The sequence below is a fragment of the Cervus elaphus genome, chromosome 19 (assembly GCF_910594005.1).
Source record: "Cervus elaphus chromosome 19, mCerEla1.1, whole genome shotgun sequence".
NCBI classification, from domain to species: Eukaryota; Metazoa; Chordata; class Mammalia; order Artiodactyla; family Cervidae; genus Cervus; species Cervus elaphus.
This window is the reverse complement of record NC_057833.1, coordinates 71,490,008-71,562,096: the sequence shown is the minus strand read 5'-3', so window position 1 is coordinate 71,562,096 and position 72,089 is coordinate 71,490,008.

The following is a 72,089-nucleotide window of genomic DNA, read 5'->3' as shown; positions in this document are numbered from 1 at the left end:
TAGAGAATTAAACTTATGATTATCTTCCTGGCATAGTTCTAGAACCCTGAGGAATAATTACCAACTCAGGAAGAATCTATTACCTCAGGAGGTAATTGCACACTTGAAAATGACGAATCTAATAACTAACAGGAGACACACGGCATCAGAGAGGGCAACTTAGGCTCCCCTGGGCGTGCCAGACTGTGTCCCGGTGCTCAGGCCACTTCCACTTTGGATAACAAACAAGTTCGTGCCCAGTGGGAGATGAAGTCACAGCCCCTTCCCCATAACTCTGGCTGCCTGCCATTGCTTTTCAGCGCAGCGCGTGCGAGTTAACCTGCCTGCACCGGGCCACTGAGACCGGCTCTGGTAAGGATGCGGGTGTGATTGGGGTCTCAGGGCTGCAGGGAGGTGCTCAGACTTCTCTAGAATCTCTCCTACTCATTCTATTCTCCTCTTTCCAGGTCTGAACTCGTGCTCCCATCTCTTACACCCCCCATTTCAGTTTCTTCTTTGTATTGGTTTTATTAAAAACTTCTTATGGTACCATTACATTGTGGTTTACTACATCAACTTTTAACATTTCTTCAGTTTATCTTCGTTTTCTATTCTATTAGTAATTCCCCTTTTACTGAATTCTTCTTTTCTCTTAAAATTTCTTCCTTGACTTCTTTGGTCATTTCCATTTCTCTTCTTTAATTTTTGTTCATTTTCCAAAAAAAGAAAACTCTTCTATGTAATTAAGATAATCATGTGTACTTGATTATAGGTCAAAATATCATGTATTGATTGGGTAACCTTTTTGCCCTTTTTCTTTTGTTATTTTTTTCTTGTCCTTTACACTTTAAGAGTGTGTCTTAACCCCTATTCTATTTTTATTCCTTGTCTCTTTTCTTGGTGGCATTTTCTCTTCAACTTTCATGCATTCATTTTTCAGAGTTTTTGTTTCTTTTAAGTATATATCCAATGAGTTTTCCTACCAATTAATATTTCAAGTCATTTTCTTCATCCTTCCACTTATCTACTTCTGCAATGCATATCACTCTTTTTTCTTTCTGCTACTAATTACAGTATTTCTGTTGTTTTCATGATCTTCTCCACCATCATCTGTTTCAGAAGAGTCCTTTTGTTTCTCTTTCCTTTGTCCTTTGGTTTATACTAAATTCTATTATCTTTTATCCTAACTAAATTTTGCTTATCGTAATACTTCTGCATACCAGAATTTGCAGTTATGTTGTGGCAGATATCTTCCTCCTCCATTGTTGTTGTTCAGTTGCTAAGTCATGTCTGACTCTTTGTGACCCCATGGACTGCAGCATGCCAGGCTTTCCTCCTCCATAGGACTGGTTTTTACATTCACTTTATAGTAACTGTAACATGGTCAAATTTTTAAAATATTTTTATTTGTATTCCTTTTTTTAAACAATTGAGAAAAATGTGTCTGGCCTAAACTCTTGATGATATTCTCTATATTAATTCCAAAATATTTAATATATTTGTTTGTATAAAATAGATGTTCAGTGCATTTTCTGATAAAATAATGGCATTATATCAGAAATATCTAAGATAATTTGTAGAAAAGAACATTGTTTTTGTGAAAGACTCTTTTCCCACTTTACTTCCTCCATCACATATCAGCACAAGTAGAATGTGTAGATTGATTTCCAGGAATTCTAATATGTTTCATAGGAACCTCCTGGACCAAAATCATTGTATTTAATGATTTAGCTTTATAATGATTTATTTTGATATCTCCTAGAACAACTAGTTACACATTCTTCTTCTTACAAATTTCTTTGACTATTCTTGACATTGTGCATGTCATTCTATAGTTGGAATAATCATTTTTCAGAAATAGTTTGGACTCTGTAATATTCATATATTATTTCTGAAAACTTGTAATCACTAACATATTGTAGCTTTGAGTCTTTGAATATAAGGTACCTTAACATTTATTTAGGGCCTAGTGCCCATCAAAGCAGTTACTCCCCATTCCCTCTTCCCCACAGCCTCTGGCAACCGCTAATCTGCTCTCATGGTGAGCTTGCCTATCCATGTCAATAAAATATGGGTCTTTTGTATCTGACTTCTTTTATGAGCATAATGTTTGCCAGGCTCACCTATGTTGCAGCATATATCGGTGTTTCATTTCTTTCAATAGCTAAAAACTGCATTTTGCTTATTCACTCCTCCACTGATGGGCCTTTAAGCTATTTCCACCTTTTGGCCATTGCAACTCTGTATGCTACAAATATTTGTATATAAGTTTTTGTTTGAATACCTGTTTCCATTTATTTACAGGGATTCCCTGATAGCTCAGTTGGTAAAGAATCCGCCTGCAATGCAGGAGACCCTGGTTCAATTCCTGGGTGGGTAAGATCCACTGGAGAAGGGATAGACTACCCACTCCAGTATTCTTGGGTCCCTTGTGGCTCAGCTGGTAAAAAATCCACCTGCACTGTGGGAGACCAGAGTTCGATCCCTGGGTTGGGAAGATCCCCTGGAGAAGGGAAAGGCTACCTACCCCAGTATCCCGGCCTGGAGAATGTCATAGACTGTATAGTCTGTGGGGTCGCAAAGAGTCGAACGTGACTTTCACTTTCACTTTTTCCATTTATTTGAGAATATGCATAGGAGTACTATTGCTGGATCATGTAGTACTTCTTTATTTTCTTTAAGGAAGAACCCCTAAATTATTTCCTGTGAAGGCTGAACCACTTTAAATTTCCACTAGCAATGTTTGGAAACTTCCAACTTCTCCACACACCTGTCATTTTTTTCCTTCTTTTGGAATATTATAAACCTAATGTATTTGAAGTGGCACCTCATTGTTGCTTTGATTTGCACTTTGCTAAAGAATAATGATATTGAGCATATTTTCATGTTCTTCTTGGCCATATGCCTATCATTTTAGGAGAAGTATCTGTTCAAGTTCTTTACCCATATATTAATTGGGTTATTTTTAAAATATATTTTTATATATATACTTTATATACATATATATTTATATATATGCTTTTTATATATATACTGCAGCTACTAGACCCTTATCAGAGATATTATTTGCTAAAACTTTCTCCCACTTCATGGGCAGTCCCTTCAATTGCTTGATCGTGTCCTTTGATGTATAGAAAATTTTAATTGACAAAGTCCCATTTTATATTTTGTTGTTTTGTGCTTTAAGTGCCATATTTAAGATACCATTGCCAAATTCAAGGACATGAAGTTTTGTCCTTTTTTTCTTCTAAGAGATTTATAGTTCTGAGTTTTACTTATATGATCCATTTGGGGTTAATTTTTGAATATGATGTGAAATAAAGGGCCAGCATACTCATTTGCATGCAGACAGTCTGCTGTCCAACACTGGACATTGTTCTCTTCCCTACTGAATTTCCTTGGCACCCTTGTCAAAAATCATCTGGTCATTGATGTATGGGTATTTCTGGGTTTTCTGTTCTATTCCATTAACTGATACCTCTGTCTTTATGCCAGTATCACACTGTTTTGATTACCGTCATTTTGTAGAAAGTTTGAAATCAGGAAATGTGAATCTTCCAACTTTGTTCCTTAAGGTGGCTTTGGCGGTTTGAGGTCCTTTGAAATGCCATAGGAATTCTAGGATTAACTTCCATTTCTGCAAAATGGCCACTGGGAATTTGAAAAGGACAACACTGAACCTGTAGATCACTTTGGGAGTAATGCCACTGTAACAAACAATATTAAGTCTTCTAATTCAGACATAGGATGTGTTTCCATTCATTTATATCTTTAACATCTTGCTACTATGTTTTTTAGATTTAGAGTATAAATCTTTCACCTCTTTCATTAAATGTATTCCTAGGTAGTATATTCTTTCTAACACTATTGTAAATTTCTTTTTTTTTAAAAATATTTTTGGATTGTTCATTCCTAGCATATAGAAATACAGCTGAATTTCATGTGCTGATCTTGAATCCTACAACTTTGGTAAATTTATGTATTGGTTCAAAAGTCTTTTTGTAGATCCTTTAGGATTTTCTACATGTAGAATCATATCATCTATGAATAGAGTTAGTTTTACTTTTTCTTCCTAATATTGATGATTCATTTCTTTTTCTTGACTAATTGCTATGGCTAAAAATTATATCTTGATATCGAATGGAAGTGGTGAAACAGGCATCCTTGTCTTGTGCCTGATCTGAGGAGAAGGAAAGCTTTCAGTCTTTCACCATTTAGTATGGTGCTGTGTGTATGTGTTAGTCACTCAGCTGTGTCTGACTTTGCGACCCCATGGACTGTCGCCTGCCAGACTCCTCTGTCCATAGAATTCTCCAGGCAAGAATACTGGAGTGGGTTGCCATTCCCTTCTCCAGGGGATCTTCCTAATCCAGGGCTTGAACTACCTTTGGGTTTTTCATATAGTCCCTTCCTTGTGTTGAGAAAGTTCTCCTCTCTTCCTGGATTATTCAGTGTTCTTTTTTTTAATCATGAAAGGATGCTGAATTGTTTTCAAATGCCTTTGAAGCATCATTGAAATGGTGATGTAGATTTTCCCCTCATTCCATTAATGTGATATATTATATTGATTTATTTTCATATGTTGAACTACTCTTGCATTCCCAGGATAAATCCCACCTGATCGCAGTGTGTTATTCTTTTAGTATGGTACTGGATTCAGTTTGCTTTGAATCTGTTCAAACTGTGATTCATGCTGTACTTTCCACTCTGGAGTGGAAGTAGGAGTGGACAGACCAGCCAGACTCCGTTCCAGATAGGCTACAACAGTGACAGGGGCAGCCTGGTGCTACCATAGGTATAGACTGGCTGGGTCCCTGGGGTATCTGGGCTGAAGGCAGAGATGGAGTAGCATTGATAACAGTGACAGGGAGGCATTTTTATGTCACTTTTTGAAGCCTTCTTCATCTTGCTAGATGTCATGTGTGAAGATAACCAACACTCTCTGTTGACATTCGGCCACAGATGTTCTAAACAGAGACAAAATCCTCTAAGATAATGAATTTCAGACCCAAGCTATTTAAGATACAGTAAGAACTTCTAGTTTCAGCTCAGAGTCCATGCACCAAATACAATCCAAGAGCAGAGGAAATTAAACATAAAGCAAATATAAGCAAGTAAATAATAAAGATTAGAGGAAAAAATCAATGAATTTAAAACAGGAAAACAATAGAGAAAAATCAAAATCAAGAAAATTAATATTCCTCTACACAGTTTGACCATGAAAAAAAAGAGAAGATGCAAACTATATAACAGGAATGACAGAGAGAGAACATAACTAATGATTCCCAAAGCATTTAAATACTAGTAAGGGAATTTCACAAGCTTCCCTGGTGGCTCAGCAGTAAAAAACCTGTCTGCAATACAGGAGCTGAAGGAGAAATGGGTTTGATACCTGGGTCAGGAAGACCCCCTGGAGGAGGGCATGGCAACCCACTCCAGTATTCTTGTTTTCCTGGAGAATCCCATGGACAGAGGAGCCTGGTGTGTTGCAGTCCATAATGTCACAAAAGGTCAGACACAACTGAAGTGACTTAGCATGCACACACAAGGGGATTCTGCAATCAACTCTAAGCCTGTAAATTTGATAATTTGCATGAACTAGACTAATTCCTTTAAAGACAAACCACCAGGAGTCACTCCAGAGGAGAAGGGGATGACAGAGGATGAGATGGTTTGATGGCATCACTGACTCAATGGACAGGAGTTTGAACAAACTCCAGGGGATAGTGTAGGACAGGGAAGCCTGATGTGCTGCAGTCCATAGGGTTGCAGGGAGTTGGACATGACTTAGCAACTATACTAAAACTACAACAGCAGAACTAGATAGCCTGAATAGCCCTATACCTACTAAAGCAATCCAGATCCAGATGGTTTCAGTAGCAAATACTACCAAATGTTTACAGAATAATACCAATTCTATACAAGCTCTTCCACAGAATGTAAGGGAAAGGAACACTTCCCAAATTATGTTAAGACTTCTTTTATCCTAATGTCAAAACTAGACCAGAAAACAACAGATCACTATCTTTGATGAAAACAGACACAAGATTTTGTGTCCAAGCTAAATATTGGCAAACAGAATCCAGCAGTACATGAAAAGTGGAAAAAAACATCATATTGAAGTTGGAATCACTCCAGAACTGAAAGGTTGGTCTGAATTTCAATCAAGATAAATCACTTACTAACATACAAAATAAGGAAAATTAAATGACTATCCAGGTGCATAAAATATTTGACAAAATTCAAAGCCCATTCATTTATTTATTTTTTTAAATTTTACTTTACAATATTGTATTGGTTTTGCCATACATTAACTTGAATCCGCCATGGGTGTACATGTGTTCCACATCCTGAACTCCCCTCCGACGTCCCTCCCCATCCCATCCCTCAGGGTCATCCCAGTGCACCAGCCTCGAGCACCCTGTATCATGCATCGAACCTGGACTGGCGATTCGTTTCACATATGATAATTTACATGTTTCAATGCCATTCTCCCATATCATCCCACCCTCGCCCTCTCCCACAGAGTCCAAAAGATTGTTCAACACATCTGTGTCTCTTTTGCTGTCTTGCATATAGGGCTATTGTTACCATCTTTCTAAGGTCCATATATATGTGTTAGTATACTGTATTGGTGTTTTTCTTTCTGGCTTACTTCACTCTGTGTAATAGGCTCCAGTTTCATCCACCTCATTAGAACTGATTCAAATGTATTCATTTTAATGGTTGAGTAATATTCCATTGTGTATATGTACCACAGCTTTCTTATCCAGTCATCTGCTGATGGACATCTAGGTTGCTTCCATGTCCTAGCTATTATAAACAGTGCTGCAATGAACATTGGGGTGCACGTGTCTCTTTCAGATCTGGTTTCCTCGGTGTGTATGCCCAGCAGTGGGATTGCTGGGTTGTATGGCAGTCTATTTCCAGTTTTTTAAGGAATCTCCACACTATTCTCCAAAGTGGCTGTACAAGTTTGCATTCCCACCAACAGTGTAAGAGTGTTCCCCTTTCTCCACACCCTCTCCAGCATTTATTGCTTGTAGACTTTTCGATAGCAGCCATCCTGACTGGCGTGTAATGGTACCTCATTGTGGTTTTGATTTGCATTTCTCTGATAATGAGTGATGTTGAGCATCTTTTCATGTGTTTGTTAGCCAGCTGTATGTCTTCTTTGGAGAAATGTCTGTTTAGTGCTTTGGCCCATTTTTTTTATTGGATCATTTATTTTTCTGGAATTGAGCTGCATGAGTTGCTTGTATGTTTTTGAGATTAATTCTTTGTCTCTTGCTTCATTTGCTATTATTTTCTCCCATTCACCTTGCTTATAGTGTCCTTTGTTGTGCAAAAGCTTTTAAGTTTAATTAGGTCCCATTTGTTTATTTTTGCTTTTATTTCCAATATTCTGGGAGGTGGGTCATAGAGGATCCTGCTGTGATTTATGTCGGAGAGTGTTTTGCCTATGTTTTCCTCTAGGAATTTAATATTTTCTGGTCTTATATTTAGATCTTTAACCCATTTTGAGCTTATTTTTGTGTATGGTGTTAGAAAGTGTTCTAGTTTCATTCTTTTACAAGTGGTTGATCAGTTTTCCCAGCACCATTTGTTAAAGAGGTAGTCTTTTTTCCATTGTATATTCTTGCCTCCTTTGTCAAAGACAAGGTGTCCATAGGTGTGTGGATTTATCTCTGGGCTTTCTATTTTGTCCCACTGATCTATGTTTCTGTCTTTGTGCCAGTACCATACTGTCTTGATGACTGTGGCTTTGTAGTAGAGACTAAAGTCAGGCAGGTTGATTCCTGCAGTTCCATTCTTCTTTCTCAAGATTGCTTTGGTTATTTGAGGATTTTTGTATTTCCATACAAATTGTGAAATTCTTTGGTCTAGTTCTGTGAAAAATACCGTTGGTAGCTTGATAGGGATTGCATTGACTCTATAGATTGCTTTGGATAGTATACTCATTTTCACTACATTGATTCTTCCAATTCATGAACATGGTATATTTCTACATCTATTTTTGTCCTCTTTGATTTCTTTCGCCAGTGTTTTATAGTTTTCTATATATAGGTTTTTTGTTTCTTTAAGTAGATATATTCTTAAGTATTTTATTCTTTTCGTTGCAATGGTGAATGGAATTGTTTCCTTAATTTCTCTTTCTGTTTTCTCATTGTTAGTGTATATGAATGCAAGGGATCACATCCTTGGCCATAAATCTAGCCTTGGTAAATTCAAAAAAATGTAAGCCATTCCAAGCATCTTTTCTGACCACAATACAGCAAGATTAGCTGTCAATTATGCAGAAAAATTATTAAAAATTCCAACATATGGAGGCTGAACAACACACTGCTGAATAACCAACAAACCACAGGAAAAAAAAAAACATATCAAAATATGCATAGAAATGAATGAGAATGAAAACACAACAACCTCAAACCTATGGGACACTGTAAAAGCAGTGCTAAGTGGAAGGTTCATAGCAATACAGGCTTACCTCAAGAAACAAGAAAAAAGTCAAATAAATAACCTAACTCTACACCTAAAGCAACTAGAAAAGGAAGAAATGAAGAACCCCAGGGTTAGTAGAAGGAAAGAAATCTTAAAAATTAGGGCAGAAATAAATGCAAAAGAAACAAAAGAGACCATAGCAAAAATCAACAAAGCCAAAAGCTGGTTCTTTGAGAAGGTAAATAAAATAGACAAACCATTATCCAGACTCATCAAGAAACAAAGGTAGAAAAATCAAATCAACAAAATTAGAAATGAAAATGGAGAGATCACAACAGACAACACAGAAATACAAAGGCTCATAAGAGACTATTATCAGCAACTATATGCAAATAAAATGGACAACTTGTAAGAAATGGACAAATTCTTAGAAGAGTACAACTTTCCAAAACTGAACCAGGAAGAAATAGAAAATCTTAACAGACCCATCACAAGGATGGAAATTGAAACTGTAATCAGAAGTCTTCCAACAAACAAAAGCCCAGGACCAGACGGCTTCACAGCTGAATTCTACCAAAAATTTAGAGAAGAGCTAACACCTATCCTACTCAAACTCTTCCAGAAAATTGTAGAGAAAGGTAAACTTCCAAACTCATTCTATGAGGCCACAATTACCCTAATACCAAAACCAGACAAAGAGGCCACAAAAAAAGAAAACTACAGACCAACATCACTGATGAACATAGACGCAAAAATCCTTAACAAAATTCTAGCAAACAGACTCCAACAATATATTAAAAAAATCATACATCATGACCAAGTGGGCTTTATCCCAGGAATGCAAGGATTCTTCAATATTCGCAAATCAATCAATATAATACACCACATTAATAAATTGAAAAAGAAAAACCATATGATTATCTTAGTAGAAGCAGAGAAAGCCTTTGACAAAATTCAACATCCATTTATGATTAAAAAAAAAAAACCCTCCTGAAAGCAGGAATAGAAGGAACATACCTCAACATAATAAAAGCTATATATGACAAACCCACAGCAAACATTATCCTCAATGGTGAAAAATTGAAAGCATTTCCCCTAAAGTCAGGAACAAGACATGGGTGCCCACTCTCACCACTACTATTCAACACAGTTTTGGAAGTTTTGGCCACAGCAATCAGAGCAGAAAAAGAAATAAAAGGAATTCAGATTGGAAAAGGAGAAGTAAAACTCTCACTGCAGATGACATGATCATCTACATAGAAAACCCTAAAGACTCCACCAGAAAATTACTAGAGCTAATCAATGAATATAGTAAAGGTGCAGAATATAAAGTTAACACAAAGCCTATTCATTTAAAAAGCTCTTAGTCAACTAGGTGTGGAAGGAGACTCCTTTAACTTAATAAAGTTTAACTAGAAAAGTGTACAGCTAACATTATATTTAATGGGGAGTGATGGGAGTTTTCCTCCTACCATGATTTTTTAAATACTGACTTAAACTTTTCATTTTGAGATAATTATATACTCCCATGTAGGTATTAGAAATTAGATCCCATGTACCCTGTACTAAATTTCCTCAGTAACACCTCACAAAACTACAGTGCAATATCATAAGCGGGATGCTCACATAGATACAGTCAAGATACACAGATGTGGTGATTTAGTCGTGTCTGACTCTCCATGGGATTTTCCAGGCAGTATTACTGGAGTGGGTTGCCCCTCTCCAGGGGATCTTCCCAACCCAGGGCTCAAACCTGGATCTCCTGCATGGCAGGCAGATTCTTTACCAATGGAACCATCAGGGCAAGATACAGAACATTCCATCTAAACAAGGGTGCTTCATGATGTCCTCTATAGCCACACCATCTCTCCTTTCATCGTTTCCTGTACTTAACCCCTAGCAACCACCAATCTGTTCTCTATTTCTGCATTTTGTCATGCATAAGTGTTATATATAGATATAATCATAGAGTGTGTAGCCTTTCAGATTGGTCTGTTCACCCAACATTTTCCCCTGGATTCGTACAAGTTACTATATTCATCAATAGTTTGCTTCTTAACTTTCTGAAAAGTGTCCCATTGTATGAATGTATTGCAGTTTGTTTAAACCATTCATCTGTTGAAATAAAGATGTCTAGGTTTTCAATTTGCGGCTATTATGAATGACACTGCTATTAACACTAGAGTACAGGTTTTGTGTGAAAATAAGTTTTCATTTCTCAGAAATAAATTCCCAGGAGTGCTGTTGCTGAGTTATATGGCAATTGCCTGGTAAGTGTTTTTTGGAAGAAGCTTCCAAACTCTTTTGCAGAGTGACTGTGATTTTATATTCCAACTAGTTATACATGAGTGGTAGGAGTGGTTTGTTTTCCCACACACTTGTCACTTCTAAAATTTCAGTTATTCCAATGGGTGGGTAGTTGTATTAAGTCTGACTCTATGTTTTGGATGCTTGCTGTCGACTTTTAGGCTGCCTGCTCACCCTTTCCCCCGTGACTCACACCTCTGCAGATTGACAAGGAGTTCCAAGGGCTCTTGCCTTTGCCCTCTGTAAGAGACTCAAAGCATGCAACCCCCTGCTGGCAGGTGTGCAACCTCACCCAGACCACACTCCATCGCGATTAAAAAAAACAAAAACAAAAACCCTAATCTCCTTTATATTCATTTTTCTATCCATTTTCATATCATCTTGGGAGGCTTGTCCTGCTTTTCCCAGACAGAGCCTCATTCTGTGAATAATAAGCCTCCTCCTATCCCTTGGTCTGCCATCAGTCTCGACTTATGATTTAAGGAAATAGTCCAGTAGCAGGATAAGGGCGTCGTGAGATACCGCAGGACACAGCACTTACTGTGTGGTGAGACGGGTGATTCCGAATTTTTCTGTTTCAGCAAATCAGTGGATCCCATTGCATCAGGTAAGAGATTTAGGATATGATGGAGGTAATCTCTAACGTGGCTATTGATTTTTAGTTCAATCATAATATCTACCTTAATTATTCCTGTTTTAGTCAAACTTTTAACAAACATGACAATAAAATATAACTAGTGTCAGATATGTTTCATTTGGCAGAATTTTTGTGTGACATTTATATATGCTTCAATAACTATTATTTGTAAAATGAACTATATAATACAATAAACATTTGGGAAGAATATCATTGTATAGATGCTACTGGTTTTTCATATGCATAGAATGATATGAATATTAGATTATGTAGGTTAAGAGTTACAATTTTAAATTAAACTGTTCCTTGATGTATACAATCAGCAGAACATTTCTAAGAGAAACTGACTGGAATAAATGGTGAATACATATGATACTTTCTGTCTTCATAAACATTAAATTCTGCTCTTTACAAACCCTGAAGTTCCCTTAAAAGGTCTGATGTAGCTGAACACTTACTCCTTGCAGGAAGGTTTCTGGAAGCTTGATACATTCACAATCACAATTATTTTGAATCTGTATGTTCATAATCAAATTATTTACCTGTAGGATGTGCTGGCCTTGGTTTGAAGATCTAAGAGAGACTGAAAGACAATGATTTCCAGTGACAAGATTTTTGGGATCTTCTTCTTTTTTCAAATTTGTACTGGGCTCATGGGGAATTTCTTGTTATTTATTTTGTATATGTATATCTTTTTAATTCTCCCCCATAAGAAGAAGCCCACAGATGTGATTCTTACCCACCTAACTTTCGCTAACACCCTGTCACTTGTATGCAGAGGGGTTCCAAATATACTGTCGTCCTTTGGAATTAGTCCTAAGATGGGTGATATTGGATGTAAAGCAGTGCTTTATATCCAGAGAGTTACTCGAAGTATTTCCCTGTATACAACCTCTCTCCAGAGTACCTTTCAGGCTGTGACAATTACTCTGAGTAATAGTAAGTGGGTTTGGCTCAAAGTAAAAATTTCTACATTTATTCAACCCTCTTTACTTTTTTCCTGGATCATCAACATGGTCATTTATTCTGAGATCATCTTAAGAAACGTGGCCAACAGGAATATCACTGATGCTAGATCTGGGTATTCTGCTGCTTATTGTAAAGCTGATGCACCTCATCACTACATAGTAGCAACATTTCTAAGTGCGATATTCACTCGAGATTTGTTCCTTCTCTCTCTCATGACATGTAGTAGTATCTACATGGTGAATATTCTCTTCAGACATCGCAAAACAGCTCAGCATGTTCGCAGTACCACCCAGTCTTCACAAGGCTCTCCTGAAATTAAAGCTACCAACTTTATTCTCATGCTGGTGAGCTGCTTTGTTTTCTTTTACTGGATCAACACCTTTCTCACTGTTTATTTATTTACTGTGGGCAAGAACAGTTGGCAACTTGAGAGCTTTGGTAACTATATTGCATCATGTTACCCGAGCATCTGTCCTTTCTTACTGATTAAAAATGAAAATAGAATTTCCAGAATAAATTACATCAAAACAAGGATCAGAATTTTCTCTTTCTAAATTAAATGATCATATGACCACTCTGTGGTATTCTCACCACTGGAGTAATGTGCCTGAGTACAGAGTGGCTTGTTTTTCAATGACTTGAGTTAAAGCAGGTTAGTTCCCACTGAAGTGAGCTAGGAAGGTTTAGATTATGATGTCATGTATATAAGATTTAAAACTTTATAAAACAGTGACACATATGGAGTGTAGAATGTTTTGTAACATAGGAAACATTAAATCATAAAAGTACAGAAATCGATAATTTCACAAAGAAACACTGGTTCCCACTTTTGAGTAAGCTAACCCCAACACTAAGGTATGAAATATATGTTATGATATAATATAAGCTATGATATAATCTGTGTACTATACTCTGGTATGTTAGAAATATTTCATATTTAGTTTTAAAAATAAATAAAATTCACATTTGCTTATCAATTCAGAAATGTCTTCAAATTTTACAATAATTATTTACCTACATTTAAGATATGGTACGAACAGAGAGATAAACAGCATCTCACAACATCTGTGGGATTTGTTTTGGTCCTGAGGACTGTTGAGCATACAAGTGAACTTGGGCTCTAAATTGCAGATTAAAAAATAAAGGGGGCCAAAATTAAGTTCCCAAGATTTAAGTACCTCCTGAAGGTAAAGACCATTGGGAGAGCTTCTCACAGTTACCTTTGCTCTAAAGGGCTACATGTTCAGCATATGGCACAGCAGAAGTGTTCATGTAAGTAGGTGGTTTGGGTTTTGAGTTAGGGGCTCAGCTTTGGGTTTGGGCTTGGGGCTAGAGTTAAGATTCAGATTGTAGTTTGGCTTTGGGTTAATGTTAGGTTTAGAGTTAGGATTAGGACTAAGATTAAGCATCAGGTTTGTGGTAAGGCTCTGGCTCATATTCGGGTTGAGGTTGGGGTTAAGGTACAGTTGGGGCTGTAATAGAAGTTACAGCTTAATTGCTTGTGCTTTTGGTTTCATATAAGAATTCTTTGCAAAATTGTTATCATGAATATTTACCCTTGTTTTCTTGTGTAGCTTTCTTGTTTTTGCTCCTATATTTAGATTGGTGAAATAGTTTATATATTTTACTCTTTGTGTGTGATTCAAAGTAAAATGCTAACTTTTTTTCTTTTCTCTTCTTTTGTCTTCCTTTCCTTTCCATCCCTTCCCTTTCCTTTCCCCTTCCTCTATTTCTCTCCTTCCTTCCTCCCTCCTTCCTTCTTTTCTTGGTTGGTGACTTGCTATCCCTTTGTACCAGCATGCATGTTTAAATACTCTCGCTTTTCTCAGTGAATTATTTTGCAAGCTTTGTGAAAAACTGTTCAGCATAGATAGAGATGTGTGTGTATTTTTGTACTGTCAAGTCCATTCCATCAGTAAGTTTTATATTTTCTGCCATGCCACACTGTCTTGACTACTGTCCCTTTGTAGTACGTCCTCATATTGGGAAATACAAATCTTCCTACTTCATTTCTCTTTTTTCATGTTTGGCAATTCTAGTCCTTTATATTTGCCCATGAATTATGCAATCAGATTGTCAATTTCTACAAAGAACTATTTCAGGATTTTGATAGGATTATGGAAATCTGGAAGTATGTTTGGGGATTATTGTCATTTTAGCATATTGAGGATTCTGATGTGAACATTGGACATGTTTTCTGTGTATTTACATATGTAATTTCTTTCAACACAGTTTTTTAGTTCTAAGAGTATAGCTTTTGCTCCTTTTTGAAATTTATTTCTAAGCACTCAATTCTTTTTTGATGCTATCATGAATGGAAATTTTTTTTTTTTTAATTATTTTCTGACTTTCCTTTGCAAGTTGTCTTTGCTTGGGCCATCAAAACAAAATACTGCAGACTGGCCACTTCAACAACAGAAATGTTTATTTTCTCACAATTCTGGAGGTTGGAAAGTCCAAGATTAAGGTTCTGACAGAGTTCAGTTCCTGGTGAGATTTCTCATCCTGGCTTGCAGATGGCCATTCTCTCACTGTGTACTAAACATTTTGAAGTGAGAGAGACAGGGTCTCTAGCATCTCTTTCTGTTTTATAATAACAGCAATTCTATTCATATTGGGTCAGAGTTCCACTCTTATGATCTCATTAATCTCAGTCACTTCACAAAGCATCCTATTTGCTTGATAGCATATTTGGAAGTTAGAGAGTTGATACATGATCTTGGGGCAACACAATCCATTTCAGAGCACAGAAAAAACAATAAAACTTTATTATGCTGCCTTGTTGAAGTAATTTCTTAGCCCCCCCCCCCCCATTTTTTAGTGGATTCCTTTGGATTTTCAATATATAAGATCATGTCATCTGTGAATAAACATTTTCTGTTTCCCTTTCCAATCTGTGGTCCTTTTATTTAACTTTCTTACCTAATTGCTCCAGTTAGGGTCTTCAGCGCAGTACTGAGAGAACTGGCAAGAGTGGACATTCTTCTCTTGTCCCTGATCTCAGGGGCACAGCATCCATTCATTTGTCATTAGGTATGATGTTAGCAGCAGGTTTTTGTAGATGCCTTTGATCAGTTTGAGAAAGTTCCTTCTCCATAGTCTGTTGAGTATTTTATCATGTAACAGGTGAGAGGGCTGGAAAGACAATGGCTAAGAAGAGCTGCAAATCCTGGCCAAAGATGCAGTGAGCTCCTTGCTGTATATTGAAGCAGATGATGTGAAAAGAAGACTAATAATGCTGACCTTTACTGATCTCTCATCATGTGCTCAGCACTCTCCTAAGTGGTTTACATGCTGGACTCATTCAATCATCACAGCCATCCGAAGTTGTTCAAGTGCAGTTATTAGCCTTCTTTCTCAGATGAGGAAACTAAGGCTCACAAACATTGACTCCTGTATCTGGTTGGTAGAGCTGGGCTTCAGATGGACTTCAGAATCTGAGCAATATATCACCCCCTTAAAGAGGAAGGCATTTGGGGCCTGAGGATCTTGATGGAGGGGAAGGAGTGGGGTGAGAGTGCTGCAGGGGAGGTGGCTGTGGTCAGAGGGGATGTAATCAATGAGTGTTCATGCCCAAGGCACTGTCTTAGGTGATTGGGATGAATCAGTGACTGCATTAGGCTAAGTCTGTCTGAGCCAATGTTCAAACAATGCACGACAGATAGCAAACCATAGCTACAGCAGGTGACGTCTATAGTTACACTAGAATATGCATAAATACTATGTGGTAATGCGGAAGATAGGGAATGCAGAGGATAGGGAGGGGCAGGACTGTCAGTGTTAGTCATGTTGAAAAGCTACATTTACACTAGTTAGTTGCTCAGGTGTGTTTGACTCTTTGCGATCCCATGGACTGTAGCCCACCAGACTCCTCTGTCCAAGGAATTCTCCAGGCAAGAATACTGGGGTAGGTTGCCATTCCCTTCTGCAGGGGATCTTCCCAACTCAGGGATTGAAACTGGGTCTCCTGCATTGCAGGCAGAGTCTTTACCAACTGAGTCACCAAGGAAGCCATTTACATTTACACTAAGGAAGTGAAGAATAAGCTGTGAATAGTTATGGAAGGAATATCCAGGAGGAGGGATTAAGAAGTGCAAGACCCTTAAATGGGAGTTGCCAGGTGTGTTTGAGACCAACAAAGACGGCAGTGTGAATTATGTTTATGGCTTTATAGTTTTGGGGTTTTTTTGTTTTGTTTTGATGGATAAACATTTGTGTATTTGGGTTAAGATTATAGGTTAGGTTTTATGGTATGGTTTAGGGGTTAGGTTTTTGGGATTAATGACTAGGTTTTAGGGATCATGTGTTAGGTTTAAAGGAAAAGATGTTAGGGATTAGGTGTTTGGTTAATGGGTTATGGCAGGGGTCAAGGTATGGGTGCAGGTTAGGATTCAGGTATGGGTTAGTGTTGTTGCTTCAACCACTAAGTCATGTTCAACTTTTTGCAACCCCGTGGACTGAGGTTGTTGATATTTCTCCTGGAAATCTTGATTCCAGCTTGTGATTCATGCAGTCCAGCATTTTGCATGATGTACGCTGCATGTAAGTCACTCAGTCGTGTCTGTTTGTGACCATATGGACTACAGCACTCCAGATTTCCCTGTTCTTCACTGTCTACCAGAGTTTGCTCAATCCCATGTACATTGAGTCAGTGATGCTATCCTGACTTGGGCCAGATGTGTGTATTTGCTGATCAATCAGTTTAAATGTTGCAATGTCCAGTTTGTCATGTTTATGGCTCTCTTGGGTTCCCCAGTTTCTCAGTTTTTCCAGGCATTGCAACACCATCTCTTGATGATTCTACTTTAGGGGCTTCCCAGGTGGCACAGTGATAAAGACTCCACCTGCCCATGCAGCAGAGTCAGACACAAATGAGGGACTGAACTGAACTGAACTGTGCTGGGTCTTCGGGTGCGGGCTCTTCTCTAGGCATGGCGAGCATGGGCCATAACTAGTTGTGGTGTGTGGACTTCTCAGTGAAATGGCTCCTCTTGTTGTGGGGCACAGGCTCCAGGGCTCATGGGCTTCAGTATTTGCAGCACGTGAGCTCAGCGTTGTGGCTTCTGGGATCTAGGGCACAGGCTCAGTCGTGGGGGCCCACGGGCTTAGTAGCTCCACAGAATGTGGGACCTTCCTGTCCCAAGGATCTCCTGCTTCTCCTGCTCTGGCAGGTGGATCCTTTACCACTGAGCCTCCAGGGAAGCCCTCAGGCATCTTTTAGATTCTAGTTTTCCACACATGTATATGGTGATAAAGGCCACGATCAAGAGGCCTGCGAGCTGGGAGTCCTCAGCCGCAGCTCTGACTGTGCCATCAAAAGCTCTGGGGCCTTTGGTGAGTACCTCAACTTTCCTGACAGGAGACTAGCACACCAGGTAAAGCGTCTGCCTACAATGCAGGAGACCCGGGTTCGATCCCTGGGTCGGGAAGATCCCCTGGAGAAGGAAACGGCAACCCACTCCAGTATTCATGCCTGGAAAATCCCATGGACTGAGGAGAGCCTGGTGGGCTACAGTCTATGGGGTCGCAAAGAGTCGGACATGACTGAACGACTTCACTTCACTTCACTTCAACTTTCCTGGGACTGTTTCCTCCCCTCAAAAATGCCCTGCTGTTGGACTGCAGCTCGCCAGGTTCCTCTGTCCATGGGATTTCTGAGGCAAGAATACTAAAGTGGGTGCTCTTTCCTTCTCCTCAGATTCACATTTTGAAGGTGTTTTCTCCTGGATTGACATTTTCATGAAGGAAGGGGGACCCGTTCCAGGGCTTGAGAGTAGATTCGTGTCTGACACTTGGAAATGAATTGTCTGAGGAGACGAGTACTGTCAAAGCAAGAGACTTTACTGGGAAGGGCTGCCTGGGTGGAGGGCAGGAGGGTGAGGGAAAGTGAGAACTGCTCTGCCACATGGTTCAGAGTCTCAGGTTTTATGGTCATTGGGTTAGTTTCTGGTTTGTCTCTGACCAGTCATTCTGAATGGGGGTCCTTCCTGGGGGCACACACATCACTCAGCCAAGATGGATTCCAGCGAGGGGGATACTGGGAGGTTGGTAGGACCTACGGACTGGAGTCTCATATCTCCTTTTGACCTTTGCTGAATTCTGGTTGGTGGTAGCTTATTAGTTCCTTGTTTCTTACCAGTACCTCTTGTTGTAAGATGACTCCTGCAAAGTGGTTTCTCTGGTGCCTGGCAAGGGTGGGTGGTCAGTGGTTCCCTTAACAGTTTGTCTTTGGTTTTCTTGAATAAGGTCCTTCACAGAGTAAATGTATAAATTTTTTAAAGTCAATGTTTTAATTACTTTATATTAAAAAATTTGTAAGTTGGTGTTTTTGTTGTGTGTTAAAAACTCATTACCAGACCAAAGGTCATGTAGATCTTCTGTTGTTTTCTAAAATTTTTATAGTTTTTTAATTTAGTTGTGGTGTCAGTTGCAAAGTTTGTGTTTATGTTCATTTCATTCCCTATGGTTTTTTTTAAGCATTTATTTTTAATTGATTATGATTGCTTTACAATATTGGTTCGATCTGTCATACATCAACATGAATGAACCATAGGTGTACATATGTCCCCTCCGTTTTGAATCTCCCTTCCACCTCACACCCATTCCCACCTCTCTAGATTGTTACAGAGCCCCAGTTTGAGTTCCCTGAGTCATAGAGCAAATTCCCATTGGCTGTCTATTTACATATGTTGGTGCATATGCATCATGCTGCTCTCTCCATTCATCCCACCCTCTCCCTCTTGTCCCCCAACCTTGTCCATAAGTCTGTTCTGTCTGCGTCTCCACTGTTGCTTTGCAAACAGATTCATCGGTACCACCCTTCAAGATGCCATATATATGCTTTAATTTATGATATTTGTTTTTCTCTTTCTGACTTACTTCACTGTTGAATAGGCTCTAGATTCATCCACTTCATTAAATCTGACTCAAATGTGTTCCTTTTTATGGCTGCATTCCATGTAGTTTTTAATTGTTCCTTAGCCATGTTTTGAGAAGGGTCATGGAGATATTCGGCTCCATTTCAGTTTGGGCTTCCAATTTTAGTGTACACAGCAGAGCTGCCTTCTGGATGAGACCCCTGGGGTTTGTGAGCATGGTGCTGGCCGCTCTTCTCTGGTGGCCCACAAGGGGCGGCAAACCCCCCTCTGAACCGCAGGGCACCGGCACGTTTTGCCTTCAGACTCGGCTCGGTGACCAGCTGGCAGGAGCTTTGTCTCCTCAGGACCCTCAGGGCTTAGGCTTCTGGATAACGGGGCTGCGTCCATGCTGAGAGGAGCGGGGTTGCCTCAGTGCCCACCAGCAAGGAGGCACTGCAAGAGGAAAAAATGAGGACGAAGTAGATGTTTCCTGCGTCCATCTGAGTGCTGACCGGAGGTCCATCTCAGAGGACTCAGGAGGGAAAGAGCTCCATGTGGAAAATGGTGGGTTTTTAGTTAGGTTTCTGTATGATATAGAGGATGACCAGTGATGTTCTTTAGTGTAGGGTGGCCAGTTTTCCAGTCACTGTTTCTTGAGGGGACTGTCCTTTCCTCTTTGCACGTTCTTGGCTTGATTTTCATGAAATAACTGGCCACATACTTGTGGGTTTATTCCTGGGCCCTCTATTCTATCCTTGTAGTCCGTGTGTCTATATTTGTGCCAGTTCCTCACTGTTGTGGTTACTACAGCTCCGTGATGTAGTTTGAAGTCAGAGAGGAAAATACCTTCAGGTGTGTTCTTCTTTCTCAGAGTCTTTTTGGCTGTTCAAGGTCCTTAGTTGTTGCAGGCTAATATTAGGAATATTTCTATTTCTATGAAAAATGCCATTGGATATTATGTTGTGATTGCAGTGAGTGCATTTGCTGATGGCTTTGGTTGGAATGGACATTCTAATTACTCATTGTTCCAGTGCTCCAGCATGGAATATGTTTCTGTTTATTTGTGTTTTCTTTGGTTTCTTTATCGGTGCTTTCTAGTTTTCTGACTACTGGTCTTTTATGTCCTTGGTTAAGTTTGTTGCTAGATGTTTTATTCTTTTTGATACTATTATAAATGGGATTTTCTTAATTTTTGTTTCTGATTGTTATTAGTGTATGGTAACACCACTGATTTTTGTATATTGATTTCAAATTATTCAACTTTAATGAATGTATTCTAAAAACTTTTTGTGAAGTTATGTGGAAAATTTTATTTGTAACATTTCTTTCTCCTGCAGTAGGTTATCCAGAGACCCCAAGACATGGTGGCTACTAATAGACTCTTCCCACAGTGTTTCTTCATAAATGTGGACTCCTACAAGGGCAGCGAGCATCACAACTTCCCTTGTACTTGATCTAGGTAAGTCTTGGCCTCTATAAGAAAGTCTCATGCTTGTCTTTTCTGATTTTCTTCTGTGTATTGACATGGTTGTTTTGATAAATAACTTACTTTCCAGTAATTTGAAATGTACAAAAAAACTCCTAATAATGGTAAAAAGAAAAAAAAGCACTCATGTTTACCACATCACCTAAAATACTCCATGTGTTTTATACAAAATGGACGCATTCTCCTGTGGAACCAGCTCATAACCACCAAAATCAGGAAATCATATAGTTTCCACATTATAATGTAATTCACAGGCCCACTTCCACTTTCAGCATTTGTCCAAATGTATGAATATATCTTTTTTCCCACCCTCATCTAGCTTTTGTTTTGAGTGTTAGAGAGATTTTCAGTCATTTGGACTGAATTTATTTATTTATTTTTTAATTTATTTATTTTAATTGGAGGCTAATTACTTTACAATATTGTAGTGGTTTTTGCCATACATTGACATGAATCAGCCATGGGTATACATATGTTCCCCATCCTGAACCCCCCTCCCGCCTTCCTCCCCATCCCATCCCTCAGGGTCGTCCCAGTGCACCAGCCCTGAGCACCCTGTCTCATGCATCGAACCTGGACTGGTGATTCGTTTCACATATGATCATATACATGTTTCAGTGCTATTCTCTCAAATCATCCCACCCTCACCCTCTCCCACAGAGTCCAAAAAACTGTTCTATACATCTGTGTCTCTTGCTGTCTTGCATATAGGGTCATAGTTACCATTTTTCTAAATTAAAGCTGACAAGGTGAATATGATCTGGGTGGCAATTTCTGTATGGATTTTTTTCAGTAAAGATGTTTGTAGTGTTTATTCATGTTGTAACATATATCAATACTGTATTCTTTTTTCCATTGTAATTAAAAGTAGATAACATGCCATTTACTGTCTAAATCATTGTAAGTGTACAGTGTTGTAGTATAAACTGCCTTCACTTGTGCAAACCCATTTATTAACATGTGCACTTTGTATGTGCTTTGGAGAAACCCAGGACATTGAGTCAGTGCTTGAAATGGCCCAGGATATCACTTTAGATACCATCTTAATCTAAAAGCAAAACAAGGACTTCCCTGGTGGTCCAGTGGCTAAGTCTGCCCTCCCAGAGAAGGGGACACAAGTTCAATCCCTGGTCAGGGAACTAGATCTCACATGCCAAAACTAAGAGTTTGCATGCCCCAGCTAAATATCTGGCTTACCTCAAGGGAGGTCAACCTGGTGCAGTCACATAAACAAACAAATAAATATTAAAAAAATAAAAACAAGAAAGGAAGGGTATGGTTGTTGTGCAGATATATTTCTTAGCCTTTCCTTTCAATAAAAGAGTTTCAAAAGACTGTCTTCCTTCTATCTAGTATAGAGAGACACTTCCGTTGAAATGAGATTTCTCTTGTAAATGTGACTCACAGAAGAGCATCTTGACTTGAGTCTCAGAGACGATCATGCGTTCTCTTAAAAAAATTAGGTCCAAATAATTCTCATTCTGAAGAGGTGTATTCTGGGGTCGCATTTGCTCCCTCTCAGTCTGGATGTATCCCAGTTTGCTTACACAGTCATCTATGGAAGACATCCTGATATTTGAAAGTTTGTAGCTATTACAATTATTGGACACTTTTTCAAAGCAGTTTTCTAAATACCAGAGGTGCAATCCTCAGCTAAGCCTTGTTGAGATTTGGGGAAAAAAAACAGCTAAGTTGCTCTGTGGCATGTGGCATCTTCCCGGATAAGGGATTGAACTTGAGTCTCTTTCATTGTCAGAGGCATTCTTTACCACTGAGCCACCAGGGAAGCCCCTGGGTTTTTTGTTTTTGTTTTTTTTTTTAAGTTTACTGGTTCTAATAGGTGTGCAGTGCTACTTCACTGTAGTTGTAATTTCTAATTTCCAATGAATATGATTTTTGAGCATTTTTTATATGTTTACTATCTGTATATTTTCTTTGGCCAGGTGTTCAGATTTATACTTTGTCCCAGGTTTTTTGGTATTATTTGAGTACAACCCTTTATCAGATATGTATTTTGTAAATGTATTTCTCTGTTTGTGGCTTGTGTTTAGGTTTTCTTTTTTTTTTTTAATTTTTTTATTAGTTGGAGGCTAATTACTTCACAACATTTCAGTGGGTTTTGTCATACATTGATATGAATCAGCCATAGATTTACACTTATTCCCCATCCCGATCCCCCCTCCCACCTCCCTCTCCACCCGATTCCTCTGGGTCTTCCCAGTGCACCAGGCCCGAGCACTTGTCTCATGCATCCCACCTGGGCTGGTGATCTGTTTCACCATAGATAGTATACATGCTGTTCTTTTGAAACATCCCACCCTCACCTTCTCCCACAGAGTTCAAAAGTCTGTTCTGTATTTCTGTGTCTCTTTTTCTGTTTTGCATATAGGGTTATCGTTACCATCTTTCTAAATTCCATATATATGTGTTAGTATGCTGTAATGTTCTTTATCTTTCTGGCTTACTTCACTCTGTATAAGGGGCTCCAGTTTCATCCATCTCATTAGGACTGGTTCAAATGAATTCTTTTTGACGGCTGAGTAATATTCCATGGTGTATATGTACCACAGCTTCCTTATCCATTCATCTGCTGATGGGCATCTAGGTTGCTTCCATGTCCTGGCTATTATAAACAGTGCTGCGATGAACATTGGGGTGCACGTGTCTCTTTCAGATCTGGTTTCCTCAGTGTGTATGCCCAGAAGTGGTATTGCTGGGTCATATGGCAGTTCTATTTCCAGTTTTTTAAGGAATCTCCACACTGTTTTCCATAGTGGCTGTACTAGTTTGCATTCCCACCAACAGTGTAAGAGGGTTCCCTTTTCTCCACACCCTCTCCAGCATTTATTGCTTGTAGACTTTTGGATAGCAGCCATCCTGACTGGTGTGTAATGGTACCTCATTGTGGTTTTGATTTGCATTTCTCTAATAATGAGTGATGTTGAGCACCTTTTCATGTGTTTGTTAGCCATCTGTATGTCTTCTTTGGAGAAATGGCTGTTTAGTTCTCTGGCCCATTTTTTGATTGGGTCATTTATTTTTCTGGAATTGAGCTGCAGGAGTTGCTTGTATATTTTTGAGATTAATCCTTTGTCTGTTTCTTCATTTGCTATTATTTTCTCCCAATCTGACGGCTGTCTTTTCACCTTACTTATAGTTTCCTTTGTAGTGCAAAAGCTTTTAAGTTTCATTAGATCCCATTTGTTTAGTTTTGCTTTTATTTCCAATATTCTGGGAGGTGGGTCATAGAGGATCTTGCTGTGATTTATGTCTGAGAGTGTTTTGCCTATGTTCTCCTCTAGGAGTTTTATAGTTTCTGGTCTGACATTTAGATCTTTAATCCATTTTGAGTTTATTTTTGTGTATGGTGTTAGAAAGTGTTCTAGTTTCATTCTTTTACAAGTGGTTGACCAGTTTTCCCAGCACCACTTGTTAAAGAGGTTGTCTTTTTTCCATTGTATATCCTTGCCTCCTTTGTCAAAGATAAGGTGTCCATAGGTTCGTGGATTTATGTGTTTAGGTTTTCTGAACAAGGGCTTTTACAGAGTTTAAATTTTTAATTTTTTTAAAGGTCATGTTATAAATTTTATATCCCTTTTTGGATAAACTTTAATTTTTTTTGGTTAAAATTCATAAGTAAAACTGAGGTACTATAGATATATCTTTGCATTTTGTCTGTTGAAAAGTTTGAGTGAATTTGGTGTAAGTTGTAAAATTTCTTTCTTCTTTCATTTGATTACATATGGTTTCCAGTTATTTATATAACAATTTTTGGACATGTAATGGAAAGTCAGTTTCCCCAAGTGAAACTGCGTCCATGAAACATCAACTCTTTTCAACATCTGGGAGTCACTTTCTGCTTTTTCTGTCTTTGAATTTGACTTGCTTTGAGATGATTGCACCATCTCATACGAGCTGAATCACAGAATGTTTGTCTGTCTTTGGTCTGGTTTGTTTCACTTAACATAATGACTATAAGGTTCGTCCACATTGTAGCATTGTTAGAATTACCTGCTTTTAAAGGCTGAATCATATTCCATTGTGTGTATACCACAGTTTATTTATGGAATTGTCTGTCCATGGACACTTGGATTCCTTCCATTTCTTGGCCAGTGTGAATAATGCTGTTGTGAATATAAGCATAGAAATATGTTTATTTTTTTTTCAAAACTTTTAGGTACATAACCTGAACTGGAATTGACATACTGTATGTTAATGCCATTTGTTAGTTTTTGAGGAATTTCTGTAATGTCTTGCACAGTGGCTACACCATTTCACTGTATTTTTTGTATGGTAGAATATTGCTGAAGCTTTTGAATGTACCCTATTTCGCATATTCATTCATCCACTGATGGACAGTTGAATGGGTTCTACCTTTGGTCTATTGTGAATAATGTTGCTATGAATGTTTGTGTACCAGTTGTTGCTTAAACATCTGTTTTCAGTTCATTGACATGTATATCCAAGAGTGGTGTTGGTGAAGTAAACAGTATGTATATTTTTATTTTTCTGAGGAAACGCCAAACTATTGTGCATATAGTCTGTACTATCACCATATCCACAAACAAAGTGTAAGGTTTCCAATTTTCTACATTGCTGTTAATGTTTTGATCTTGATTATAATCATTTAGTGAATGTGAACAAATATTGCATTGTGATTTTAATCTGCATTTCCATCATTACAGAAAGGAAATATACCTAAGACAATTTTTAACTCAAACCTCAGCATCGTGCTTAGTAGCCATAGCTGTTGCATTACCAAAAACTACTAACAATCACCCTATATATTAAAAAAAAATTCCAAAAATAACTCTTCAAACTTCATTAGGAAAGCACAACCAATTAATAAATGGTTGCTATAAATCCAATCCATCTTAATAAATCCAAGCCCATGACAAATTTATGAAGATTTTGAAAAAAACTTATGAAACTAGCAACAGAATGCAATGAATGTCATCAGTATTTTACATGGAATGAAATGAAAAATCATCATTGTGTTTTGACTATAAGAAATGACCAACGTTTGAAAATTTGAGATGTTAATCATAATTGTTAACAGTGCATTTATTGATCTACCGTCCCCATCAAATATCATAGCGAAATTCCCATTTGCTTTGTATTTGTTTACTTTTGTAAATGAAATCACAACAGATTTATTTCTAGCAATTCATTATACATGAAATACAAGTCGTATGTACCAATATGTAAACAATTGTGGATTATTTGTTACCTACATGGAAATGGAGGTTCCATGTTCTTTATTTATTCATGTAGCAAGAAGCCTGCAGTGCAGATTTTACACGTTATTAGAACTATAAACATTAGAATCAGCTGTTTATTTAATAGCTATAGCATTTATAGGTTACCTGTTACAATGAGGCTAAATGGCCTTTTGAGGAGAAACAGTTTCGACAAATTTTGTTTTAGCCACTCCTCCCATTGGCACTAACTGTCAAAAGAATCAGAGGAGGATTCTGGTCCTCAGTCGATTCCTTTCCTTCTATTTTATCCTCCCATTTTTATTGCAGTTTTAGCAGTCGATTAGGTACTAATCTTTCATGAGACAGAGTCTAGTAATCCAATAGGGATCCCATCCAGTTACAGCAAAATCTCACTTCATCCTAACTACAAAGTTGAGGATCCCTTGGTTGCTTTGTTCTTATTAATAGTCTTACTAATTCAAATAGTATTCTCATCTGACCCTGTAGGAGACCCAGAAAATTATACTCTAGCTAACTCCTTTAACAACCTCCCCTTCACATCAAACTGAAATAATACTTGTAATTTGCATATGCTACTCTGTGATGTGTTCACAATAAATGGGTATATTATCTTTAACATTCCAAGTAGTCATTTTGGCATTTGTCCCTGTAGTTTGTATATCAAAATAATAAAGTGTAACATTCATACCTCTTGGATTCCCAGTAGTGGACCTATTAACACTAATATGAATTGGAAGAGAGTCCATTGATCACAGATATATTATCATTGGAGAACTAGCATCTGTTCTATACTGTTTTGTAATTTTTGTTGTTATAGCACTAATAAGCATTATTAAAAGTAACCTGCTAAAATGTAAGAGTCTTTGTGAGAAATGGAGAGTGATATATCTCCTTAAGACTCAGGGAAGATGCTCTAGCTCTCCCATCAGCATACAAAGTTGAAATTCAGCTTAAACAGTTCCCTGAACAATTTGCTTATGGGACATAAGCAGGTTAGGGTGTCTCCAGTGGTAAACATTTCATTGTCATAGACCCACTTTAGGTAATAACAGAAGTAATGACAAAAGAGTGGGCTATCTGGCCCTGTTAGGGTCATTAAAGTATTTTAACAATAAGCTGGTTGAAGCAATGTGGCAGGGTCCTGGTTGTAGGAGTTAGTAATAGGCTTAAGAATAAATTGGTAAGAGGCAACAGACCAGATGTTCCATAAAAGTGGAGTGGAGATTTGATCTGGGAGTATGTTTGTAACTTTAGGAGAAGGGTGGTAAGGGTTTGGGCTCAAAGGGCCTGCAGGGTTAACTCCCAAAGTGGCAAACATTATCCTCACAAGCTCAATTGCCTTTGAAGGGATGCCAACTGATGGACTTCTAGCAGGCACTGTGTCACCCACCCTAGCGGGTCCACTGAGAGATGCTCTTGTTGTACATGTTGTAGGAAACATGGAAGATGAAGGCCTGAATATCTAGAGGGACTGGATATTATACAGTCTTTTCCTCCCAAGAGCCAGCTATTTTCTGGTTGTCCCTCCAGAAGATTGTAGAGGCAACTTTGTGGGCCCAGATGGGGCAAAGGAAAAGAGTATGAAATAGGAGGGAAGGGGGAAGGGCACAGCTTTTGAAAGAATGACATAGCACAAGGGTATAACATAAACCGATTAAAATCAATTGGGTCCAAGATGACAAGTCAAATTCAAGTAAACCTTAATCCTCAATCTGTAAGCTAAATGACACACCCAGATGTGGCAGGACAGCTCCAAGACACTGTCAAAAGACAGAGGAGTGGGTGGTTCTCCAGTGGTTGGGATGATCCTCCCACTCATTAGCATACTTCATATCATCATATCATCACCCAACTCGAAAAAACTAGCCAGACCACATTCCATGACTGAAGCATTTGCCCTCTGCAATGGCCCACACCCTGCAGAGTGTGCTTCTCCCTGAATCCCAACAAACCCACCTCTTACCTATCCTTGTGTCTCTAACTGAATTTTTACAATGAGACATTAGAGCCTGAGCTTCATTAGGTCCTGAAGCCAGGCATCATGGGTTTTGGCTGGGCTCAAGTCCCGGGAGAGAGGAGCTGAAGGACAGGAGGAAAAAGCAGTGGGAAAAACGTGCCAAGGAATCCCCTTCATAACCTACCGGAAAACCTGCTAAATACCTGACCTGTGCTCACAGTTTTCATTGGCCTGATCCTTGGCACAAAGAAGATTAAGGACAGAAGAACTCCCACCAACTTGGGTAACAGCTACTGGGGCCCAGCAGATCGTGGAGCCTTCGGGACATACTGAGGAGTGGCCTCTCCAGTGTCCCTCAGTTACACCCTCTGCCGGCCCGCCCGCGGGGGATTTGAGGAAACAAGAAATGAGGGATTATAAAGGAATTAAGATTTTGTTAGGCATATGTCCTTCCAGCCATTGGAGTGAGGATCTCCTATCTTAACCAGAGGTCTTCTGGAATCTGAGACTGAGCTGCGTGAGCTTTCTGCTGAGTTCATTTTTCGCTGTCCCAGTTTCCAGCACATTGGGCTTCTTGTCACTTCCCCTGCGCTGGGTTTTCTTTGCGTTCTGCTTCCACTGTGGGAGCTTTTGCCAAGTTGGGCTCCTGCTGTGCTTGGCCTCCTCCTTGTAGGGGCCGCGCTGAGGTTGTTTCAGCCAGGTTAAACCCGAGTCACAGCACCATAGATGTCAGGGGAGTGTGCAATTTCTCAGTTCTGTCTCATCACAACAAAAATGTGAAGTGATGGGCCAGCGTTAAAGCCCTCGGACAGACCGTGTCACGGCTCTGTGTTGCAGCTCAGTTTTGTTTAGAAAATAAAGGAAAATACATCCTCGAGGCATGAGGGCATGATGACCCAAAAGACGCGAAGAGAAGAGAGAGAGAGAGCAAGAAGAGAGAGAGAGAGAGCGAGCGAGAGAGAGAGAGCGAGCAAGAGACCCCCCGGCCCGTTGGCTCCTCTTTTTATACATTATTTTTCCCTCCCCCTGGGCCAGCCCTGTGTAAATTGGGCTAGCCAGGAGTGCTGTTTGTTCTACTTGAGGTCCTCACTCTGGTCCTTGTACCTCCCTCTGTTCTATTTTCTTTTCCCTTCCTTGTCTTTTAGCCACTGCCATTCTGGACTCCTTTTTCCTATTCTAACTACCTAACAAAACTATTTATTGCAAGTCATAATTAATTGAAGGAAAAGTTTTTCTTACACCTAGAAAACACAGATTTAAGCCAAAAATTCTTTCAGATAAAAACCATCAAATTACAACCATACTTACCAGCTTACTCAGTTCTATGTAACTAATCCTTTCTGTTAACAGTTTTATGAAGTTCTCAGGTTTCTCAATATAATTTTTCTTTTTTTTTTTTTTTTTTTTACTCAGTTCAGTATTATGTTCCGAAAGTCAGAAACTTGTAAAGTCCTTTTCGTAAATCTTGAAGGGGAAACATTTTTCAAAGGCCTAAGGGTGAAACCATCACTGTATATATTAACAAAAGACTTAAAGAAGGAAGTTTATATCTCATCACTGCTGTGACATACAATACCTTCATAACTAAAATTAACAAAAGACTTAAAGAAGGCAAGTTTAAAGCTCATCACTGCTGTGACATACAACACCTTCATAACTAAAGTTATGATCAATCATATTTTATCAGGACATATTATTTATTTGGCAACACTTCCCTTAAAGTTTAACATACCAAATAAAACTGATTAGTTTAATAGATCCCTACTTCACCAACAAAGGTCTGTCTAGTCAAGGCTATGTTTTTTCCAGTGGTCATGTATGGATGTGAGAGTTGGACTGTGAAGAAAGCTGAGTGCTAAAGAATTGATGCTTTTGAACTGTGATGTTGGAGAAGACTCTTGAGAGTCCCTTGGACTGCAAGGAGATCCAACAAGTCCATCCTAAAGGAGATCAGTCCTGGGTGTTCATTGGAAGGACTGATGTTGAAGCTGAAACTCTAATACTTTGGCTACCTCATGCAAAGAGTTGACTCATTTGAAAAGACCCTGATGTTGGGAGGGACTGGGGACAAGAGGAGGAGGGGATGACAGAGGATGAGATGGTTGGATGACATCACTGACTCGATGGACATGAGTTTGAGTAAATTCCGGGACTTGGTGATGGACAGGGAGGCTTGGCATGCTGTGATTCATGGGGTCGCAAACAGTTGGACATGATCTTAGTTCAGTTCAATTTAGTTCAGTCACTCAGTTATGTCCAACTCTTTGTGATAGCCTAAACTGAAGCATACCAATCCTCCCTGTCCATCATCAACTCCCAGAGTTTACTCAAACTCATGTCCATCGAGTTGGTGATGCCATCCAACCATCTCATCCTCTGTTGTCCCCTTCTTCTCCTGCCCTCAATCTTTCCCAGCATCAGGGTTTTTTTTTCCAATGAGTCACTTCTTCACATTAGGTGGCCAAAGTATTGGAGCTTCAGCTTCAGCATCAGTCCTTCCAATGAATATTCAGGACTGATTTCCTTTAGGATGGACTGGTTGGATCTCATAGCAGTCCAAGTGACTCTAAAGAGCCTTCTCCAACACCATAGTTCAAAAGCATCAATTCTTCCTCTCTCACCTCTCTTTATGGTCCAACTCTCACATCCATACATGACTACTGGAAAAATCACGACTTTGACTAGATGGCCCTTTGTCAACAAATGAATGTCTCTGCTTTTTAATATGCTGTCAAGGTTTGTCATAGTTTTTCTTCCAAGGAGCTAGCGTCTTTTAATTTCATGGCTGCAGTCACCATCTGTAGTGATTTTGGAGCCCAAGAAAATAAAGTCTCTCACTGTTTTCATTGTTTCCCCATCTATTTGTCATGAAGTAATGGGACCAGATGCCATGATCTTTGCCCTTTGAATATTGAGTTTTAGGCCAGCTTATTCACTCTCCTCTTTCATTTTCATTAAGAGGCTTTTTAGTTCCTCTTCACTTTCTGCAATAAGGGTGGTGTCATCTGCATATCTGAGGTTATTGATATTTCTCCCAGCAATCTTGATTCCAGCTTGTGACTCATCCAGCTGGGCATTTTGCATGATGTACTATGCATAGAAGTTAAATAAGCAGGATGGCAATATACAACCTTTCCCGATTTGGAACCAGTCCCTTTTTTTCATGTCCAGTTCTAACTGTTGCTTCTTGATCTGCATACAGATTTCTCCAGAGGCAAGTCAGATAGTCCGGTATTCCCATCTCTTTAAGGATTTTCCGCAGTTTATTGTGATCCACACAGTCAGTCTTTGGCATAGTCAATAAAGCAGAAATAGATACTTTTCTGGAACCCTCATGATTTTCCTATGATCCAGGAGATCATAGGAAATTTGGCAATTTGATCTCTGGTTCCTCTGCCTTTTGTAAATCCAGCTTGAACATCTGAAAGTTCACAGTTCATGTACTGTTGAAGCCTGGCTTGAGGAATTTTGAGTATTATTTTGCTAGTGTGTAAGATGAGTGCAATTGTGCAGTAGTTTGGACATTCTTTGGCATTGTCTTCCTTTGGGATTGGAATGAAAACTGACCTTTTCTAGTCCTGTGGCCACTGCTGAGCTTTCCAAATTTGCTGGCGTACTGAGTGCAACACTTTCAAAGCATCATCTTTAGGACTTGAAATAGCTCATCTGGGATCTCATCACCTTCACTAGTTTTGTTCATAGTGATGCTTCCTAAAGCCCTCTTGACTTCACTTTCCAGGATGTCAGGCTCTAGGTGAATGATCACATCATAATGGTTATCTGGGTCATTAGGATTTTTCTTGTGTAATTCTTCTGTGTATTCTTGCCACCTCTTCTTAATATCTTCTGTTTCTTGTAGGGCCATACCATGTCTGTCTTTTATTGTGCCCATCTTTGCATGAAATGTTCCCTTGGGATCTCTAATTTTCTTGAAGAGATCTTTAGCCTTTCCCATTCTATTGTTTTCCTCTGTTTCTTTGCATTGATCACTGAGGAAGGCTTTCTCATCTCTCCTTGATATTCTTTGGAACTATGCATTTAGATGGGTATATTTGTCTCTTTCTCCTTTGCCTTTAGCTTCTCTTTTTTCTCAGCTATTTGTAAGGCTGCCTCAGACAACCATTTTGCCTTTTTGCATTTCTTTTTCTTGGGCATGGTCTTGATCAGTGTCTTCTGTACAATGTCAGGAACCTCCATCCATAGTTCTTCAGGCACTCTGTCTATCAGATCTAATCCCTTGAATCTGTTTGTCACTTCCACTGTATACGCATTAGGGATTTTATTTAGGTCATACTTGTATGGTCTGGTGGTTTTCCCTACTTTCTTCAATTTAAGTCTGAATTTGGCAATAAGGAATTTAAGTCTGCATTTGGCAATAAGGAGTTCATGTTCTGAACCACAGTCAGCTCCCAGTTTTGTTTTTGCTGACTATATAGAACGTCTCCATCTTCAGCTGTAAAGAATATAATCAATCTGATTTCATTGTTGACCATCTGGAATGTCCACATGTAGACTTGTCTCTTGTGTTGTTGGAAGAGGGTGTTTGCTATGACCAGTGGATTCTCTTGGCAAAACTGTTAGCCTTTGACCTGCTTCATTTTGTACTCCAAGTCCAAACTTGCCTGTTACTCCAGGTATCTTGACTTCCAACTTTTTCAATATAATCCTCTATGATGAAAAGAGCATTGTTTTTTGGTGTTAGTTCTAGAAGGTCTTCAACTTCAGCTTCTTTGGCATTACTGGTTGGGGCATAGACTTGGATTACTGTGATACTGAATGGTTTTTCTTGGAAACAAACAGAGATCATTCTGTCATTTTTGAGATTGCACCCAAATACTGCATTTTGGACTCTTGTTGACTATGAGGGTTACTCCATTTCTTCTAAGGGCTTCTTGCCCACAGTAGTAGATATAATGATTACCTGAATTAAATTTGCCCATTCCGGTCCACTTTAGTTCACTGATTCCTAAAATGTTGATGTCCACTCTTGCCATCTCCTGTTTGATCACTTTCAATTTACCTTGATTCATGGACCTAACATTCCACGTTCCTATGCAATATTGTTCTTTACAGCATAGAACTTTACTTCCATCACCAGTCACATCCAAAACTGGGTGTTGCTTTCTCCATGATCTTAGTTTTTTTCAATAATTAGTTTTAAGCAGGCTCTCTCAGTCTCCTCCTTCATCCTCATCAAGAGGCTCTTTAGTTCCTCTTGATTTTTTGCCATTAGAGAGGTGTCAATAGCATATCTAACACTGTTAATATTTCTCCCAACTATCTTGATTCCAGCTTGTAACTCATCCAGTCAGGAATTTCTCATGGTGTGCTCAGCATATAGATTAAACAAACAGGGTGACAGCAGACAGCCCTGTTGTACTCCTTCTCAATCTTGACCCAATCAGTTGTTCCATACAGGGTTCTAACTGTTGCTTGTTGAGTCGCTGCATATAGGTTTCTCAGGAGACAGGTAAGATGGTCTGGTATTCCCATCTCTTTAACAGCTTTCCACAGTTTATTATGGTTCACACAGTCAAAAGCTTTGGTGTAGTCAATGAAACAGAGGTAAATGTTTTTCTGGAATTCCTTAGCTTTCTCCATAATCCAGTGAATGTTGGCAATTTGATATCTGGTTTCTCTTCCTTTTCTAAATCCAGCTTGGACATCTGGAAGTTCTTGGTTTGCATAATGCTGAAGCCTAGTCTGCAGGATTTAAAGCATGACCATACTAGCTTGGGAGATGAGTGTAATTGTCTGATGGTTAGCACATTCTTTAGTACTACCCTTCTTGGGATTTGGGATGAGGATTGACCTTTTCCAGTCCTGTGGCCATTGATGGGTCTTCCAGATTTGCTGACATATTGAATGCCCCACCTTGATGGCATCATTCTTTAGGGCTTTTAATAGTTCTACTGGAATTCCATCACATCTACTAGCTTTATTAGCAGTGGTGCTTCCTAAGGCCCACTTGACTTCAGTCTCCAGAATGTCTGGCTCTGTGTGGTGGACCACATCATGTGGTTCATTTTGAACTTTTTTATACAGGTTCTTCTGTGTATTCATTCCGTCTACTCTTGATCTCATCTGTGTCTACTAGGTCTCTACTATTTATATCCTTTATTGTGCCCATTGGACAAAATGTTCCCTTGATATCTCCAATTTTCCTGAAGAGGTCTCTGGTCTTTCTGCTTCTGTTGTTTTCTTCTAGTTTTATACACTCTTCATCAAAGAGTACCTCTACCGCATATTCATAAGGGATTCAATTTAAGTCATACCTGGCTTGCCTAGTGGTTTTCCCCACTTTCTTTAGTTTAAGCCTGAATTCTGCTATGAGAAGCTGATGATCTGAGTCACAGTCAGCTCCAGGTCTTGGTTTTCTTGACTGTGTATAGCTTCTCCATCTTTGGCTACAAAGAATGTAATCAATATGATTTCGGTATTGGCCATTTGGTGATATTCCATGTGTCTGGTGATAAAAGTAAAGTATGATACTGTAAAGAACAATATTGCATAGGAACTTGCAATATTAGGTCCATGAATCAAGGTAAACTGTGTCAACTACAAGTTGGTACTTACCAAGAACATTGACATTGAGTGAACAACAAAGGTATTTGCCATCTGCCTCTGTGGAGATTGAACCCCATGCTGCTATAACTGTTGACCTTCAACAGCCCTGGAAGGAGTTCAGGGTGGAGTGAGGCATCCTGTGCTCCAGGGAATCTGGTGGGATAGGTCTTTAGATAGTTGGATGTTTTTAGGAACAGATTTTATGATCTTCATCCTTGCATCTCCTCATAACTAGAGAAGCACTAAATCCCTTTATGGTGACATCAGATACTCATGACTAACAAAAAATCTTTTGTAAAATGAGTGCTTCCTGGTATTGTACTCCCCCTTCACCAAAACATATATTAAACTTCCCCCACTGCCGCTTTGGAGCAGTTTCTCAGAGCTATCTGAGATGCTGCCTCCCAGGCCATCCTCATTTTGCCCCAAATAAAACTTAACTTGCAACTCTCAAGCTGTACATCTTTTTTAGTCAACAACTGGAAGTTGTCAAACAGGAGATGGCAAGAGTGAACATAGACATTTTAGGAATCAGTGAACTAAAATGTCCAGAATGGGTGAATTTAATTCAGAAGATTATATCTACTACTGTGGGCAAGAATCCCTTAGAAGAAATGGAGTAGCCCTCATAATCAACAAGAGTCCAAAATGCCACATTACCTGCCTCCTGAGAAACCAGTGTGCAGGTCAAGAAGCAACAGTTATAACTGGACATGAAAAAAAAAAAAAAAAACGGACTGCTTCCAAACTGGGAAAGGAGTACGTCAAAGAGTACGTTAAGGTTGTATATTGTCACCCTGCTTATTTAACTTATATGCAGAGTACATCATGTGAAGCGCCAGGCTGGATGAAGCACAAAGTGGAATCAAGATTGCTGGGAGAAATATCTATAACCTCAGATATGCAGATGACACCACCCTTATGGCAGAAAGTGAAGAGGAACTAAAGAGCCTCTTGATGGAGGTGAAAGTTCAGTTCAGTTCAGTCACTCAGTCGTGTCCGACTCTTTGCGACCCCATGAACAGTAGCATTCATCTCACATGCTAGTAAAGTGATGCTTAAAATTCTCCAAGACAGGCTTCAGCAATACGTGAACTGTGAACTTCCAGATGTTCAAATTGGATTTAGAAAAGGCAGAGGAACCAGAGATCAAATTGTCAACATCTGCTGGATCATTGAAAAAGCAAGAGAGTTCCAGAAAAACATCTATTTCTGCTTTATTGACTATGCCAAAGTCTTTGACTGTGTGGATCACAATAAACTGTGGAAAATTCTGAAGGAGATGGGAATACCAGACCACCTGACCTGCCTCTTGAGAAACCTGTATGCAGGTCAGGAAGCAACAGCTAGAACTGAACATGGAACAACAGACTGGTTCCAAATAGGAAAAGGAGTATGTCGAGGCTGTATATTGTCACCCTGCTTATTTAACTTATATGCAGAGTACATCATGAGAAACACTGGGCTGGAAGAAGCACAAGCTGGAATCAAGATTGCCGGGAGAAATATCGATAACCTCAGATATGCAGATGACAGCACCCTTATGGCAGAAAGTGAAGAAGAACTAAAGAGCCTCTTGATGAAAGTGAAAGAGGAGAGTGAAAAAGTTGGCTTAAAACTCAACATTCAGAAAACTAAATCATGGCATCCGGTCCCATCACTTCACGGCAAATAGATGGGGAAACAGTGGAAACAGTGGCTGACTTTATTTTGGGGGGCTCCAAAATCACTGCAGATGGTGATTGCAGCCGTGAAATTAAAAGATGATTACTCCTTGGAAGGAAAGTTATAACCAACCTAGACAGCAGCACTACTGCTAATAAAGCTAGTAGATGTGATGGAATTCCAGTAGAACTATTAAAAGCCCTAAAGAATGATGCCATCAAGGTGGGGCATTCAATATGTCAGCAAATCTGGAAGACCCATCAATGGCCACAGGACTGGAAAAGGTCAATCCTCATCCCAAATCCCAAGAAGGGTAGTACTAAAGAATGTGCTAACCATCAGACAATTACACTCATCTCCCAAGCTAGTATGGTCATGCTTTAAATCCTGCAGACTAGGCTTCAGCATTATGCAAACCAAGAACTTCCAGATGTCCAAGCTGGATTTAGAAAAGGAAGAGAAACCAGATATCAAATTGCCAACATTCACTGGATTATGGGGAAAGCTAAGGAATTCCAGAAAAACATTTACCTCTGTTTCATCGACTACACCAAAGCTTTTGACTGTGTGAACCATAATAAACTGTGGAAAGCTGTTAAAGAGATGGGAATACCAGACCATCTTACCTGTCTCCTGAGAAACCTATATGCAGCGACTCAACAAGCAACAGCTAGAACCCTGTATGGAACAACTGATTGGGTCAAGATTGAGAAGGAGTACAACAGGGCTGTCTGCTGTCACCCTGTTTGTTTAATCTATATGCTGAGCACACCATGAGAAATTCCTGACGGGATGAGTTACAAGCTGGAATCAAGATAGTTGGGAGAAATATTACTGTGTGGATCACAATAAACTGTGGAAAATTCTGAAAGAGATGGGAATACAAGACTTAACTTACAAACCGAGTCTCAATCTGGAAGTTTGTCCATTCCGTGTCTCAACTGCCAAGCCCTGAGGGCAGCTGGCTCTGCTTCAGGGAATCTTGAAGGAAAGAATCTCAGGACAACATATGGTCCCAACAGCTTCTAGGGTCTTGCCCCTATATTACCTGATTGGGGCCAGCAAGCCACGAGTAGCAAGGCTTTTGGCAGGCTAAGCCAAATTTTCACTTAGTCCAAGTTCGCTCTGACACCACAGGACAGGCCAATGAATTTGTTGAGCGATGAGGTGTTGAGGCATGGACTTCTCAGCTGACTGAGAAGTCAGGCTAGCACCGCAAAATAACCGTCTCGTCAGGGCCTGGTTGCCGGGTCCTTTATGGATCAGAGATGGCAGGGTGGTGAGGTAATAAAGAAAAAAGACTATTCATTCCTTGAAAATGTCCCCTAGAATGGCAAGCCTCAGGGAGGGGAATGTGTTAGTTTCACTTCTACAGTCCTTCACAGGTAGGCGGCTCAGGTTGCAGGCCATTATGTATGTTTACTGTTACAAAAAGGGTTAAAGTCACAGAAGCAGATCCAGTGTAAATTTAAAATTAACCCTTCCGGTTATGCTTCCAACAGCAAAGACACACAACCAGAAAAATCTCCAGTGAGAGGTTAAAGCTGGAACAAGATGTGGTGCATGTATACAGTAGGCTATTTCTTACTCATTCAAAACAGCTACTGAAATTAGGGAATTAAGACACTGTTAGCCACAGGGACAGATTTTGAAGGCTCATAGGCAAAGGGAAGTCAGTCAGGCAGAGGAAGACTATGGTATAGGATGTACCTTCCCAGAAGAATAAAAATAGAAATATAAGGCAAAAAATTTACAATCCAAAAAGAGACTCAGAGAAAAAAAACAAAGGGTTCCAGGAAAAAAAAAATGTAAATGGCCTTGAATGAATTAGGAAGTCCTTACCCTCTTGTGAATATGTAATAGATAATCCACAAAGAATATTCTTTTCTCTCCTTCTATGCTTCCTTCCTTGCACAGATACACAGAAATCTGTAACTCTACGAGATAATCCACAATAATTATCTCCTAAGTTTTTTCTATGTATACACAGAAAAGTATAACTGAGATAGATAATTCAGAAGGACCTGATGTTCTGCACTCTTCTCATCCTTCTATGGCCAAAAAATAAATAAATAAATAAATAAATAAATAATAGAGATACCCCACCCCATAAATACTATGCCTGAAGGAGGCTGTAACTCTGATAACAACCACAAGATTGCAAATTGAGTGTACTGCACCGCAGCATCGACAAGACGGTAATAGAAGGAGAGAAGAGCAGTGCCTACTCTTTTATCTCCGCCCTCCCTGACTTGGGACGCTACCATGTCCCTGGAGCCTGGACAGGCTTGGATCTCACTGCTGCACTGGGGGTGGTTGACCGAGCCTGGCAGGGTGCCCTTGGTTCACCCTTTTAAAGGTCTACTTTCTCCTATGTTCTGGCTGGGGCCAGAGTCCTGCGTGGCATCAAGGCCTCAAGGAATTAGAAGGCAAGGTTCAGCTAGCCTTGACCTTTCCTGGTGCTGGGGAATCCCAGCTCAAGCCTTGTTCCTGAGAGTGCAGCCTCCTAGCACTAACACCTTAGCACCCTCAGCAGTGTACTGTGGTCCTGGAAAGATTAGCCAGGGCAGGCTTTAGGGGGAAAGATTATTGAGACTCAACCCCTTTCGGGTTAGTTCAGGCACACTCCTCCCTATTTCATTGCCCAAGAAGCAAACTTTCCCTAAAGTTTTGGTTACCCCAGGAACCAAAGGTAGGCTGAATAATATTGCTGCCTTTTGGACATTTTCTTTAACTACATTTTCTCCGGTGTTCACTGGCAACTCAGATCACGAGGGCTGGATTTCTGTTAAAGACAGAAATGAACATTACCTGCCTCAGAAAATGTCTTGGGGCAGGTAATGGAGAAATAAATTCCAAACAGTAACACAGTTGTCAAAGGCAAATTCTCCTGAAAACTTTTTAGGGATAAAAAAAAAAGTCAAAACAAAATCAAACCTCCACAACAGGACAAGATACTAAGGATCCCTGATTTCTGAAGGAGAGCCATCCAAAACTACAATGGCAAATCAAATCCTACCAGTCACAGTGGTCATCATCACCAATCTACAACCAATTAACGTGGGAGAGAGCCTGGAGGAAAAAGAATCCCCTTGAGCTGTCTCTGGGAATATACATTGGCAACAGTCAGTATAATGGATAGTTTCTGAATTCCTGAAAAAAAAAAACAACTCACAGAGAGATTAAAGCTAGGATCTGACATTCCCACACCTTAGCCTATATCCTGAGGAAACCATTGTTCAAAAGGCACTGAAACCCCAACAAAGCTTCAGCACTGCTTCCAATAGCCGAGACACACTCCCAGCAAAATCTCCAATGAGGGATTAAAGCTGAAACAAGGTGTGGTACATATATACAGTAGACTATTTCTCACTCATAAAACACCGCCCCTGAAATTAGGTAATTATGACTGTAGTAGCCACAAGGATGATCCTTGAAGGATCATACACTAAAGTAAGAATGTCAGAGAAAAGAAGACCATGGTATATGAGGTACCTTCCAAGCAAAATAAAAGTAGACATACAAGGCAACAAACTTACAACCCAAAAAGAGACTCTGAGAATTCAAAGTCAAATGAAGGGTTCCAGAGAAATGTACGGCCCAGGAATGAATTAGGATGTCCCTGCCTACATACACAAGAAATCTGTAATGTAATAGATAATCTACAGTGATTATCTCCTTCCTTCCTTTCTACCTTCCATACATAGACAGCAATCTGTATCTCTGCAATCTGTATCTCTAAAGACAGAAATCTGTATCTCTAAGAAATAATCCACAAAAATTATCTCTTAATTTCCTTATATGTACACAGAAAAGTGTATCTGAGATATATAATTCACAAAGACCTGATGCTTGACACTCTTCTTGACCTTCTATGGTAAAAAGTTCAAAAATGCAAAAGAGATACACCATGGATATGTTATACCTGAATTGGGCGGCGTACAAGAGGGCAAGCACAATACTGCCAATCCACTATTCTCCAACATAGCATGGTAATATGTTAAAGAAAAAGAAAGGCAATGCCTGATTTAGTCCCTCCGATCTCCCTGCCTTGGGGTGTGATCCATCCTTGAGTCTGTGCAGGCTTGGGTCTCAAGGCTAGACTGCTATGTTTTTGAGACAGCCTGGCAGGGTGTTCGTTGAGCCCTTTTTAAGCCTATCCAGTCCGCTGTGCTCTGGTTGGGACCAGAGACCTGAGTGGGATCAAGTCCTCGAAGACCCCGGGGGCAATAGTTACCTAACCTCCACGACTCCTGGCGCTGGAGTTCCCAACTCCAGCCTCCTTCCTGAGGGTGCAGACTCCCAGGCACTGAAGCAGTCAGCAAGGTGCTCTGGCTCCTGTTGGGATTAGTCTGGAAGCCATTGTGTGTGTGTGTGTGTGTGTGTGTGTGTGTGTGTGTGTGTGTGTGTGATGCCTCAGGGGGAATAAGTAGACCTAAGCCTTGAAATGTTTGCTCTGGTACATTCCAGTCTATTTCACAACCCGGGAAGCCAACTGTCCCTATGCTGTTTGCCCCAAGAACCAGAGTGGTCATCAAAAAGTGCTTCCACCTTGTGGACATTTTCTGTAACTACAACTTGACCAAAGGCACCTCCAATTCTCAGGGGGGCAGGTGTGCTGTCAATGACAGCTTGCCTCAAGAAAGGTCCTGCGGTAAATACTAGAGAAATAAATTGCAAACACACCCAACTTGCAAGATGCCAATTGAAACGTAAAATTTCCACACATTCATGAAAGAAAAAATACTCTAACCACCATAAGACAAGATGCTCAGCATCCCTAATTGTTGCAGGAGGAATGCTAATCAAAACGATAACAAGAAATCAAATCCCACCAGTCAGAATGGCCATTCATTTTTTTCCCCACTTTTCAAAAATATTTTATTGAAATATAGTTGATTTATAATGTATTAGTTTCAGGCATATAGGAAAGTGATTCAGTTATATATGTAACACAAGAAAATAAATACAGAGAAGAAAGAACAAATTCACTTTGTTTATTCTAAATACTAAGTTTGGCATAAATTAGGAGAATATTTTACCAAGGCCAAATTAATTTTATTTTGGGGATATATGGATGATTTGACTAGAAAACTAGTGATAAAGCATATTACATTGGTAAGTTAAAGGAAGAAAATGGAATATTTAAAATTTCTTTTTTTTAAATTTATTTTAATTGGAGGCTAATTACTTTACAATATTGTACTGGTTTTTGCCATACATTGACATGAATCAGCCAGAGGTATACATGTGTTCCCCATCCTGAACCCCCCTCCCGCCTCCCTCCCCATCCCATCCCTCTGGGCCATCCCAGTGCACCAGCCCTGAGCACCCTGTCTCATGCATGGAACCTGGACTGGCGATCTGTTTCACATATGATAATATACATGTTTCAATGCTATTCTTTCAAATCATCCCACCCTCGCCTTCTCCCACAGAGTCCAAAAGTCTGTTCTTTACATCTATGTCTCTTTTGCTGTCTCGCATACAGGGTCATCATTACCATCTTTCCAAATTCCATATATATGCGTTAATATACTGTATTGGTGTTTTTCTTTCTGACTTACTTCGCTCTGTATAATAGGCTTGTTTCATCCACCTCATTAGAACTGATTCAAATGAATTCTTTTTAATGGCTGAGTAATATTCCATTGTGTATATGTACCACGGCTTTCTTATCCATTCATCTGCCGATGGACATCTAGGTTGCTTCCATGTCCTGGCTACTGTAAACAGTGCTGTGATGAACATTGGGGTACACATGTTTCTTTCAGATCTGGTTTCCTCTGTGTGTATGCCCAGCGGTGGGATTGCTGGGTCATACGGCAGTTCTAGTTCCAGTTTTTTAAGGAATCTCCACACTGTTCTCCATAGCAGCTGTACTAGTTTGCATTCCCACCAACAGTGTGAGAGGGTTCCTTTTTCTTTGCACCCTCTCCAGCATTTATTGTTTGTGGACTTTTTGATAGCAGCCACAGAATGGCCATTCTCACAAGTCAATATATGTGTGAGAACCCCCCCACATGGTCAGCAGAAGGAAAACTGGCAAAAGCCACTACAACTGACAGCCTTTGCATGGCAGGAAAAAAAAATCAGTAGGGCTAACCCTGGGATCTGACAGTCCCACATCTCAGCCTATATCCTGAGAAACCCATTATTCAAAAAGTCACATGCACCCCAACATTCACTTCAACACTACTTACAAGAGCCAAGACGCAAACCACACAAAATGTCCACTGACAGATTAAAGCTTCAAAAAGACCTCATACTTATAGACCATGGACTATTATTCAGCAATGAAAAACTGGAACTGAAATTATGAAATTATTCCACTTGTAGCCATAAAAATGAATGCTGGAGGATCACATACTAAGCGAAATCAGCCGGACAGAGGAAGACAAGAGCATATGATGTCTCTTCTAGACAAAATTTAAAAAGAGATACAAAGGGACTAAATTACAAGACAAAAGCTGACTTTGAGAATTCAAACACAAGAATTTAAAAAAAGAAGTAAAAAGGGAAAGGCCAAGGATTAATTAGGAGGTTGGGAGTAACACATACACAGAAGTTTGTGTCTCTACTAGATACTCCACAAGGACCTGATGATCAGCGCAGGGAACTATGCTGACCTTCTGCAAAAACCTCTGTGGCCAAAGAATACAAATAGAGCAGATATGCTGTATGTATGTGTCATAAATGAATCAGGCAGCTGTAACTAATGACAAACAGAAAACCGCAAAATTAATATACTCCATAGCATAGGCACGGAATTAAAGAAAATAATAGCATAGCCTTGTTTATTCCCTCCAACCTTCCTGACTTGCACTGAAATTCTGTCCCTGGAGCCTGAGCAGGCTTGGGTCCCATTGCTGGATTGGGGTGGAATTGAGACAGCTGAGCAACAAGCCCTTAATTGAGACCCCCTCTTAAACCTCTTCTTTCTGGTCTCCCTGACTGAGACCAGAGTCCCCAGTGCTTCCAAAGGATGTGGACCCGACTCCTCTATCTTTCAGGACCTTGGAAATGTTACCTAGACCCCAGGACCTCTAGGGCTGGGGTGCCCAGCTCAAGCTTCCTTCTTGAGAGTACAGCCTCCTAGGCCCCTCAGCAGGGTGCTGTGGCCCTGGTTGGAATGAGTCTGGAGGGGAGGGGTAAAGCCTTAGGGGTAAGAAGTGAGAGCTAACCCCTTTAGTTCTTGCTCAGGCACATTTCTCTCCAATTCACAGCCCAGGAAGCCAAGTTGCCCTAAGGCTCTAGCTGTCCCGGGAACCAGAGGTGGCCTGGGGAAAGTGCTGCCACCTCGTGGAAACTTTCTGTAACTACAATTTCACCGCTGGCGCTTACTGGCACCTCTATTTCTCAAGCGTTGGGATCTGTTAATAACAGCTGTTCTCAGGACATGTTCTGGGGCAGGAAATGCAGAAATCAATTCCAAACACAAAAAAGTTGGCTTTCTGGAAGCCAACTGCCACAGGTAAATTTTCCTCACAGCGTTCACGGAAAAAAACAAAGACCCAAACCTCCACCACAGGACAAGATGCTCAGCATCCCTAATTACTGCAGGAATGCCAATCAAAATGAAAATAAGAAATCAAGTCCCATCAGTGCCATCAGAGCATCCTCAGGAGGCTACCAACACTGAAGGCAGGAGAGCCCGAGGAAAGGGAAAGCCCCTACAGTAGGAGGGAAGGCAAACTGACAACACCCAGGGTAATGACAGTCTCTGAATGCCTGGAAATACACTGTCAAGAGAGGCTAAGTCTAGGATCTGACATTCCCACATCCGGGACTAGATCCTGAGAAATCCATCATTCAAAAAGGCACACGCATCCCAGCTAGCCCTGGAGCAGTACTCACAGCGGCCCACACAGAGAGACAGCAAAGTCTTCACCGACAGATTAGGCTTAAACAAGATGTGCTACATATGTATGATGGACTATTAGCCATAAAAGCCAAAACTGAAGTAAGAAAATTATGCCACTGGTAGCCACAGGGAAAGAAGGATCATACCCTAAAGGAACTCAACCAGACAAAGGAAGGCAATAACAAAAGATGTCCCTTCTAGACAAAATTAAGAAAAAAAAAAGTGAAACAAAAGAAAGAATTTACAACCTGAAGACAGACTCTGAGAATTCAAATTCGAGCCAAGAGTTCAAGAAAAAAGTGAAGGGCCTGGGATGAATTAGGAGGTTGGGATTAATATAGACACAGAAATCTGTATCTGTAATAATAATCCACAAGCATTTTCAGCTTCCTTCCTTCCTCCCTTTCACATACACACAGAAATCTCTATCTCTCAGCTATACACAGAAACATGTATCTCTAAGAGATACTCCACATAGACCCTCTTCTTCCTTCCTTCCTGGTATACACAGAGCCCTGTATGTGAGGCAGATAACTCACAAGGACCAGATGCTCAGCACCGTTGCTCGGCCTTCTGCAATGAACTCTATGGCAAAAGAACCCAAAAAAGACTAGATATATTCCATGGATACGTCATACCTGAATCAGACGACTGTACGCTGACAAGCACAGGGTGGCAGATTGACTATACCTCTACTCAGCATCGGCATGAAGTCAAAGGAAAGGAGGGTAAATCAATGCCAACTTTATTCCTTCCAACCTCCCTCATTTGGGCTTCTGTGGCATTCCAGGAGCCTGGGTGGGCTCGAGTCCCAAGGCTGGACTGGGGTGGGGTCCAGACAGCCTGGCAGGGTGCTCTTCACTGAGCCCTTTTTAGTTATTATTTCTGAGCCCACTTGAAAATCACAACTGTCTGCTTGTCTCGGCTGGGACCAGGGTCCCAAGTGGGATCAAAGCCTGGAGGATCGTGGAGACAAAGTCACCTAGCCTGCGCATCTCCTGGTGCTGGGGTTCCCAGCTCAAGCCTTCCTGAGAGTGCAGCCTCCTAGCACCTAATTACCCTCAGTGGGGTGCTCTGTGGCCCCAGCTGGGGTTAGTCCGGGGGTCAGGTGTGTGAAACTTTAGGGGGAAGAAGCAGTGAGACACAAGGCTGCAGGTATTTTGCTCTGGCACATTCCACTCCAATTTACAGCCCAGGAAGCCCGCTTTCCCTAAGGCTCTGGTTGGCTGAGGAACCAGAGGCCGGCAGGGGAAAGTGCTGCCGCCTTGTGGAGACTTCCTGTAATGACAACCGCACCACCTGTGCTTACCCGCACTTCTACGTGGAAGGTTCTTGTTGAGTCGCTCAGTCGTGTCCAACTCTTTGCGACCCCAAGGACTGCAGTATGCCAGGCTTCCCTGTCCTTCACCATCTCCTGGAGCTTGCTCAAACTCATGTCCATTGAGTCAGTGAAGCCATCCAACCATCTCATCCTCTGTCGTCCCCTTCTCCTCCTGCCTTCAATCTTTTCCCAGCATCAGGGACTTTCCCAGTGAGTCAGCTCTTTGCATCAGGTGGCCAAAGTACTGGAGCTTCAGCTTCAGCATTAGTCCTTCCAATGAATATTCACGACTGATTTCCTTTAGGATGGACTGGCTTGATCTTGCTCTCAAGAGTCTTCTCCAGCACCACAGTTCAAAAATATCAGTTCTTCAGCGCTCAGCCTTCTTTATGGTCCAACTCTCACATCCATACATGACTACTGGAAAAACCATAGCTCTGACTGGATGGGCCTTTGTCAGTAAAGCAATGTCTCTGCTTTTTAATATGCTGTTTAGGTTTGTCATAGCTTTTCTTCCAAGGAGCAAGCGTCTTTTAATTTCATGGCTGCAGTCACCATCTGCGGTGACTTTGGAGCCCAAAAAAAATAAAATCTGTCACTGTTTCCATTATTTCCCCATCGATTTTACTAGGAAGTGGTGGGACCGGGTGCCACAATCTTCGTTTTTTGAATGTTGAGTTTTAAGCCAACATTCAAATGTCCTGAGGGTTGTTAATGAGAGCTACCCTGAGGCCATTTACTGGGGTGGGCTTGCAGAAAGAAATTCCAAACACAATGGACTTTCAGGAAGCCAATAGCAAAGGGAAATTTTCTGCACACCATTTAAGGAATAAACAAAACAATACAAAACCCAAATCTCCACCGAGGCCAAGATGCTCTGGATCCCTAATTACTGCAGGAGCGCCAATCAAAAACGACAACCAGATATCAAACCCCACCCTTCAAGTTGGGCATCTTCACAAATCTATAAACAATAAAAGCAGGAGAGAGCCTTGAGTTAAAAGAACCCGCTACACAGTCAGTGGGAAGGTAGACAGACAACATGCAGGAAAACTGTCTCCGAATGCCTGAAAATAAACTATTGAGAGAGGCTAAGCCTCAGTTCTAACACTCCCCCATCTGGTCCTAGATCCCGAGAAATCCGTCATTCAAAAGACACGTGCACCCCAATGAACACTGCAGCACCACCTACAAGAGGCAACACTGATAAACAGCAAAATCCTCACCGATAGATTAAAGCTTCAACAAGATGTGTTCCACCTTATGCCCCCTCCTCCCTCCTTCTCAACCACAGGCCACCGCCTCAGCTCCCCACCCCTCTCCCCTGCCTGTTCCAGGGGCAGGCTCTGAGACCTCGGCCTTACCCTCTACCCTGAGGGTCCCAACGTCTTACCCAGACCTCCCTGGATCCCCTCCCCATACCTGATCCTGAGCAACGTTAAACAAGAAACTTGACAGCAGGACCCCACTCCTTTCCCTGCCCCTCACTCCCTTTAGGGGACGCAGCTGGAGCAGAAGGCAATGTTGGGGTTCATGTCCCATTATCCCTCACCGATTTATCTCAGATTGAAAAGCAGCTTGGCTCTTTCTCTTCAGATCGTGATAATTATCTAAAAGAATTCAAGTATCGTACCCAGTCTTACGACTTAACCTGGCGTGATATTTACATCACACCTTGCTCCACTCTTCTCCCAGAAGAGAAGGAATGAGTGTGGCAAGCCTCTCGGGTGCGTGCTGATGAGGCACACAGTCTGGATGACTCTCAGCCCTAGGGGACACGGCCGTCCCCCGGGATGACCCCAACTGGGGTCATCAGGCAGGGAGACCTGCACGAGCAGCCCGTGATCACGTGGTTGCTTGCCTCATGGTGGGCCTTCAAAAGGCAGGGCATAAAGCCATCAACTCTGATAAGCTTCAGCTAATAACTAAAGGACTAGAAGAAAACTGCACACGAGTTCTAGCCAGGTTGATGGAAGCCGTACAAAAATATACCAGATTAGACCCCACTTCAACAGAGGGCACCACTGTCCTTAACACCCATTTTATCTCCCAGCCCTCCCCAGAAATCTGAAAGAAACTAAAAAAGGCAGAAGAAAGCCCTCAAACCCTTCAATGAGACCTTCAATGGGGCCTTTAAGATTTTCAATAACCGGGAAGAGCAGGCGAATCTAGAGAAGGCCCAGGGAGATCAGGTTAAACATCACCTTTGAGCCACTGCCCTCCATGGCTCCACATTTCCATCAACCAACAAAGAAGGAAACCCCCTGGACCCTGCTTCAAAGGCAGCAAAGAAGGCCACTGGGCTGCTCATGCCTAAACCAAGGCCCCCTCCAGGTCCGGGTCCCAGCTGTGGCATAAAGGGACATTGGAAGGTCTACTGCCCAAATCCCCCTCCAGGGATCCGGACATCCCCTCCTGGTCCCGAGCAGGAGTCCTCTGACCCAGCTCTGCCCAGCCTCCTCGGACTCGCCGCTGAGGACTGAAGGTGCGCAGGGCCCCAGGCCCTGACTCTCATCACCTCTCTGGAGCCCAGGGTACCTCTTCCAGTGGCAGGTAAGCCCATCTCCTTTCTCATTGACACAGGGGTCACTTACTCTGCTCTGCCTGCCTACTCCGGAAAAACCAAGGTCTCTCAGCTCTCTGCTATGGGGGTTGATGGTTTAAAATCTACACTATGAATAACCAACCTCTATCTTGCACACTTCAAGATACCCCATTTTCCCATTCTTTTCTCATACTCCCAAAACGCCCCACTCCTATTCTTCGAGAGACCTTCTCTCAAAATTCAAAGCCTCTATTACTATCCCAAGCCCGCTTTCTGATCTAGCCTGGCTACTGCTCCTCAACCCCACCTTCTCTTCCTCTGGTCCATTGCCCACCTCATCCATAAACCCCATAGTTTGGGATACAGACAACCCATCTGTCACCTCTCACCATGCTCCAATTCATATCCGTCTCAAAGACCCCTCTAAATTTCCCAGTCGACCACAATACCCAGTCTCCCAAAAACATCAACAAGGGTTAAAGCCTATTGTCACTAAACTCCTACGTCAGGGCCTCTTGTGCCCAAGCCGCTCTCCCTATAACACCCATCCTACCTGTCAAAAAGTCAAATGGCTCCTATTGCCTGGTCCAGGACCTGAGACAACAATGCAGCTATTATCCCCATACATCCAATAGTTCCAAATCCCTATACTCTTCTCTCAGTCCCTCTTCCACTACCCACTTCACTGTTTTACACCTCAAGGATGCCTTCTTTACCATCCCTTTACACCCAAATTCTCAAGACTTCTTTGCCTTTATCTGGACTGATCCAGACAATCATTGCTCCCAACAGCTGACAGGGACAGTTCTTGCACGAGGCTTTCGTGATAGCCCTCATTTTCTTTGGCCAAGCTCTAGCATCAGACCTAACCTCTCTTGATCTTACTCCAAATACTGTCCTCCAATGTGTGGATGATCTCCTCCTCTGCAGTCCTTTGCTTACACACTCTCAAGAACACACTATACAAGTCCTCAATTTTCTAGCCAATCAAGGCTATGAAGTATCTCCCACCAAAGTTCAGCTCTCTTCCTAGAGTCAGCTCTCTTAGAATCCTTTTATTTCCAACCAGAAGATACATTACTACCGATAGAAAGTCCCTTATATCCACCCTACCACTCCCTACATCAAAAACAGAGATCCTGTCCTTCTTGGGGTTAGCTGGATATCTACGCCTCTGGATTCCTAACTTCACTCTCTTGGCACCACCGCTATATCAAGGCACCCAAGAGATCTTTCAGAACCCCTAGAGCTAAAATCAAATATCCGTTCAGCCTTTAAGACCCTTAAGCAAGCCTTTTTCTCAGTCCCAGCTCTCACACTTTCTGACCTTTCTTGCTCCTTTATACTCTACTGAGAGACACAAGATTGCCCGAGGAGTTTTGGCCCCTTCTTCACCTCTGTCATTTATCTATCAAAGCAATGAGATCCCACAGTTCAAGGTTGGCCAGCCTGCCTACGTGCTCTGGCAACAGCTTCACTCCTTGCTCAGGAAAATAAAAAGCTGACTTTTGGAGCACCCACTGTCATTTGTTCACCACATGGCTTTAAGGACTTACTTTCTCACAAATCCATGACCCTTCTATCTCCTTCATGCCTCCAGCTAATTCATGTCACCCTTCTTGAATCTCAAGTTCTCCTTTGAATGCTTTCCTACTCTCAACCCCGACACCCTTATCCCTAATTCTTCTGAGCTCCCCATCCATACTTGCAAAGAGGCATTCATTAGAAGACCCGATGCTCCATCTCTCCCACATTCCCTCAACCCCTTTAAATAACCCTGACTGTCCTTGGTATATTGATGGCAGCTCCTCTACAACACACGTGTAAACACACGTTTATTACAACAGGGAGCTCAACCACAAGGAGACTGGTTACAAAAACAGGGCTGCTATGTCCTTCCCCAAACTCAGGTTACACAGATTCTTACGGACATTCATCAGGCCCTACATGTAGGCACTAAACCTCCTTATAGTCTCTTAAGACCTCTTATCTTAAGACCTCTTTTGGCACCACCGACTTGATGGACATGAGTTTGAGCAAGCTCCGAGAGTTGGTGATGAACAGGGAGGCCCGGTGTGCTGCAGTCCATGGGGTCACAAAGAGTCGGACATGACTGAGTGACTGAACTGAAGACCTCTTATCACCTATCCTAACCTTCTTTCATCCTACAACAAATCACTTATTCTTGGCATTATCTGCTCCTCAGTCTCACCGCAGGGAGCCCTAAAGCCTATTCCCTCATTCCCAACACGTCAAGCTCGAGGACATATCCCAGGAAAGGACTGGCCAATTGACTTCACTCACATGCCTCCAACACTGCCGCATCCAGCGCAGTGGGTGAGAAAGACCTGTAAAGGGGGTGAATGCGTGGTGAAAAGACAGACACATATAATTTGGCAAGCAGGGAGTCAGGGGGCCCTCCCGCTCTCCATGGCAGGAAGACAAAATGGCTCCTTTCAGCCTGAACTTTTATTGGCAGAAGGCACATGAGATCATTAGGGAATAGTGATACTGGGGAGTTTGATTAGTGCAGGCTCTGCTGTTGATCAGGAATAGTGTGTTTTGTTTCCATGGAGATGGACACAGGGGTAGACAGTGAAGCGTCCCACCCCCAGAATGTCCATTTGGCATGCTTACTAGGACAATCACAAGGGCGCAATTTGCTGCACCCTGAAATCATGGGGCAGGTCCTGGTCTCTGCTCCGTCAGGCTGCAACACAACACAAAAGTTAAAACTCAAGCTCACTTTCAGAGACACCTTTTCAGGGTGGATTGAAGCTTTTCCTATGAGATCAGAAACTGCCTCAGAGATAACACAGTTTCTCATAGGATAAATCATCCCTCACTTTGGCCTCCCACTCTCTCTCCAATCCGATAATGGGCCAGCTTTTATCTCTCAAGTCACTCAAGAAGTAGCCCGATCCCTTGGCATAACCTGGAAACTACATATGCTTTACAGACCCTCCCTTTCCCACTAATTCATAACTGACCCAAATGGGCAATTCAATTCATTCCTCTGTTAATAAGTATAGGAATAGTGGCTGGGGTTGGAACAGGGATAGCAGGACTCACAACCTCTTTAAATTACTACCAAAGCCTTTCTAAAGACCTCACTCAGAGCCTAGAAGAAATAGCTACTAGCCTTATCACTACCAAAAACCAGCTAGATTCCCTGGTAGTCGTGGTCCTCCAAAACTGAAAAGGCTCAGAACTTCTCACAGCAGAAAAAGGGGGCCTATGTCTATTTTTGAAGGAAGCTTGCTGCTTCTACACCAACCAATTAGGCATTGGAAAGGAAGAAAGTGAAAGTCGCTCAGTCATATCCGACTCTTTGTGACCCCATAGACTCTATGGTTCTTGGAATTCTCTAGGCCAGAATATTGGAGTGGGTAACCTTTCCCTTCTCCTGCGGATCCTTCCAACCAAGGGATCAAACACAGGTCCTCCACACTGCTGGCAGATTCTTTACCAGCTGAGCCACCAGGTTGTAACGGAAGCAGCAAGAAATCTGACAGATAGGGCCTTGAGAATACGTCAATACCTCAGTAATTCATGGGAAAACTGGTTTTGGAATTGGATGTCCTGGGTCCTACCTTTCCTAGGCCTTCTTCTACTTATCTTTCTTCTAACTTTTGGCCCGTGTTTAATGAGTCTTTTTTCAAAATTTCTTCAGGACTGCTTATGAGCCTTTACCAACCGAACTATCCACAAGCTACTTCTAACTTGCTCAAATTATCAAAAACTTTGGCCCTACACAACTCCCCTTGACCCACATTCCAGGCTTTTCTCATCACACCCTCATCTCGCCCCTGTCCAACAGGAAGCAGTTACATAAGATTGACCTTTGCCCTTATTCCAAATCAAAAAGGCTGAAAGACAGAGTCTACATGGGGGCTCATGGTAGAAATGGCTCATTATGTTGACCTCGCAAAGAATAAAATCACAGTGACCCTTGAGACTGACCAAACTGCTCCAATGACATTCTGGTTTCCTGCTGATGCCTACCTTCTCAAGGCTACGAGACCACCAGACTCCAGACCTCCAGCTACATGACCACAGGACTCAACTACAGGCTAAAAATTAACCATCCCTTCAGAGAACTTTTTATTGGCAGGGTACACGAAAGACCCCATCCGAAAGGGAGGACACTGGTTCTCCTTTAGGGCCAGTCACCCTCTTGTTTCCCTCTAATAAATTCCCCTTTCCTTTGCCTGACTGCTTGGCTTGCTCTCTTTATCCACACTCGCTTTATAGTAGCCACAGGGATAGATCTAGAATACTCATACACAAAGGGAACTCAGCCAGACAGAGCAAGGTAATAACTCAAGATGTCCCTTCTATGCAAAATAAAAAGAAAGTGAAAAAAAGAACTAATTTACAACCCAAAGAGATTTTACTGAGTCCCAGCTCGCTCTAGTCACCACAAAGTTATGTCTCTGCTTTTTAATTATGCTGTCTAGGTTTGTCAGAGCTTTTCTTGCAAGGAGCAAGCATCTTTTAATTTCATGGCTGCAGTCACCATCTGCAGTGATTTGGGAGCCCAAGAAAAGAAAATCTGTCACTGCTTCCACTTTCCCCCCTTCTTTTTGCCATGCCATGATCTTGGTTTTCTGAATGTTGAGTTTTAAGTCAGCTTTTTCACTCTTTTAAACTTCATCAGCAGGCTCTTTAGTTCCTCTTCAGTTTCTGCAAGTATGAGTGGCTTATCTGTAGGAATGCAACCAGTGCAATTTATCACATGAAAGATCAGAGGGGGAAACAACTGCAATTTCTGTTAAGAATTACCCTTATCTATGGTGAAACAGATCACCAGCCCAGGTGGGATGCATGAGACAAGTGCTCGGGCCTGGTGCACTGGGAAGACCCAGAGGAGTCGGGTGAAGAGGGAGGTGGGAGGGGGGATCGGGATGGGGAATAAGTGTAAATCTATGGCTGATTCATATCAATGTATGACAAAACCCACTGAAATGTTGTGAAGTAATTAGCCTCCAACTAATAAAAATTTAAAAAAATAAAAAAATAAGAATTACCCTTGAACCAGTGTAACTGGGCTACAAAGAAGAGACGAAAGTCATAGGAATTTGAAAGTAAGAAATACAAAACCACCATGTACTGTATATGATTGTGCCAAAAATCCAAACAATTTTTAAAATAAATTTGAATTTAAGATGATCACTGGACATAGGTCAGTCATCCATTGTATTCCTTTTTAAAAATAAAAAGAAAATGAAAACCAAAGAATTTTAAATACGATTTACCAAAAATGCATAAAAGAGCAAATACCTAGGAATAAATCTAGTACAAGTTAGATTGCAAACTACAAGATATTATTGAAGAAAATTAAAGGGGAAACATTTAAAGACTGAAATAGAGGATATATCATGTTTGTGGATTAAAAATTTCAATACTCTAAAGCTATCAGTTCTCCCAGATTGATCCATAAACTTAATCTTAATTAAAATCCCAGTAGAATACCCCGATAATTTTCTTTTAAATCCCAGTAGAAGTTGTTGTGGAAATTATCAAGATGGCTGTAAAATCATATAAGTCAAAGGGTTTAGCCTGTCCAAGCAAGAAGAACAAACCTGGAGAATTTACATCATCATCTATGGAGAATTTTTATTATAAAGCCATTAGTACAGTAGGAAATTGATCCATGGAGAGAAAACCCAACTAAGGGAACAGAATTGAGAATTTAGAAGGAAATACACACACAGAGAATTACCTCATTTATAACAATAGGGACAGTGTAATGGAAAGAGTGACTTTTTGATGATGGTTCTGTGTTGATTGGCTCACAATAGGGGAACAAAATGCCTTGAAACCTAGCATAAAAAAAATGTCAATGTCCAATGTATTGCAGGTGTAAAAGTGAAACATGGAATCATGTGACTAACTGCCTGGGAGCATTAAATATGGCATAAACATTGTTGTATTACATTGCTTTTCTATTTCTGTTTGTGATGTGTGCATGGGTGCTCAGTCGTGTCTGACTCTTTGAGGTACTTACTAACTAATTGCTAACTGAAACAGTGGTTTAACTCAAAATATGAATTGGAGTATTACATTCTTTCTTTGTAGAAAATATCTGTAACTTCACTGTAACATTAATAGTCTTTTTGCTATAGACATCTTTCAGTTCAGTTCATTTCAGTCACTCAGTCATGTCCAACTCTTTGTGACCCCATGGACTACAGCACTCCAGGCTTCCCTGTCCATCACCAACTCCCAGAGTTTACCCAAACTCATGTCCATTGAGTTGGTGATGCCATCCAACCATCTCATCCTCTGTCATCCCCTTCTCCTCCTGCCTTCAATCTTTCCCAGCACCAGGGTCTTTTCCAATGAGTCAGTTCTTCGCATCAGGTGGCCAAAGTGTTGGAGTTTCAGCTTCACCATCAGTCCTTCCAATGAACACCCAGGGCTGATGGTGACTGTGGCCATGAAATTAAAAGACGCTTGCTCTTTGGAAGAAAAGCTATGACCAACCTAGGCAGCATGTTAAAAAGCAGAGACATTACTTTGTTAACAAAGATCTGTCTAGTCAATGCTATGGTTTTTCCAGTAGTCATGTATGGATATGAGAGTTGGACCCTAAAGAAGGCTGAGCACCAAAGAATTGATGTTTTTGAAATGTGGTGTTGGAGAAGGCTCTTGAGAGTCCCTTGGACTATAAGGAGATCAAACCATTCAATCCTAAAGGAAGTCAGTCCTGAATATTCATTGGAAGGACTGATGCTGAAGCTGAAGCTCCAATACTTTGGCCACCTGATGCAAAGATTTGACTCATTGGAGAAGCCCCTGATGCTGGGAAAGATTGAGGACAGGAGGAGAAGGAGATGACAGAGGATGAGATGGTTGGATGGCATCACTGACTCAATGGACATGAGTTTGAGCAATCTCCTCTAGATGATGAAGGATAGGGAAGCGTGTTGCACTGCAGTCCATGGGTTTGCAAAAAGGTCAGACATGACCAAATGACTGAACAACAACAAACCTATGGAAAACTGTAGAAGTCCATATTCATTGTGAGCTGCTCTTATGTCTAAATTAAAGTGTTCCTACTGGGGTGCATTTTCACTTGTTCTTTTTTGGATGAAGAATAATGCCTGTCCACCACCTCCCAAAGATGGAGAAACTCTATACAGTCAGCAAAAACAAGACCGGGAGCTGACTGTGGCTCATATCATGAACTCCTTATTGCAAAATTCAGACTTAAATTGAAGAAAGTAGGGAAACCCACAGGATGATTCAGGTATGACCTAAATCAAATCCCTTATGGTTATACAGTGGAATTAACAAATAGATTCCAGGGATTAGATCTGAGAGACAGAACACCTGAAGAACTATGGACAGAGGTTTGGCACATTGTACAGTAGGCAGTGATCAAGACTATCCCCAAGGAAAAGAAATGTAAAAAGGCAAAATGATTGTCTGAGGAGGCCTTACAAATAGCTGAGAAAAGAAGAGAGGCAAAAGGCAAAGGTGAAAAGGAAAGATCTACCCATCTGAATGCAGAGTTCCAAAGAATAGTAAGGAGAGATAAGAAAGCCTTCCTCAGTGATCAATGCAAAGAAGGAAACAATAGAATGTGAAACTAGAGATCTCCTCAAGAAAATTAGAGACACCAAGGGAACATTTCATGCAAAGATGAGCACAATAAAGGACAGAAATGGTATGGACCTAACAGAAGCAGAAGATATAAGAAGAGGTGGCAAGAATACACAGAGAACTATACAAAAAAGATCTTCATGACCCAATTATCCACAGTGGTGTGATCACTCACCTGGAACCAGACATCCTGGAATGAGAAGTCAAGTGGGCCTTCAGAAGCATCACTACGAACAAAGCTAGTGGAGGTGATGGAATTCCAGTTGAGCTAATTCAAATCCTCAAAGATGATGCTGTGAACGTGCTGCACTCAATATGCCAGCAAATTTGGAAAAGTCAGCAGTGGCCACAGGACAGGAAATGGTCAGTCTTCCTTTCCAGTCCCAAAGGAAGGCAATGCCAAAGAATATTCAAACTACTGCATAATTGCACTCATCTCACATGCTAACATGGAGAAGGCAATGGCAACTCACTCCAGTACTCTTGCCTGGAAAATCCCATGGACGTGGGAGCCTGGTAGGCTGCAGTCCATGGGGTCGCTAAGAGTCGGAAACGACTGAGTGACTTCACTTTCACTTTTCACTTTCACGCGTTGGAGAAGGAAATGGCAACCCACTCCAGTGTTCTTGCCTGGAGAATCCCAGGGACGGGGGAGCCTGGTGGGCTGCCGTCTATGGGGTCCCACAGAGTTGGACACAACTGAAGTGACTTAGCAGCAGCAGAAGCAAGTGCTAGCAAAGTAATGCTTCAAATTCTCCAAGCCAGGCTTCAACAGTACATGAACCGTGAACTTCCAGATGTTCAAGCTGAATTTAGAAAAGGCAGAGAAACCAGAGATTGCCAATATCCATTGGATCATAGAAAAAGCAAGAGAGTTCCAGAAAAAGATCTACTTTTGCTTTATTGACTACGGCAAAACCTTGACTGTGTGGATCACAACAAACTGTGGAAAATTCTTAAAGAGATGGAATGTCCTTAAAGACAGGACCACCTTACCTGTCTCCTGAGAAATCTGTATGCAGGTCAAGAAGCAATAGTTATAACCAGACATAGAAAAATAGACTGGCCTCAAATTGGGAAAGGAGTTCTGTCAAGGCTGTATTTTGTCACTATGCTTATTTAAATTATATGCAGAGTACATCATGCAAAATGCCGGGTCAGATGAAGCACAAGCTGATTTCAAGATTGCAGGGAGGAATATCAAGAATCTCAGATATGCAAATGACACCAACCTTATGGCAGAGAGTAAAGAGGAACTAAAGAGCCTCTTGATGAAAGTGAAAGAGAGTGAAAATGTTGACTTAAAACAACATTCAAAAAACTAAGATCATGGCATCTGGTCCCATCACTTCATGGTAAATAGATGGGGAAACAGTGGAAACAGTGACAGACTTTATTTTCTTAGGCTCCAAAGTCACTGCAGATGGTGACTGCAGCCAAGAAATTAAAAGACACGTACTCCTTGGAAGAAAAGTTATGAACAGCCTAGACAGCATATTAAAAAGCAGAGACATTACTTCGCCAACAAAGGTCCATCTAGTCAAGGCTATGGTTTTTCCAGTGGTCATATTTGGATGTGAGAGTTAGACTATAAAGAAATCTGAGTGCCAAGGAATTGATGCTTTTGGACTGTGGTGTTGGAGAAAACTCTTGAGAGTCCCTTGGACTGCAAGGAGATCAAACCAATCAATGGAAAAGGAAATCAGTCCTGAATATTCATTGGAAGGACTAATGCTGAAGCTGAAGCTCCAACACTCTGGCCACCTGATGTGAAGAGGTGACTCACTGAAAAAGACCCTGATGCTGGGAAATTACTGAAGACAGGAGGAGAAGGGGATGACAGAGGATGAGATGGTTGGATGGCATCACTGACTTGATGGACATGAGTTTGAGCAAGCTCTGGGAGATGGTGAAGGACAGGGAGGCCTGGCGTGCTGCAGTCACTGGGGTCACAAAGAGTTGGACACGACTGAGCAACTGAACTGACCTGAATAGTCATAGTCTTCTTACTTGTGACCGTGGGAAAGGAAAGCCCTCCCCGTCTTTCTTTCAGCACACTGTGTGTTCCCAATGACTAGGGCCACAGCCTGGGGAAGGACTGGGCTTTATGAGACTTGGTCTGGAAACTGGACAATTGGGGTCTCGTGACTTCTCTGTCCTTCCTCAGCTTTGCTTCTTGGTATTTGTACTAGTGAGCACCCCTCTCCCGCCCTTTCACCCTCTATTCTAGCTCAGATGAACCTCACAGACCCTGGGAAGGTGATTCCTGCAACCTCCACCACTCCACCATGTCAATTCTTTCCCTTCTCTGTGTTGGACCCTGACTCTGTCAGATCAGAGGGTGTGTGAGTGACTGGCCCCTTCCAAGGGCACATGGACCCTCTGGGACATCTTGGCCAATATGTGTGGGACATTTTCTCCATGGGGCCATCCAGCCAGAGCTGAGAGTGAACAAGAGGAATCTGTCTCCAGCGGGTACCTCTCTGCTTTGTTGCTTTTCTGAAAACTCCTCGAAAGTCAGTCTTTGAATTTCTCCATAATAGTGGATCAGTTTTGTCTGAAATTTCATTTATAAAATAATCAATGACTCATTAAACACCAGGGGAGTGTTTTAAAAGACAGAATCCTCTGAAAACATGGGTAGGTGCAGTGAAACACACCTCAGGGTTGCATGATTGTTCTGGGAGTCTAGGAAAGTCCCCAAACATGGGGTGGGGTGGGGTGGGGGGGGGTCTGCCTGCCCAGCATCTTCTTCCCCTCACTGTGTCACTGATGGCTCCCAACTGAAGTCTGCCAAATTGTTAATAAGTGGGTGTTTGTGTGATGGGACATAAATCTGGATCTTGCTTCCTCACGGATTTTTTGGGTCCTCAAGGAAGATAGAGATCAAGGGAGGCCTCGTGGTTATTACTGCAGAAATAATCAACACTTTACATTTGGGTAACACTTTCTTCAACAAAACGTCTTGACACTTATTACTTAAATTAAACACCTCCCCCAGGCTTCAAAGACCACTCAGAGATCTATCACCAGCTTCCCTGCCCCCTCACCTGTTGCATTTTACAAATAACCTCTGAGAACGTAAAGCTCTGGGTGTGGCCCTTGTGTGATGCAGTCAAGCAGCCCTGTGTCTCTGGACCTGCTACCCCTCACCACCCATGGCACCTACACTTCCACCCAGCCTCCTCCCTAGGTACCTGAAAAGATGGTCCCAATGCACGGTGGGGATGTGGACCACCAAAGTCACCTTCCCAAGGGAGGAGATGGCCCTTCCTGATCCAGAGTGTGCTCCTGAGGCCTCCCCTGCCCCCCACAACACCCCACTGACTGTTGAGAAATGGAGTGTTTCCTGCTGTATCAGTAAATGAGGACGTTGCAGCCATTGGCAGTTCCAGCCCTCCAATGTGAGCACCTGAACCCTAGGGGCACCCTTAGGTTGCAGGAGAATAATACCTGCACAATCTGGTAGCCTTCAGACTGCAGCCATTCCCCATGGTGAGCCCTGAGGAGCTCAGGACGTGAAAATGAAGAGGAAAAGTTGAAATTTCACATAACCGCCTGCCTCTGTTACTCAGCTTGCTCCTTGCAAAGTCTGGATCACGTAGGTCACGCAGTCTCAGAAAGTGGAGCCTTAACAATACTAGGAACTGGAGCTTATCTCACTCACCCTTGTCTTGCTCTTTGCAATTGCCCGGCTTCTGAAAACCTGCTTAATCATGCCTGTCTGTGTAAAGGTCAGGCATCCCCCTCCCCATCTCGACTGCTGTTCCCGTGCACGGGCATGCACACAAATGAAACCCCTTAGTTTAAACCAGCCCATGAGAAGCTAGTGTTGCCAACTATAGTCTGTCTATAAAAACTCTGTAATCCCTTGGTTCGAGGCTCAGAGCTTGGAGTGTTAACTCCTCTGGGCCCACCGGCGTAATAAACCTGAGTTCTCCAACTCTCCAATTATGGCGCTTGGTTTCTCAATGACTGGTTTCTGCAACACACACACACACCAGATACTGGCCCAGATAACTGAGACGCACAGGAAAGAAATGTCAGTAAGCCCAGAGTCTTGCATCTTCCAATATACAGAAAAGCACTAAATTCCTTAACGTGGGATATCTGGTTTTCTTTAATTCACAAAAATACTTTTGATATTCAGACTACCTGCCCTTAGTTGCAAATTTGTATGTAACATGGCTCCTCTCCTCGCTTCCTCAGATCAGTTCTCTCAGGGCAGCTTGAGATCCTATCTCCCTGTCTTGAAGTCCTAAAAATTCCCACTGAGTATAACATAACTCTCAACTTTAAGGTTGTGACTATTTTAAAGTTGACACCATCCAGGCAGATCTCTTGAACAGGTTCAATCACTCACAGTCAGCTACATCAATGACACCCCAGGACATTAATGCTGCCTCGCAGAGAATCAGTCTGGTGGGATTTTCAAAACCTTGCAGCTTCTTACAAGCTCCTTAGCCAACCACGTGTCTGTCCAGCTCCCCGTAAGGAGAAAAGGAGGATATTGGATTCAGAAGCGTCAGATGGGGCAGGGGAACCTCCTTCAAGGCCCACACTTTGCCGCTGGGGCACTAGGGCCCAGGAAGCACCGCCCCCACTCCATCCACCCCCACATGCTGTGCAACAGAAGAACTGTAGCCCAGCTCTAGGGCTTCGGACCCTTACAGCCCCTCAGGTGGGGATTCACACTGCAGAGGCTGAGTCTGGTGGCTGCATATTCAGACCCTTGGGGTGCAAAGTCCTGAAGCAGAGTAGGACTCTGACTCTCCTCCCTGCCTAAAGAACACACTAGATGTGTGCTTATTTCACTGAGATTCTAACCACTAATGAAATCGATTGGTGTCATTTCTGGAGGGCTCTGAAGAGCTCTGTTACACAGCCCTTTATGTCTCAGTGCAGAGAAGAATTCAGCTAGAGCAAAGTGGTAGTTAAGAGGTGATTTATTAGAATAGAACGCACCTTGAGAATTTACTGGCTACAGTTTTACAATCAGAGGAAGAGTGGGGAGAGGGAGGAGAACTTCTTTGTCTTTCTTGAGTAGACATCATGCTCCCATCATCAGCTCTTCCTCCAAGTGGAGCAGGGGAGTTTTCTTGTCCCTATGTGGTCAAGCAAGTTCCACAAATTATAGTTTTTTATGTATGCAGAGAGCATGTCCTAGGGATCACGAACTTACTGAGCTCACAGGCAGGATGTTGGTCTCACGTCACCACTGTTTTATTCTTTGGGGCATGTCTCATGCTTCTGTCTCATGGTTTTGTTGTTGAGAAGACTGCTTGGCTTTGTGGTTAAGCAATACTGCTTTCTCCAGTGATCATTAACTTACAGGGGTCTCCCACATTTTCCTACTTACGATCCCTTAGTGGGGTGAAATATTTCTTTTTTTTTTAATTCTAAGAATTTTATTATAGAAACAAAACAAGGAGTATAATTTAAGTATGAAACAAATAATTTCGTTCTTGATAAAAGTACATTTAATATTACAAAGTAAACTAGTTTATAACCCAACTTTTTATAATGATTTATTTTTTACTGAACTTAACTTTTATTCTTTTGTGAAGATGAATCCTTAGTTACAGGAAGAACACAATCTAAATATACATTGTTGTAGATACCATTCAAAAGTCAACATACAATCATCCAATCAGTTGTATTACATGGTTAATAAACACACACAAAAATGCTAAACACTGCTCAATTATTAGAGAAATGCAAATCAAAACTACCTTGAGGTATCACCTCACACTGGTCAGAATGGCCATCATCAAAAAAATCTACAAACAATAAATGCTGGAGAGGATGTGGAGAAAAGGGAACTCTCTTGGACTGCTGGCAGGAATGTAAATTGATACACCACTATGGAGAACAGTTTGGAGATTTCTTTAAAAACTAGGAGTAAAACTACCATATGACCCAGAAATCCCACTACTAAGCATCTACCCTGAGCAAACCACAATTCTAAAAGACAGGTACCCCCAATGTTAATTGTAGCACTATTTACATTAGCCAGGACATGGAAGCAACCTAGATGTCATCAACAGATGAATGGATAAAGAAGTTGTGATACATATATACAATGAGCTATCACTCAGCCATAAAAAGAACAAACTTGAGTTAGTTCTAGTGAGATCGATGAACCTAGAGCCTGTATACAGACTGAAATAAGCCGGAAAGAGAAAAACAAATATAGTATGTTAATGTGTATATAGGGGATCTAGAAAGAGGGTACGGATGAACTGATGAAGTTCTCTGTAGTGCGGCAGTTGAGGTGCAGACACAGAGAACAGATCTGTGGACACAGCGTGCGAAGGGGAGGGTGGGAGAAATTGAGAGCAGCGCTGAAACATATACATTACCACACGTAAAATAGATAGCCAGTGGGAATTTGCTATATGATGTGAAGAGCTCAACCCAATGCTCTGTGACAACCTAGAGAGGTTTAAGAAGGGGGTGGTGGTTTAGTCACTTGGTCATGTCCAACTCTTTGCGATCCCATGGACTGTAGTCTCCCAGGCTCCTCTGTCCATAGGGCTTCCCAGGCATACTGGAGCAGGATGCCTTTTTCTCCTCCAGGGATGAATTATTTAATCGCCTATCTTGTCCCTGCATCCTGTCCCTATCACTAATGAGCCATCGGTGGAGACCATGGAAACATCCTGCTCTCCAATCACTTCCTCTCTGTGAGGCTGCCAGGGCTAACTAACACTACGACAGGTGGCCCGGACCTAAGTTTTGGTTTCCCCTGAAATGGTGAGATTCCCTACCCCCATCAGGCTGCCTGGAGCCAGTCAATCAATACGCGCCCAGTAAGAAACAAAGGGAAAGCTGAAAAGCCCGCGAACACCCAAGTTTGAAAAAAGCCCCCGAAAGTTTGTACCAATAAAACTGCTTTGCAAACATGTAACCAATCCGCTTAAGCCAGCTACCAACCGCTTATGCATACCCTATAAATTTGGGTAACAGCTTGGGCTCAGGCCTCTCTGACCCTGCACCACTGCATCGGATGTGGCAGGAGCCCTGGCTCGAGTCAGTAATAAACTTCCCTTTTTGCGAATTACATTGTCTTGGAAGCCTTCTCTCTTCCCGCTCAGGGATTCGGACATCAGGCAAAACACTCTCCAGGTTTAACATCTAATGGGGCTTCTTGCTCAACCCAGTCCATACCATGATGGCCACAAACTTTCAAATCCTCCACTCCTTTCAGGGTGTTACTTCTTATATCTTCATGGCGGTGGGGGCTTGGGGGGTGGGGGGGGTGGGGAACACGACTCATTATAACAAAACAATGTGGTAAACTGCCAGTGAAACACACGACAAGTAGGAAAAGGTTTGGTCAATACTTCAAAGATACAGGCATACCCATTTAGGAAGTGAACAAATTCAAAAGGCAAACTCAGGGGATTCCCTGGCAGTCCAGTGGTTAGGACGACATGTTTTCATTGCTGAGGGCGTGGGGAATTAAGATCCCACAAGCCATGCAGTGCAGCAAAAAAATAAATTATATAAATTAATTAAATTAAATAAGGCAAATAGTTAGGATGTTCTTCTTGTGATGAGAGCTTTTAAGATGTCCCCTCTCATCATCTTTCAAGTATATAACATAGTATTAATTACAGTCACTTTGCTGTACATTTCAACCACAGGAATATTTTATAGCTGCAAGTTTCTACTTCTAACCCTCTTCACCCACTTGGTTCCCCGCTCCAACCACCACCTGTGTCAGTGTGGTTTTTAAGATTCCACAGGTAAGTAAGATCCTTTTAAACTGGGTTGAACTTCTAAAATTTTAGTGAAGTCCAATTTATCAATTTTTTTCTGACATACCTCTTGCCTTTGGCGCCTAATCTAAAATGTCACCTCCAAACCCAGTCATCCAGATTTTCTCTTATTTTCTAGGAGTTTTACAGTTTTATTTTTTTTCCCAGTTATTTTTATTAGTTGGAGGCTAATTACTTTACAATATTGTTGTGGTTTTTGCCATACATTGACATGAATCAGCCATGGATTTACATGTGTTCCCCATCCCAATCCCCTCTCCCGCCTCCTTCCCCATCCCATCCCTCTGGGTCTTCCCAGTTCACCAGCCCTGAGCACTTGTCTCATGCATCCAACCTGGGCTGGTGATCTGTTTCACCCTTGATAGTATACTTGTTTCAATGCTGTTCTCTCAGAACATCCCACCCTCGCCTTCTCCCACAGAGTCCAAAAGTCTGTTCTGTACATCTGTGTCTCTTTTTCTGTTTTGCATATAGGGTTATCGTTACCATCTTTTTAAATTCCATATATATGCATTAGTATACTGTATTGGTCTTTATCTTTCTGGCTTACTTCACTCTGTATAATGGGCTCCAGTTTCATCCATCTCGTTAGAACTGATTAAAATGACTTCTCTTTAATGGCTGAGTAATATTCCATTGTGTATATGTACCATAGCTTCCTTATCCATTCGTCTGCTGATGGGCATCTAGGCTGCTTCCATGTCCTGGCAATTATAAACAGTGCTTCGATGAACATTGGGGTGCACATGTCTCTTTCAGATCTGGTTTCCTCGGTGTATATGCCCAGGAGTGGGATTGCTGGGTCATATGGCAGTTTTATTTCCAGTTTTTTAAGGAATCTCCACACTGTTCTAGGAGTTTTACAGTTTTATATTTTACATTTACCTCTGCAGCACAATTTCAGTTTTTGTGAAGGGTGTAAGATCTGCATCTAAATTCATTATTTTGCTTATGGCTAAATGTCCAGTTGATGCAACACCATTTGTTCAGAAGACTATTGTTTCCTCATTGAATTCCCCTGTGCTTTTGCCAGAGAACTGTTGGGTATATCCGCATGACTCTCTCTGGGCTCTCTGCTCTGTTCCGTTGAATACCTGTCTAGTCTTTCCTTAATACCACAGTTTTGATCACTGTGCTTTGTGGTGACTTTAAGTATTAAAGTTAGGTACAAGTTAGGTAAAAACTTGTTCCAACTTTGTTTTTCTCCTTCAATGACAGGTTAGATTTTGGTCTTGTGTCTTTTCATATGTACGTTAAAATCAGTTTGTTGATACCCCCAAAATAATTTGTGGGTATTCTGACTGGCGTCCTATTGAATCTGTAGATCATAATCAGGAAGACCTGGGAGTCTGACAGTGCTGTGTCTTCCTGCCCGTGTACATGGCCTAGCTTGGCTGTTCTTTTGATACTTATCGATTTCATCGTGTACTTTTCTTCATATGTCTGATGTATCTTTTAATAGACTTATGCCTAAGGACTTCATTTTGGCGGTACTAATATAAATACTTTGTTTCAAAGTCCAGTTTTTCCTTGCTAACAAATAAGAAAGTGGGTAGCAGAGAAACCTATATTCTGTTAGGAGGTGCCTGCACTGCCCACAAAGTGGTGTGTTGTTACCTGAAAGAAGATTCTGATTAGTTGTAAGTGTATACTGCAAACTCAAGGACGGTGATTAAAACATCTTTTAAGAGTATCATTGCTCCAAATTCAGACCATTATACAGAGTGAAGTAAGCCCGAAAGATAAAGACCAATACAATATACTAACGCATATATATGGAATTGAAAAAGATGGTAACGATAAATCTATATGCAAAACAGAAAAAGAGGCACGGATGTACAGAACAGGCTTTTGGACTCTGTGGGAGAAGGCGAGGGTGGGATGTTCTGAGAGAACAGCATTGAAACAAGTATACTATCAAGGGTGAAACAGATCACCAGCCCAGGTTGGATGCATGAGACAAGTGCTCAGGGCTGGTGCACTGGGAAGACCCAGAGGGATGGGGTGGGGAGGGAGGCGGGAGGGGGGATTGGGATGGGGAACACATGTAAATCCATGGCTGATTCATGTCAATGTATGGCAAAAACCACAACAATATTGTAAAGTAATTAGCCTCCAATGAATAAAAATAAATGGAAAAAAATAAAGTAATTGACAAATTAATTTTAAAATTAAAAAAAAAAAAGAGTATCATTGCTCTAAATTCATCACACCCACCCACCCTCCCCGCCTGTATATGTGTTTTTAAGTGACCTTACTTGGGGTGCGGATCAAAGTTGCCAGACTGAATGGACCTCTCTTTCCCTGGACCCCTTTTTATTTGAAATTGTCTTGCAGAGAAAGCAGCCTTCCTTCCACAAGCTGTACTTAGATACTCAGGGCATGGGCTGAAAGTCAAGTGCAAATATAGTATCTGTGCTGCATTCAGAAGCACCTCTGCCCTTTCATAACTAAAGCTGTTTGCTTGCTCTCGTTTTGTTTTGTTTTTTTACTACACTCAAAGTAAACCAGGTCTGCCCAGGAAGTGTCCTTAGTTTTTCATGCAAATGGACTTCTAGCAAAACCATAAGCCTTTGGTTGACCACTCATGTTTGAATCTCAGAAGATCCCACTGAGGTCAGAGAAGAAGTGGTCCTCCATTCCCCCTCTCCCTCCCCAATGAAACTACACCCACAGACTCCCGGACTCAGGGGACAAATGGATCACCCACAACACATCAACTTCCCAGACAGATTGCCAGCTGCCTACAAGTCTCACTTGAGGGCCTTCAAAGGAACATCGGGTCTCTGCTCAGAGCTCTCTTCCTCCATTCTCTTGCCTGGCATTTGGTTTGCATGAAAACCAAAGAAAAGTCTACAAAGCTTAAGGCTGAGTAAGCCAGTAAAGTTACCCACATGGTTAAAAAAAAAAAAGAGTATTATTGATTAAATTGATACAATGAGAACAAAGCAAGGCCTTATATACATTATATAAAACGCTTAATTAAAACCAGGTAAGGGACACAGATGTACAGAACAGAATTTTGGACTCTGTGGGAGAAGGCGAGGGTGGGATGTTTCTAGAGAACAGCATCGAAACATGTATATTATCTAGGGTGAAACAGATCACCAGCCCAGGCTGGATGCATGAGACAAGTGCTCGGGCCTGGTGCACTGGGAAGACCCAGAGGAATCGGGTGGAGAGGGAGGTGGGAGGGGGGATCTGGATGGGGAATACATGTAAATCCATGGCTGATTCATGTCAATGTATGACAAAAACCACTACAATATTGTAAAGTAATTAGCCTCCAACTAATAAAAATAAATGGGAAAAAAAAAAAAGAGCTAAAAACAAAAAAACCCCCCAAAAACCAGGTAAGGGAGCAACGATCCACTAGATGGCGGTAGCCTCCCTCTCTCCCAATTGCCAAGGCCCTACTGGCTTGGAGGAGCCTCATCTGCCCACGTGCGGTGAGCTCGCTGCCGGCCCTTCCTGGTCCGAAGGGCGAGGACCATTCGTGCTCCAAGGGCAGACTGGCCTGTGTGTCTCGTTTGGGGGGCGACGCCGTGTGGGCGGAGGCCCGTGTGGTGAGGGCCACAGATCCCCCTGCAGCCGGGAATGTGTGAGGCAGGAGGCACCGGGCTGGTAGGTAGGGTCCCAACACCCCACCTCTCCCAGGAGTGCAGTGCCTGAAGCCCACCCAGGAGGTGGTGAGCTTCCTCCCCAGCAGAGGTCAGGATGTGGTGCATGAATAAGGCAGAGTGTAGCAGGGCCCACTGTGACCAGCGCCTGCCCAGCGGACTGGGTACACCCTCAGCTCCCTCCCACGTCCCTGTGGGGGAAATGAGTGTGTAGTCTGGAAGGCCTGAGTGACAGGCAGGATCACACCCGAAACCCAGGCTCTCTTCATGCAAGCCCGTGTTCCTTCCACAACCCTGAAACCCTGCTCTTCTGCCTCACAGAGCCCGGAGACTGGATCCCAAAGATGGGGTGGGGGTCCCCCATCTGACGCTTCCCCTAGGGCCGTGGCCTTCCCCAAAGCACATATCCGGGGGCGGGGGTGGCCTTGCACTCCCTCCTCCAGGCCGGGCCTGTGACCGCAGGGCTGAGGGCAGGGCCTGCTGGGCAGAGAGGAGGAGGCGCCGGGTGGCTGTGGGAGCATCCAGGTAGGCGTCCGACCCTGAGGCCTGCCCTCCAATGGTGTGATCCAAACAGGGAGACAGGTTCCCAGAAAGGACTAAAGGGTTTGGATGAACTCAGTTGCTGGAAAATGTGGGCATCTGTGTTTCCTTCGTTTGCAGAGCCTGGTGCCCACCTCTGTGAGCCAGAGCTCCAGTGGCAAGCTCCCCTGGTTACTAGGGACTAAATGAATTCACTTTTCACATCGTTCACGGCCTGCATGACGGGGCTGAAGGATGGCTCTGAAGAGACCCTGTCGGCTGAGACAGGGACGTCGGGGCCAGCGAGGGCGGTCAGTCTGCTCTTGGTTCACACCACGGATTACATTCTCACATAACGTATCATAACAGATCAAGCTGGAAAAAACATTTTTTTCCAGGCTACTGAGCACTTTATAGGATTATTCAGTCCAGAGGGGCTCCTGTCTGTCCAGCTCTTCAGGGCAGAAGACAGTGCTCCTGCAACGGCCTGGGTCCGGGTCAGAGCTGAGATGCAGCTGAAGCCCGGCCCTGCATGGCCTGCGGTCACACCGGGAGCTGGCCCGTGGCTGCCTCTGCCTAGCAAGACCCCTAGGTCCCAGAATAGCAGGCACCGGGCCAGTGAGCACTTGTCTTCTTTGTAATTAAACTGGAGGGGCAGCTGAAGGGCCTGCTGGAGGTCGACTTTTCTATAGGAGGAGAGCTTGACTCCTGGGAACCCAGACAAACCCTCCCCAAAGGAGGCTTCTTCTGGGTCCAGCCTGCCCAGGACATCGTGATTCCTGGGAGTGGCAGTGCCTGAGACTGAAATGACCCCCAGGAATCTGGGCACCTGCTCCTCGGAGCCATGGGGCCCTGTCTCTGCTCCCCCTCCCCACCCCACTGCCCCATCCAGGAGCACGGCCCAGAGCTCAGGGAAGGCTGTCTGGCCTCAGATGCACTGCTGCGGCCACACCTGCGAGGAGTCCTGGCAAGGGAACCGGCCTCCGCTTAGGGAGGATCACAACCCATTTCCTCCCTTCCGAGAAATGGAAGAGCATGTTAGGAGGGGGATTAACAAAACTTGCTCTGGGGGGGATGGTGATCAGAATTGAGGCCAAGGGGCAGAAACACCTTCACTGAGTGAGCCCTTATTCTGGGCCCAGCACTGGCGCAGAGGTGGGGCGGGGATGTACACCCCCGCTGGGGCCTTGCTGAAGCACAGGTAAGAAAGCTTGGAGTGCTAGTCTGTGATCACGTCGAGGGACACAGACGTGTCAGTGCACAGATCCGAATCAATGCCACACAGAGACATGATGAGGGGCGAGTGGGACAGTGCAGGCAGAGGGCACAGCAAGAGTGAGGGTCTCTAGGGGAAGGGAATGGGCCCCACCCCCTGCAGCTCAGACAGAAGCCCCCGGGCTAGAGCCACGTGATTGTGATGGAGGTCCCCAAGTTTGGCGAGAAAAGGCTGGGCTGGACTTGCCTCGGCTCTGCAAGTCTGGAGTCTTCTGAGCGTGGACGTGACCACCTGGTTTCCCCAGACGACCATCTGTCTTCACGGGGAGGGTGTCGGGAGGCCCCCGCCCCACTGACCCACAGGAAGCACTCTGGGAATGGAGGTTTGGGCAAGAGGAAAAGGAAGTCACCGAGAGCCCCGCGGACCAACTCTGTGGGAGGAACAGAGCCTCCAGCCAGCACCCACCACCGCCAACCCCCCCCCCCCGCCCCCTGTTGGCAGAGTCCTGCAGATACCCTGCCTGGAGCATGGATGGGTGCTCTGAGGAGGACGAGAGGCTCTCGGCTGTGCTCCACACGTGCTCCTGGTCTGCAAGCCCTCCCTTAGTGGAGACGAGAAAATCAGAGGGAAGAGGACAGCCGGATTCAGGAGTGTCGGGGGCGCTCTTTGGGGGCCCTGCTCCCAGGGCCGGGTGACCCATGCCTCTCAACCCCACACTTGATTATGGCATCACCTGCTTTCTAGGACTGCAGAGGGGAGCGGGGTGGCACTTCTGCCACAAGGCAACATTTAGCTGGAGTGTGCTGTCACGGCTCCTCACCATTTACATTTTAAATTTTAAACCAGAATAGTGTATATTCAGGGAGCCCCTCGTGCTGGCTTGAGACACACATGCAAAGTGAAGTGGTTGCTACAGCCAAGCTAGTCAGCACGTCCAGCTCATATGGTGACCGCTGTTGTGATCAGGGCCTCTGAGACCTGCTCCGGAGCACACTCCAGGCAGGATCTGACACAGCGTGCTCACCCACAGTCACTGCTGGATGGTCTCTCTTCTACTGCTTCATCCACCCTGTGTGTGTGTGTGTGTGTGTGTGTGTGTGCACATGCGCACGTGTGTGTGCACATGCGCGCGTGTGTGTGCACGTGTGCGTGCGATCAGTTGAGTACAACTCTTTGCCACCCCATGGCCTGTAGCCTGCCAGGCTCCTCTGTGGGATTCTCCAGGTAAGAATACTGGAGTGGGTTGTCATTTCCTACTCCAGGGGATCTTCTCAACCCAGAGAGCGAACCCACATCTCCTGTGTCTCCAGCATTGACATGTGGATTCTTTACCACTAGCATTACTTGGGAAGCCCTTCTTCAAAAGATGGGGAGTGCTTTACAAAGGTAATTGCATTTCTATCATTAAGCAAAAAGTTAACAACAATTGCTTAACAAAACAGAACACCCGGGGTGGTGGTCTGTTCATCCACGGCTTCTGTTTAGCCAGGAGAACACAGGGCTAGGAAGGATGACGCCGCTGTGCTGTGTACAGATTCCGGGTAACAGCAGGCTCCAGTCACGGGGACCCCTGCCTGGGGAGATCTCTCTCTCTCTCTCTCTCTCTCTCTCCCTGTGTCTCTCTTGGGTGATGTTAGCAGCCTTTGAAAATGGTTGCCTAGATTTGCTCAGGTAATCTCAGTTGTGCAACAATGACATTTGAGTTCCAAGCTTGTATTTAAAACAAAACACTTTCCCTCATCAACTACTTGTAGCTTTCGATTCATTTAGATTTGGTGCTTTTTGTTTTATTTTGTCTTAATGTCTTTATTAACTCGTGGATTTAAACAGTCGACGTGTTTCTAAAAATCTTGTTTCGCTATTCTCGGTTGTGCTGGGTGCTGGTTGCTGCGCGAGCTTTTCTCTAGCTGCAGCGAGCAGGGTCTGCTCTGCCTTGCGGCCCACCAGCTTCTCCTGCGGTGGCTTCTCTTGTTGCGGAGCACAGGCTCTAGGCACACAGGCTTTAGAAGCTGCGGCTCCCAGAGTCTGGACCACGGGCTCAGTAGTTGTGGCGCCCAGGCTTAGCTGCTGGACCAGGGATCAAACCCATGTCTTCTGCATTGGCAGACAGATTCTTTATCACTGAGCCGCAGGGAAGCTCAGTGATTTGATGTGATAATTCTCACGTCTTTAGTCAGCGGGGGCCTCCTCAGCGAAAGTTGTTGACATGGACCTGGTGACCCATCATGGCTTTCCTGCCTTCTGGTGGACACACTGTTTTAGATTGCTCATTTCCTGACTCAGACATGAAATCTTCCGTTTCTTCTAGAAGCCACAGATGGTTTTAATGAGAAATTTGCTCGCTTGGGGGTGACTATTGATCAGGTTTGGGCACTGGTTTCAGTCCTTTTCTGTACAAAGCTTGTCATTTCGTATTTATACCATTTGAATTTAGGAATACAGTGTTTTTACTTAACCTCACCCATTGTATAAACATCTCCTTTCACTCACACAGTTGATTCTCAATGATATCAGAGTATTGACTCACTCAATCTGACCGCAACGTAAAAACATTAATCTCAGAAAAACAGTGCCCATGCCCATACTCCCGGGACTGGCAGTTTCCTCCTGTTAGTGTTGTGATAGTTGTGCCATTATGGGAATGTTTCAATATGCAGGAAGGCCTGTATTTTCCTGGCACACAGATATTGTAGGCAGGGATTTGATAATGCTTGTGTAGATTTCCCTTGCGATTGTCCACTGCTGCTTATTGTAAAAAGTAAGACAAATGAAGGCTTCTCCTGAGTCTGGGAAGCAGCAGTGGGCGGGCATAGAGCTTTAACTTCATAGCCCCAGTGCTCCCTCTTTTGCTGTTTTCACAAAGCGATGAACAGTCTGGCCTGGGATGTTAAGAAATCAACCCCCTCTGCTCTTCTCCCAGTGCCCCTACTGTGTGATCTGCTCGATTTGGTCAGACTCAGGCGTTTCTCCTGAGAGAAGGAATCTGGTTGCTGGGGGAGCTCTGTTAGTTTTGAGTTTATAGGGTTCAGATTGTTTCAGAACTGTGTGATCCTTGGGTATTGGGTGGATATTAAGATGGGCACAATAAAGGACAGAAACGGTATGCACCTAACAGAAACAGAAGATATTAAGAAGAGGTGGCAAGAATACCCAGAAGAACTATACAGAAAGCATCTTAATGACCCAGATAACCATGATGGTGTGATCACTCACCTAGAGCCAGACATCCTGGAGTGTGAAGTCAAGTGGGCCTTTGGAATCATCACTATGAACAAAGCTAGTGGAGGTGATGGAATTCCAGCTGAGCTATTTCAAATCCTCAAAGATGATGCTGTGAAAGTGCTGCACTCAATAAGTCAGCAAATTTGGAAAACTCAGCAGTGGCCACAGGACTGGAAAAGGTCAGTTTTCATTCCAATCCCAAAGGAAGGCAATGCCAAAGAATGTTCAAATTCTACTGCAAAACTGCGCTCATCTCACACACTAGCAAAGTAGTACTCAAAATTCTCCAAGCGAGG